This window comes from Gasterosteus aculeatus, chromosome Y, assembly GCF_964276395.1.
Source record: "Gasterosteus aculeatus chromosome Y, fGasAcu3.hap1.1, whole genome shotgun sequence".
Lineage (NCBI taxonomy): Eukaryota > Metazoa > Chordata > Actinopteri > Perciformes > Gasterosteidae > Gasterosteus > Gasterosteus aculeatus.
Genome location: NC_135709.1, coordinates 3,855,666 through 3,906,516, shown reverse-complemented (window position 1 = coordinate 3,906,516; position 50,851 = coordinate 3,855,666). Strand labels below are relative to the sequence as shown.

Sequence of the window (50,851 nt, the reverse complement as noted above, 5' to 3'; positions counted from 1 at the left end):
CCTCTTCTCTGTTCTATCTTTCTCAATTCTCCGCATTAGTTTAGCAAAAAAAAAACAAGAACAAGACACAATCCTGTTATCGGCCTGGAAAGGAGGCAAGATGAGGGGGCTGATCCAGCTGACGTCCTCCAGTAGCTGGGGTGATGTCTGAAGAGATCAAAAAGGGGAATTGTGAGATGCATGTAGTGGTAAAATATATTATAACATTGTTTTGTGCTAAAGCCGTATCTCAAGTGTCCTGTATTTGACCCTGATGTGCAAAGAGCAGCATGATACAAAATGTTGCTTTGCAGCTGTGTCCTGAGAAGGGAGGGCGGTCAACTCAAGCTCATAGACGCTTCAAAACAAAGGACTTCTGTTCATGGACTTGGTTCATATCTTATTCAGTACGAAAGTTCCGGATCCACATTTTTTACTTTATGTCAATTAATTATGATTTGCACCGGCCACTGAGGAGGGTCTTGTGTGTGTGTGTGTGCTACCCTCAGCTTCACCTGGGTTCTTATCTCAACCTGCTTTGTAGCTTCTCGTAACTGGCACGGAGAATGTCCTTCACATGTGTATAAAAACTTAGCGTTTTTACTGCTCGGAGACGTCATTACACCGAGCGCTGAAATACGTGCTTGTGTGTTTGACCTCCTGCCTTTAGGCAATAGTTAGAGCCAGATATCTGCGGAGAATTGCTCATGTAATCTTTTTCTCTTCTAATTAAATGTTAACTTTTTGACTTTAATTGATAGCTGCGATTCTTCTCATCAACCAACTCGGGGGGATCGGAGATCCCGACATGACCTAGAACATTAATTTATGAAAATGATATCAATATATCATATGTAGTTACATGTTTGTATGGTTTGTTGATAAAATCATTACAGGATGATGGTCTGTAACAAAGTTTTCCATTCTGTACTGCTATTACTAATGTTATCCTATGATCTAAAACTTGCTTCCGTCATTAAGATGCTGTATGAGATGTACCGTGCACTGTACATCTCATATCCACACTCAACAACTTGCAGCCTATCACTAGGTTTAAGAGAAAATAAACAAGGTCTACAGATTTGGCTCAAATCACATTATTTCCCACTCATTTAAACGTCTCCCTCTGTGCTAACTATTTACATACATTCACCCACTGGACTGTTGACCGTCTCTACGTCCCTATGGGTCGCACCTCTCTCGGAACGACTCCCTTTTGTCTTACCAGACCGGCTCCACAGACAGCGTCCTGTCCTTTGTCTCTTGCCCAAGTCCCATGGGTGTGTGTGCTAATGTGCATGCCAGGTCAGTCCTTTTGACCATCCCTAGTGCCCATCTGTTGCCTCCACCAGCGAACTCTAGAACAATGGTTCCTACAGGTATTTATAACAATGCTTAAAGGTGTGAAAGTCCACACCTCTGGGAGTGGTCTTCTGGTGAGTTCAATGTAACTCGGATTCCGAATGAGCCTTAGCCAATATCAGTCGTTGATTCTGTCACTGAAAAAAAAAGAGCCAACTTGTGTGTTTGTGTGTGTGTGTGTGTGTGTGTGTGTCGTCGCGCTGTTGGTGGTATGAAGGCTCAATACTCCCCTCTACCTGTGGGTGGCGGTATGCAGCATAATTAGGTAGGCAGATTTGCTGAGGTGACAATTTAAAAAATGCTTCTGCGTTTGCGCCGCCTGCGTCGTTGCGTCGACGCACTCGTTTCAATTCATGCTTCTAAAAGTCTTGCGTGTGTTGCAGAGCAAGTCACCGCCAGAACAACAGGTGGAGTGACGTGTTTTTGTTGAAGACGACTTAGAGAGTCACGTCTATTTATTTATTTGTTTATTTATTTATCATAGACTTTATTGCCCCGTGCATTGCCACTGCTGCTTTTCATCGCGGACACATTTGTCCCGTATTTTCCTCCACAACTTTGTGCACCTCTCGACCGGCAAACCGCCGTTTGCGGCGATCTCCCTCCGTGAATCCAACCCGCTTCTACAACCCGCCAATGACGGCTTGTAGAAGCGGTCTACAATATTTACGCATTTCTTCCGACAAAAGTTCTTCAATCTGATCCGTTCTCTCGTAAACATTCTTCGTTTTAATAATGGCGGTATCGGGCTATGAAAGCGGAAATGTGAGACTCCGTTAAGGACGTAGTTAGTGGACCAATCGCAGCCTGGTGCGCTGCCGCAAGCCTAGAAAAATGTCTCGACACTCGCAAGGACACAAGGATGTGTGAAAAGCGACGCAAGGGACACGCAAGGGGGTCTTGCGTCTGCGTCGCTCTGAAAACGCAGAAGCATAAACTAGGCTTAAGAGATACCTGGGCATAAAGCCTGTGTCATCTTGGCATTAGGATGATGTTAAGTTTAATAAAACACAACAAAGAGAACACGCGTTTCCCTGATTTCTTAGAGTATATTATGCTCATGCTGAAACTATGTTTGGGATTGATTTTCATATCATTTCCGGTTGTTGGTGTGCCGTGAGATTTTTTCTGTGTCTCAAGTGTGCCTTGACGCAAAAAAGGTTGAAAAACACTGGTCTAGCCAGCCTTCTTTTGCACACGGCTCTGTTGTCTGTTCTGAATGTTAGATGTAGCCACGCCCCCTGATTTGCATATAATAACGTGAAATGTAAAACGGCATTATGAAATAAGTCTCTGGAAATGAAAAACGGCATTATGAAATAAAAGACTCTGGAAATGAAAAGTGGCATTATGAAATAAAAGTACCTTGAAATGAAAAGTGGGATTAAGAAATAAAAGTACCATGAAAGGAAAAGTGGCATTATGAAATAAAAGTACCATGAAATGAAAAGTGGCATTATGAAATAAAAGTACCATGAAACAATTATATGTATTTAATATTTATGTATTTATTGCCTCATTTATTTATTTCATGATGTATTTGAAATGCATATTTCATGTATTTATTAATTTATTTAATTTTGACTAAAACGGCATTCCATACAAAATTACGTTAGCGGAAGAGTTAGGATAACGGTAGTTGTTAGCTTTTTCTTCTGCAGTGAAAGTCCATATTCTTGATTAATTTACTGTAACACAGACCTGAAAAACTCTTGTTGCAGTTATGTTTATTACTGATGTTAGCTATATTTTGTGTAAGGTATTGTTAACGTTGATAAAAGTAAGTAACGCATTCATGGTTAATGTTGTGCCCTTTCACCAAAACATTGCATTGGAATAGTTTCGAATGTAGTTGTCGATGAGGTGACAGTGAGAGGGCGTTGTCACAGCTCCATGAGGAAAAATGAGGAGGCTCATCACCTTAAGTTTTTTTCTGATTTTCATGTTCTGCTGCAGTTGCAAAAACTTTGCTGTATCCCACAAAGTTCCACTGTGGTTCAGTGTGTTTCTCAGCCTGATGTCAATGAATGTGGGGTGCCAAAATCTAGATGACAACCTTACGCCCTGTGTTGGTCTTCGGGATTCATTGGACCCATCAACGACCTTTGCTCAAATAAAAATGTATAATAAACAATAAACAATTTCTAGATCTACAAAAAAATTGTTTTAATGGATTGTTATCTGTTTTTATGTAGGCATGACAAATAGTGACACTCATTGTCTTTGGGGTCGTTTGGACCTTAGACAATGACATTTAGTTTTGTAACAGAACTATTATATATAAATATAATTTTACTCTGTTTATTAATGTTTTTGTTATTCAGTTTTTGAAGGTTTTAAAGGTTTTTGAAGGTTTTCGGAAAGCTCTCGAGGGAGGCCTCACTCCTTTGTTCTCATCCCGGCCGGAAATGAAGAATCAAAAGAGTCAGCTTGCTTAAATTCAAAAATCAAAAAGTATTTAATAACTAAACATTGTTATAAGCAGGGCTGTAGTGGAGGGTAAAGGCACGTAAACGCCGTTGACGCACCTCTTGAATTTTGGAAATAGCGTTTACGCACCTATAAATAGCGTTTACGCACCTATAAATAGCGTTTACGCACCTATAAATAGCGTTTACACACTTATAAATAGCGTTTACGCACCTATAAGTGGCGTTTACGCACCTCAAAGTTCCCTGCGCCTTGTATTCTTCCGTTGGAATAATCCGAAATAAACTTTGTGTAATTTTAAAACAGCTAAGACTACGTTTCCTATTGTTGAACATATAAACGCCGTAGTCTGAATCATGTTCATCTGCGCTGTATTACGGTCTGTGACCATCCAATCAGTGGCTCGCGGCTGCAGCAGCGACACCAATCAGGATCCAGGAGGTGTGTAAACACACGTTGTGGATCCGACGGGGGGTAGTAGTCGTTGCGGGCGGAACGACCGACGGGCGCTCTGTGTTCGCTGGTCGTGCACGGTAAAAGGACAAGAAAAACGCCTGGTGACGCGTAGATTAGAAAACAAGTCAGTTCTCAATGTGAAAAATAACATGCTGTATAGGCTATTTATGATGACATAGGTACATGAGTGTTCCTTTAACTTATGTTGTCAGTGTGATTGACAGGCTGCTTAACTGGTTAACTCTTAAATTCAACATATTTTTTCAGGCAGTGAGAGGACAGGCAATGATGCAGAGAGCACAGGGAGAGGAGAAATACCAGGTCCAATAGAGAGAGAAGCACAGAGGAGCCATGAACCCCAGAACGCGTGTTCTGCGGTTCATGGCTCCTCTGTGCAAGGCAGGACCTGACGTGGAGGACAAGGAGGCCCTCTGGGCACTACTGTAAAAAGGAGACTCCATATGTAGATAGTTCTTAATCTGCAATTGTGTTGTTGTGTTGTGTTGACATACTTTTCTTTACTGTTTTCTTAAATTTAATAAACTACTAATACATGTATTCATTGTCATTGATTGTATATGACTTTTACTGATAACATAATGCAATATAGCCAGGACAGCCTTACAGAGTCGCAACGCTTTGTGTTCGCGTCGAGGTGTGAAGCTGCAGCTGTAACCTGAGACCTCTCTGTCCTATCTGTCCCTCACATTCCAATGCACTCAATGTAGATAAATTTGGCTTTATGCCTCAATGAGTGAATGTAACAAAGCATACATTGTTTAAGTCTTCATCTTTTAACTAGTACACCTTAATTACAACACATCATTAATGATCACTGTTCATCACACTTCATCATAAGATCTAATACAGTTCATGTGGTCCAATTCTCAAGACATTTGCCTCAGTTGGCTGCCTTACATTAAGATGTTGATTTACTACCTGACAGGAGAAAAAAAACCCTCTCGATAAAATTGGGAAAAATCCATAAAGGACGGCAATTAGCATCCGTCCCCAGGTTTTAACATCACATTGTGACAGAATGTTAATGTGTACAGTGTTTATATGATTTACATGACTACATTCAAATTGCATTCACTTAATCTAACATGTTAATGTAATAACTAATATCTAACATCACAAACTACAATTCAAACACTAAACATTATTACACGTATTATCATTTCCACCACTAGGGGTGCACTTCTGGCTTAAATCCCTAACAGCAGCCAGCCCTGATGCTAAAGTCTTCAACCTCAGAGAACCACCACCACCATTTGGGTTGGCAGAGGTAAAGAGTTGTGATGTTGAAGATGTTTCTCAAGTTAAACACCTGATCATAGTTCGAGGCCAGGCGTGCCTTAAGAAAAGCCACAAATTTTACTATCAGGTTCAAGGCCAGCAAGGTGTGATTTTATAACAGATACTCACACTGACTTCACAGTTGAAAGAATATTTAGGGATGAGGAGATCATCAACTCAATGCGACAGATGCTGGATTATTTTTATCACAACATCTACATGGATGTGTTATTACGTTGAGACAGAATTTTCAAATGTAAATAGTTCCATGTACATCTGATGCATGTTATTCCAACTTAAGTCAGAGTGCATTGTATGTAAATATCCTTTGTCTTATCGAGCAGTGATCACTCTAGTTTTTACAGTCTTACAGTTGCAAGGAACTGCTTCCAACCTTGTTTGTAGCTTTGAGCTGCTATGAAAGTTTTGTATTAGTTTCCTTCATCTCACATAAATGCTATTACCAAATATATAAATAAAAAAAGGCAAGTTTGCAAAATATTCTTGTTCTTTTAATGGTTAAGGTGTAAATACATTTTACTCAGTAAAAACTTTTTACAGAATGCTTCACAACATTGTTTATTAATAACCATGAAAATATACTAAAACCTATGTTCATTGAAAGCATAGAAAATTAATCAAATTTAAAAATATATTACAAAGCACTTGTATTTACAGTATATCTACACATAGTGTCAAACACCAAAAAGTACTGAAGAATTAATCTCACCCAAGAAAGGAAATACTTCAGACAGGTTTGTCCCCTTTGATATCAAGAGGTCCCTGATAGTTTGAGAGTAGGCAACAGATGGCCCACAACTGATTGACTGAACCTACCATAGAAAGAGGAACAAGCCCATCCCAAATGTGGTACTCCTTCACCCTGCGTATCGCCCTCTCCACTAAAATTCTCAAGCGGGCAATAGCCTGGGTCTTCAGTGTGTCCGCTGTGCTGAGCTGATTCGATTTTTTCAGTGGAGGGATGAAGAGGGTTTGCCCCACCTGTGACAGCATCTTCTCAATTTGGAACCCTTTGTCCGCCATTACTCCATCTTCTGGTTGAAGTAACTGCAAGATCTGCGATTGCTGAGTTATTTCTATATCAGAGATGGAGCCTGTGTACAATTTCGAAACAAATGTGATAACCCCACATGGGGCAATGGCAATTAGACCTTTAAAGGTGGTGTGGTTTTCATAGTTAGAAAACGTTCCCCCACTGCCTGACTATAACACTCCACCGGTCACTCCCCCTCATACTGCACATGCCACTTAACTGCAATTCATCACTTTGTCACTTGTCACTTTGTCTCTTGTCTGTTACTTGTTCGTTAGTGCACTTTATGCTTAATATTTTTCTTTTTAACTTTTTAATATTTAATTTTTTTTAACTTTATTCCCTTGTTTTATACTAACCCACAGCCTTATTCTACTAACCCATTGCATTAGCATTTCATTCCACTTTATTTTATTACTTGTGCACTGTTGTCTTGTCTGTCTACTGTCGCGCACTAACCGCCAAGACAAATTCCTTGTATGTTTGACATATTTTGGCTAATAAATGTTTCCTGATTCCTGATTCCTGAAGAGAGAAGATGCTGTTTCACAATGGATCTCGGTGCAGTCTATTATCACTCTCACCTGAGGGCAATAGAGCTTGAACTTGTCGAAGATGGTTGACAAGGTTTTCTCCTGAAGCCCAGCTGCAACACGACAGAGAAACATGAACAGTTCATCAATGAGCGGAAGTTTTTGCTGAGGGCTAGGTGTCTCTTGTGCTGTTTGCTGTGCCTTGGACCAGTACAAAAGCCTTGAAGCAGAAGGGTAAACTGACTCCCAAAACACAGTGAAGACCTCCTTTGAGCTAAACTTAGTGCAGTAACGAAAGTCCTCATCTGTGACACAGAACTTGAAAATCAGAGGCTGCTGCTGCTTAACGGTCAGCTGCTGGATTTCAAGTTCAAGTGACACAACTTGAAACTCCAACTCCTGAATTCTCATCACAGCAGCATCCAGTTTACTTTAAAAGCAAGAAAAAACATACACCCTTTAAGTCATCTACTAGTTTTTTCTTTGTATTCATTATTGGATGTTATTTGTTAGTCAGCGTGACAGTAATTCTTGGCTCTTCTAAAATAAAGAGACTACAACTACCAAGATTACCAGGAGAAGGATGGTAGGTGTAGGGGCCATTATGTGTTGTTGTTGGCAAAGAATATTTTGTTTGTTAGACTGTATTTATATTGACACTTTGGAGACTAGGTGGTGGTGATTAGGTGCACCTGGGTGTACATAAGGGACGTAGGTGACAGGTAGCGAGGGTACAGGTAGGGGAGCACCAGACAGAGTTCTCACCAGACCACGAAGACAGACCACCATCAATAGGAGCACGTTCAACCGGTATGTTCATCTGTTTATACAATTGCCTGCAATAAATTACAAACCTCAACTACAATTATCGCTGGAAAATCTTTTGTGTGTCTGCGTCGAAACATCACTCCCACCTGTGCCTGATGGCAAAGAACAACAAGAAGCCAGCTAAAGGGGCAGCAAACCTAAGATTGCCAATACAAAAGTGAGAACTGCGCTCTATGAGTGAAAATTGAGCCGGTGAAGGTATTGGAACTGGATAAGGATTGCCAGGGCAGACGCGGCCAGCCCAATCCACGGAAGATTGACGCCACCTGTGCGAGCTGATGGAAGGAGATTGGAGACTCCAAACAACAAGGAGCCACGGAGGAGGTACGTGCAACACTAAGCTTTATTGGAAAAGCTGTAGGACCAGAAACCGCAACACTGAATCTCGTTGACTCTCAATACAATATAAGCTGCTCGACGCATTCTGCCTTCAGTGCGGTTTACTGGATCACAAACAAATATGTCCATAGTCAAGTCTGACGTTCGGTCACAAAATGGCAACGTTGCATTGGATTCTGAAAAAGGAAAAAGGGTTACTAGACACACTGATAAAGGTTTGGAAATGTTCATTGAAAACTGTCAGAAAGCAAGAAACTTGAAATGTAAGCAAGCTAAGAAGTCAATGGAGTTTCAGAAAGAGCTCATGAAATCAAAAGGGAATGCAAATGAAGTGCAATCTAACTTGGTTACATTAATCAACCTCTGTAATGATGCTAAAAGAAGTCATGAGTCATTGGTGAAGTTACCATTGCCTGAAAATGAACTTTGTGATGGAAGATTTTGCACAGACAATCGTTAAGTAAGAAACAAAGGCTCTGAGTCAAGTATGTCTTTTCTCCGTTTATTTCCTTGCAAGGGAAAAAGGGTCACAACAGCTACGTGGTCAGTAGACTGTCAAGAACCTCCTTTTTTTTCCCCCAACACATCGAGGCAGTTCTTATACATAAGTTTAGATATCGGTGGCGTCAACAGAAACCTTTGACCATCTTGTTGAGTATCTACAGCCAGGGTACTGGGAACATCTTATCCATGTGAGACACGTCAGCTCTTTGACCGTGTCCTTGCTCTCCCAACATGCTAAAACAAAGGTGGTCATAGACATAACAAACACTTTGTTCAATCTCTACAGCTATGACGCTGGAAACATCTAATCCAAGCGGGAGACATCAGTTCTTATGTCAGGGCCTTTGTGACCTAAGCACTTGCAACTAATAAACTGGTTATACAAATGAAGCATTTAAAAGGGTCACATATAATTTTCCCATTACAACTTGAAAAGCAAAATCACTGGTTTCAACAAAAAATGACAATTTTTGATGGTTTTATACAGGATGTAAATGTGTGGTTTTCAGAGGTTGGATGGCATGCAACGCATACCATTGATGAAAATATAATCACAGATGACATTGGACCAGATGACAGTATTTCTAATGTGTCAAAACCCAAATCAAGCCACAAATCAAGTTCTTCATCACGTGCATCTTCAACATCCTCTGCTCGCATTAAAGCTCATGCAGAAAAGGCTGCTCTCATGGAACGGGTCGCCGCTCTGCAGAAAATGCATGACCTGGAGGCTCAGGAAGAACAACTGAAAAGGAAGAAAGAACAACTGGAACTAGAGACTGAACTGGCAGCAACCAATGCAAAAATCAATGTACTTGAATCAAGAAATAGCTCAAGAGTGTCAGACGGGATGAACTCTTATTTGGAAAAAGGAACTGTTCAATGGAAAAGGTCAGTCAAAGAGAATCCACATGCAAACATCTATTTTCCCGATCAAGTGCAACAAAGACTGAATGTGCGGACGGGAACAGAATCATCTTCCCAGCAACAGGTTGTTCAGCCAAAGGAAAGCGCTAATGGACCATCTGTTAGAGCTCAGGATATGACTCCTCTAACACAACCTGGATATAATGATCATAATCAAGGTGATATCTATCACATCATTCAGAAGTGACATAACCACTCTTCTAGCTCAACACAATCTCTCTTCTACTTTACCACCAAGAGATATTCCTGTTTACGATGGTGATCCCTTGCAATATGGAGTTTTCATCAGGGCATTCGAGAGAGGAGTGGAAAGAAAGACTGAATGACTACAGTGACTGCCTGCATTTCCTAGAGCAATATACCAGAGGGTATCCAAAGGATTTAGTCCACAGCTGTCAACATTTGTCTTCGGCTGAGGGCTATAAAAGAGCAAAAGAGCTGCTTAAAGAACATTTTGGTAGCGAACATGAGATTGCTACAGCATACATGGACAAAGCATTTGCCTGGCCAGCGATCAAGCCAGAGGACGTGAAAGCATTGCAAGCGTTTACATTATTCCCGAGAGGTTGTTGCAATGCAATGGAACAACTCACCTATATGGAGGAGTTGAACGTTGCTTCCAGTATGAAGACCATTCTTCTGAAACTGCCTTACAAGCTCAGAGACAAGTGGAGGAATAGGGCATGTCAGCTCCCGGAACAACATGGATGTCGAGCTAGTTTCTCTGACTTGGTAGACTTCATGGAGAGACAAGTGAAGATATTGTCGGATCCACTCTTTGGGAACATCCAGGATGCTTAGACAACTACATCCGTCAAAACCTATGTCACAGCAAGAGATGGGCCGAGACCAAGAGGAAGCAGTTTTGCAACTACTGCAACACCTGTGGAAATGCCAATACAAGAAAAAATGACAAGTGGAATGAAAAATGTATCCGTCACCAACCCTCAAAATTCCTGTTGGTTCTGTGAGAGAGATGGTCACACATTGGTGCGGTGTCCACAAATTAGGAAAAAGATGCACAGGGAAAAAATTGACTTCTTAAGGAAAAGGGGAGTCTGTTTTGGCTGTTTGATAGTAGGACACATGAGCAAAGACTGCAATAGTCGTTTGACTTGTGACATCTGCAACAAAAATCACCCTGAAATACTTCACATTGAACAAAGAGACATAGGAAGGAAAACAGAATTGGTTGGAAAATCAATTGGGAGCAATGCTGTTCTCTCACCTCATACATGTGGGCATATTGGGGCCGGTGAAATAGCCTGTCTCTTCTCTATTGTGCCAGTACAAGTGAAGACCCCCAAGGGAGACACTGTGTTGCAGACGTATGCGTTTTTGGACCATGGAAGCTCAGCCACCTTCTGCACAGAATGTAACAGGACAAAAGACTAGTATTCTTTTACGTACAATGAACCAAGTGAAACCTGTGACTAGTCATCATATCCCAGGTTTAGAGATATCAAGTCTGGACAAAACTGATTTCATACAACTGCCCAATGTATTTACACATAAGATCATGCCTGTTTCCAAGCTCAACATTCCTAGACAAGAAGACCTGATGCAATGGCCTTACTTGAAGGACGCCAAGATTCATGAAATAGATTCTGGCATTGACCTGCTCATAGGCACAAATGCTTCTAAGGCATTGGAACCTTGGGAGGTGGTCAATAGCCAAGCCAATGGACCATACGCTGTGAGGACCCTATTGGGGTGGGTCATATATGGTCCTTTGAGAGGAGACAACAGCAGGGATGAGAATGGCTGCCCTGCTGCTGCGGTCAACCGACTGTCCATCGTGAACTTAGAGGAGCTACTGGTTAAACAATACAATCACGACTACAATGAAGAAAGCAGCAAGGAAACAGAGGAAATGTCCAGAGAAGAAATAAAATTCCTGGATATCGTGAATCACTCATCAAAAATTACAGATGGTCACTATTGCATAGACTTACCTTTCAAGCAAGAAAATCCCCGCATGCCAAGCAACCGTTGCATAGCAGAGCAACGCATCCAAAGCCTGAAACGCAAGTTTGTTAAAAAGGAGATGTTTCGCGAAGAATATACAACTTTTCTCAAAGAAATGGTTAACAACGGCTATGCGGAAAGGATACCAGAGGATCAACTGAATCGTACTGATGGGAAACTCTGGTACATCCCACATCACGGGGTGTATCACCCGAGGAATGGAACCCTGAGAGTGGTCTTCGACTGCGGCGCTGGCTTCAAGGGAACATCGCTCAATGAACAATTGCTACAGGGTCCAGATCTTACCAACTCACTTATAGGAGTACTCCTCAGATTCAGACAAGAGCCTGTTGCCCTGATGGCTGACATCAAAGCAATGTTTCACCAGGTCAAAGTGTCAGACAACCATATCGACTACTTGCGATTCCTATGGTGGCCTGATGGTGACGTGCAGCAGGATCTCGTCGAATATCGGATGAAAGTACACCTCTTTGGAGCAGTGTCATCGCCGAGTTGTGCAAATTTTGCACTAAGAAAGACCGCTGAAGATAACCAAACTCACTTTCCAGCAGAGGTTATAGACACCGTAAAAAACAACTTTTACGTAGATGATTGTTTGAAATCCATGTCCACAGAACAGGGCGCTGTTCTTATGGTAAGAGACCTGACCACTCTCTGCCAGAAGGGAGGATTCATACTGTCTAAGTGGATCAGCAACAGCCGTAAGGTATTGGCATCCATTCCACAAGAAAACCGAACCAAGGAAATAAAAGAGTTGGACTTGGACAAGGACAACCTGCCGATGGAAAGCGCACTAGGATTGCACTGGTGCGTTGAGACAGACGTGTTCACGTTCAGAATGACTGCACCCTCATGAGCATACACCAGACGCGGCATCCTGTCCGTGGTTGGCTCTGTATACGACCCTTTGGGATTCCTGGTGCCATTTGTTCTGCCAGCCAAACAGATTATGCAGGAACTCTGTAGAAAACAGAGATATAATGCAGAAAACAGAAAACAGTTGATATAATGCTTCGGAGAGAATTACAGCTTCAGCTGAACAAATCCACCTTCTGGACGGATAGCACAACAGTGCTGAAATACATCACCAACGAAACAAAACGTTTCCGAACCTTCGTAGCAAATAGAATCTCCTTCGTAAGGGACGCTACCGACGTGTCACAATGGAGATATGTCAGCACAAAGGAAAATCCGGCAGATGAAGCCTCTAGAGGACTAACGGCAAACCGCTTCTTAAGCTGCAGGAGATGGATCAAAGGACCAGAGTTTCTCTATCAACCAGAAAAAGAATGGCAGAAACCTTTTTTGGAAACCACAATCTCTGTCAATGATCCAGAAGTCAAGCAAGACATCACAAGTAACCTTATTGTGAAAGGTCCATTGAACCCCACCAGCTCTTTGATGAGTTATTTCTCTTCTTGGAAAAGTCTAGTGACAGCTGTAGCGTGGCTACTTAAAGTAAAAACAACTCTCTTACTGCTGACTAGAAAAAGAAAGGAGATCCAGACCGCTGTGAGTATCTTTAAAGACGAGGTCAGCCAACTAAAGGAAATGCACGCCTTTAAAGCAACACTCCAAAGACCTGATGCATGCAGAACATGCTGTTATCTCTTTCAGTCAAAGGCAAAGCTTTGAAGAGGAACTATCCACACTAGGGGCTGGTAAAAATGGTGTTAAAAGAAGCAGTCATCTGTACAAGCTGGACCCGGTGTTGGACGATGGACTTCTGAGAGTCGGTGGTCGCCTGAGTAGACCAGCGATGCCTGAAGAGGCCAAGCACCCAGTGATTCTCTCGAAAGACCTGCACGTATCCACACTATTGCTACGACATATCCACGAACAAATTGGCCATAGGGAAGAAATCATATGCTGTCCCGACTCCGTAAAAAGTACTGGATTATCAAAGCTAACTCTGCAGCAAGAAGGATCATAACAAACTGTGTTGTGTGCAAACGACTGCGGGGAAGAGTTGGAGAACAGAAAATGGCAGACTTACCTCTGGAAAGGATTCTACCAGACAAGCCTCCATTTACAGATGTAGGACTAGACTACTTCGGCCCTATAGCGATCAAAAGAGGACGAAGTCTTGTTAAAAGATATGGCGTAATCTTCACCTGCATGGCAAGCAGGGCAGTGCATCTCGAAGTTGCATATACTCTTGACACAGACTCCTGCATCCATACACTACCAAGATTTATTTGTCGGCGAGGTCAAGTACGGTCTTTAAGATCAGACAACGCAACGAACTTTGTTGGAGCTGAAAGAGAATTGAGAGAAGCACCCAATGCCTTGAATCAGGACGAAATCCAGACGGCTATGCTTCAGAAGGGAATTAAATGGCACTTTAACCCCCCAGCAGGATCTCATCACGGCGGTGTATGGGAGCGTTTGATCCGCATGGTCCGAAACGTGCTGCGCTCTGTTCTGGATGATGAAGGATTGCAAACTTTAATTTGTGAAGTTGAAGCAATTCTAAATGATCGACCCATTACCAAGCTCTCAGAGGACCCAATGGACCTGGAAGCACTCACCCCAAACCACCTTCTCCTGTTGAAAACCAAGCCGATACTACCGCCTGGACTTCGTAAGAGAGGACTTGTATCTAAGGCGCAGATGGAGACAAGTACAATACATGGCAGATCTCTTCTGGAAAAGGTGGACACAGGAGTACTTACCATTAATACAAGAACGGCCGCGGTGGTCAAAGGTAAAAAGGAACTTTGCCCCAGGTGACATAGTTGTGGTGGTCGACTCCACTGCACCACGAGGCTCCTGGTTACTGGGTAGAATACTGGAGGCGAAAGCAGATGCACAAGGCCTTGTGCGTACCGTCCGATTTCAGACAAAAAACAACATTGCCAACACATTACTTTATTATTTTTTGGTAATTGTTATAAAAGACAATTAGGGGCCGGTGTGTAGGGGCCATTATGTGTTGTTGTTGGCAAAGTATATTTTGTTTGTTAGACTGTATTTATATTGACACTTTGGACACTAGGTGGTGGTGATTAGGTGCACATGGGTGTACATAAGGGACGTAGGTGACGGGAAGCGAGGGACAGGTAGGGGAGCACCAGACAGTTCTCACCAGACCACGAAGACAGACCACCATCAATAGGAGCACGTTCAACCGGTATGTTCATCTGTTTATACAATTGCCTGCAATAAATTACAAACCTCAACTACAATCATCGCTGGAAAATCTTTTGTGTGTCTGCGTCGAAACATCACTCCCACCTGTGCCTGATGGCAAAGAACAACAAGAAGCCAGCTAAAGGGGCAGCAAACCTAAGATTGCCATTACAGGAGGCATAGTCATGATCTTCTGCTACTCCACACGCAGGCAGTGCTTCCTCTGTGATGTCTCCTGGGACAGGCAGCTCCTGAGGTTCATCTAGGACTGCAGCCCTAAAATGCTTCCTTGTTCTCTGGTAAACTGACTGTCAAGCTTGTGAGGCTCTTCCTGTGAGATGTGAAATAGATACACATAAATGTCATTATGGATATTTAGCAATCATTTCTCAGGTCTCAAAACATGTATAATACTACCACAAATGCAATAATAACAAATGGCAACAGGGTGATTTATTATACTTTTTTATATGGACTAATAAGCTGTATAAAATTCATATAAGCACAATTGTAAACAATGCAATGAATTATGATTTATTGTTATTTATATGTACTGCCAGGCTTTATAGTGTCCTACCTTTACCCCAGTCATTCCAGGGGAATCTAGATGGCGTTGCTCCTTTTTTAATCCGGGTTCGTCCACTGGCTGATGTACATAGTGTGGTGGAAATTGTGGATTTAGGCCTTGTGAGAAATCAAAAGTATCAGAGACTCGCTTATGATTAAGTATTTTACTAATTAGGATATAGGAAAAATCATCATCATGAGGCTCCCCGTCATCTGCTGTTGGGAGGAGTGTAGCTGGGTTAAGGACATTGCATCGTTTGACAATTACGTTAGGCAGTTCTAACAACGTTGTATGATACCTGAGCCATCTCTGAGCAGAGAGGTGAGAAGTCTTCTGGGCATGTAAGATATGGGAGACAGCATGGGGAACCATAAGTGTGACATCACAGTAGCCCACAATGTCGCGTGATGCTAAAATGGCTTTCTCAGCTGCTGCCACTGCTCGCAAACAGAGAGGATAAGGAGGATAAGTTTTGAGGAGAAGTAGGCAACCGGCCTAAGTTTCCCTCCATGAGGCTGACACAAAACTGATGTCATATAGCAGTCCTTCTGGTCTATAAACTGGGTGTACGGCAAGTCAGGTCTCGGTAGGCCCAAAGTCGGAGCCTGTGATAAGGAAGTCTTTAAGTCCTGAAAAGCCTTTTCAGCTTCAGTAGTCCAAGTCAGTTTGTCATGCGCGCTGAGGCCTTTACCGTGGACCATGAACGAGAGAGGTGCCTCTCTTTCTGAATAAATAGGGATCCACTGTCTACAGTATGAAGTCATCCCCAGGAAACTCATCATTTGTTTTTTTGTAATTGGTTTTGGTACCGATTGAATTGCCCCAATACGTTTGGGAGAGAGGGATTTGCCCTCAGCTGTGATCACATGTCCCAGATAAATCACTTGTTCTAGAGCGAATTGAAGTTTTCGCAGACTAGCCTTATGTCCGTTCTCTGCCAAATGTTTAAGTAGCACTACCGTGTCAATTTTACAAGCCTCTTTTGATAGGCTGCAAATCATCATATCATCCACATAATTTAGAAGGGCCGACCCTGCAGGGAGGTGTAAATTTTGTAGATTCTCGCTAAGCGCTCTGTGGAATACCCCTGGGCTTTCGTGGTAACCCATTGGACATCTGGTCCACGTGTAGCCGCGGCCATTAAAAGAAAACCCAAACCAGCTTTGACTATCTGGGTGAACTGGAACAGAAAAGAATGCATTGGCCAGGTCAATAACAGAAAAATGCGTGGAGCCTGGTGGGACCAGTGACAAAATTGTATGTGGATTTGCCACTTCTGGTGCTCGCTGATAGGTGGCTGCATTTACTGCTTGCAAATCCTGCACAAATCTCCATTCTGTGGGCTGACCTTTATCGCGAATCTTTTTTACCGGAAAAATAGGTGTACGGACAGGTGAATCTTCACATGGTACAATAATACCTGATTTTAAAAGGGATTCAAACACTGGTTTTATACCCACAATAGCTTCTTGTTTGAGTGGGTATTGTTTAAGGCACGGCCTGTAATTTGACTTAGGACACACAACCAATGACGCCGCACCTTTTATGAGACCCACATCGTACTTGTGTGCGGCCCACAGTGAAGGCGGTACTTGTGACAGCTCTGGAATTTCGTCTGCTGCTGCTATCGGATACAATTCTGCGTATTGTGTGTGTTCCTCGACGAGCTCTACCGTTCTGTGTACACTTACTCGTGTGCTCAATGTAGTGCGACCTACATTACCACTAGCGCTATACTCTTCATGAGGATCCTCTGCACCCGGTCTGAAATCTGTTAGGCCGAGACACTGCTGCAACCATGGACCAAGATCCTGCCATTCCCAGTGAGATGGTTTAGCCAATGAAATGTGTGGAGTAGAACCAAAGAACACTTTTTCCTGGGAGGGAGAGAGAGATACAGACACCGCAGCAGCCTCCTCTGACCAATACACATGCTTCAAACACAATCTCTCTTTCTCCAACTTTTGGTCATGCCACACATCCTCGTACCTTCTGTGTGGCCCTATGCTTACGTGGGATGTACAATGTAATGACTGTTCGTGCATGCAATCTTCTGCTGCAGTACTGTGTGTTTTTACAATTTTAACAAGGTCATGAGTAATTGGTGTTTCCTGGTCTAACATTAGTTTCCATTCATATACGTAAAGGAGGGGTTTTGGACTACAGTTAAACATCTGAATTAATGGGAGCTCAGCTTTTTTCAACACCTTGATGCCATCTGATGTTGAGCTTAACGCAATGCCAAAGTAACACATCAGATCTCTCCCCATCAGATTCACCGGGCAATTTTGTGACACCAGAAAAGAATGTTTCGTCATCTGGTCATCAAGCTCACATCTTAAAGGAACAGAGCAACTCTCTGAAACGGGAACACCGCTTGATCCCACTGTAAGACGTGTTCTGCCACTCCTTTTTGGAGGCTGGGGCAGGGCATCTATTCTTAAAACTGAGTTTGTAGCTCCCGAGTCAACTAAAAATGTTACTGGATGGCTAGAAATCATCAATGTTAATTGGGGAAATTTCTTATATCCTGGGTTACTAACATACATGGCAAAATTTAAGATGTGTGTGGTTGTGCCAGCGCTAACTGTTTTGTTCTGTATACGAGTGTGTGTAGGGTGCATTACTTTCTCCTCTGTGGTGGGGTGATCCGTCTCTGGGGTCCGCCCCTCCCACTGTCCCTCTCAGTCAGACGCGTGGTGTGATGGCCTCATGCTTTTGTCCTCCGGACACTCTGCCTGCCAATGTCCTTGTTTTCCGCAGTTGTGACAAATATTTGGATCATACCTTCTGTAACTTCGGTCTGATCTGCCTCTGCCACGAGCCCTTCCGTAGCCTCTTCCTCTTCCACGTTGGCCTTGGGCAAATTTGTGGGTTGGCTCTGCAAGCGTGTTGAACATGGCAAACTGAGCTTCTTCCAGTCTTTTTTGTCTGCCCTCTTTCTTTTGTTCATCTTTTCTGTGTAATTCACCTTCAGCGTGTTCAGCGTGCTGAAGGATGTCTGCAAGAGCACATGTTTTCCAGGTCACACATGATCTTTTCACCATCTGTATAAGCTCAGGTCTCATTCTGCTCATAAAATGTTCTTTCAGATGGACTTCATATGGCATCAGGGGCTGTGCCCCCATCGGATCAGGTCGGTTGAGACCGCTGTGAGTGTCAAAGGCTGTTGTCAGGCGTGCCAGGAAGGAGCTGCATGTTTCTTGTGGCCCTTGTATCATAGAAGTGATGGTGGAAAGGTTCAGTCTCAGAGGAAATTGTTCTTTTACCAACACAACGAGAGCATCAACAGCGTTTCTAAAGGCCGCGTTTGTGTCATTCTCATAATCCGGATCTTTCAGGCGAGCAGTCATTCTTGTGGTGGTGAACACACCTTGGACTCTGTGATAGTCATGTTTCAGAAGTCTGCACATCAGACGCCGCAGCTCTGACATGGTCGGCCGGTATTCTCTGACAAATTGCTTCAGATCGGTCTCCCACTTAGCAAGATTATCCTTAGGATTGCAAACGTGGCTCATTGCTTCGGCCACGTCGGTGTCGGACCAGGGTCTGAACACCAACATTGTCCCTTGTGCACCCGCCACTTCTACCATTGGAAAAGAAGCTTCAGAATCAAACAATGCCTCCTGTTTTCCTCTTAGCAAGGCCTGCCTTTGTTGAGCCTGCGAGCGGGTCATAGCAGGTGAAAAGGTCGTCTGGCTGGCGTGGGAGGTTGAATCTGGCCTCTCTCCTGGCGGGCTGTTGTCAAGCCGAGGAAGGTTCGCTTGTGCTGCATCCTGCTGAGGAAGCTGGGGGCTCACGTAGGCTGGAGGAGCAGTGAGGGGAGGGGGGGAGTCCAGATCCGTGTCCACCGATCTCTTCAGGATCTCAGAAAAACAAGGATAAAGTGTTTTAGGATTACAGGGGGTACATATTTCAGCACCTTTTGTAGATTCTTTGTTTTTTAATGAATTAAAGGCTTTCAACCTCTTTCTCTCCCTTCTCTCCGACTCATACTTCCACATCTTGAAGGCTTCCCAGTCTGCCTTAAATACCACATTCTTCTTCTGCTTTCTTCTCGACAGGCCTGCATGCTGAGCTGCATCGTTCTTCTCCTTTTCCCTCAGTTGCAATTCCAACTGTTCCAATTGATTTTCACTCAAACTCCCCTTTGAAGGAAACCCCAATTCAACCCACCTTTGTATTTGATTCAAACTGCCAGGATAACGCTCTGACATAAATTTACACAATGGTGGCAGGATATTAGTCTCATGGTTTTCACCTGCCTCCCCTTTACTCTGAACACTACCCATTTTAGTTATCTGTATCTGTATACCCGGAGTGTGCGCGCCTATAAAGGTGCATACAAACAAAGAAATACCACATGCATAACTAAGGCAAGTCAGTTGACCGTTGCTTTCTCTGGTCACTCAGTCTACTGCACTGATCCAAAGTCGCGCCTGTGAACTTCAGACACAGGATGTTGCAACTTTGTGACGAATACCACAGGTGACCCAGACACGTCTGTCTACAACACACTCGTTGTGAGATAGGCCTAAAACCCTTTTGTCATGACTCTGTCTGCCTTTAAAATAATTTTGATCTCTCACCGCGTGTTCTTCGTTTCTTTTCTTGAACTGGATGGATCGGCAATCCAGGTCTCGTCGGGACGGCAGCTTCTCACCCTCAGGGAGGAATCACCTATACTTTATGGCCTCCTGTCCGTCCGTCAGAGTCCAGATCACGCGTCCATCCCATCCTCGTCGCCAAGTTTGTGGTGGAAATTGTGGATTTAGGCCTTGTGAGAAATCAAAAGTATCAGAGACACGCTTATGATTAAGTATTTTACTAATTAGGATATAGGAAAAATCATAAGTATACAAGAATCATCAACACAAGCCGTAAGTACAGACAGAAGTCAAATGACTACAATTCAGCTGAAAAGGGACAGAATGTTCCTTCCCCCAAAAGGAGCAGGAAGATCTGACCAAGTTTCTGGGGGGAACCAGGAGCTTTTATACATCTCTGAAGGTCCGAGGAATGGTAACCAGATGTGGTTTCGGGAACCTCCGCGACACTCCCTTAGTGGGACCAAATCAATCATTTAGACCGAGAGGGAAACAGAGGAGAAAGGTAAATAGAAGAACATGATATGGTCTGTCCAAGCCACATATGGATTTCATCGTAGACTAGGTCAGGTCACGAGTTTCCCAAGAAAGGTCACATACGAGTTCTTGAGACTCTCACAATATGCACCTCAACAAATTCTCCCCCGACACTTAGGTCTTCTGGGGTAAAGTGCTTACTACAGACGTACGTGCTCCCACGGAGGATTTTAAAACTCGGTCCCTCGTCTCGTTTGATTGCCCTAACCCAACATGCACGTATTTCAGCGTCCACTGGAAAATTGTGGAAACTTAAATAAGGAAATTTATGTTTGTTGTTTGAACAACAAGGAACACTACAGTAGCATCTACAAGATGACTCTGCCATGCTTATTGATGGAAAACTGTTGAAAAATGGACACAGGAATAAAATGAATGAAAGCACATCAGCATATGGAAATGGTTTGACATTTAGCTTTGATAAAAATGTAACACTTTAGTAAGCTTGTGGAAAAACACGGGCTGACCGCGATTTAACAGGTAATCTTGGTGCTAGCTAACGTTCTCTGTCTCCTCCACGACAGTCACACGTTAAAGAATGCAATAAGTGACTGGAAATTATCATTAACGTCATCAAAATAACCTACATATACGATACAATAACGCTACATACGTAAACAGTAATACTATTTGAATTTTACCTTTCGTGTTGTCGGTGATCACCTTTTGTGTTTTCCTGAAGTAACGTTAACCAGCGCGCATAAGTTAAACCGGAAGTGCGTATACCCGGCTTTACGGAAAAGCGGAAGTTATCTGACGTCATTGTGAAACGGGCCTATTTGCGCCAGCGGAGAGGGAGAGATCGCTGCGAAATGCCTTTTTGTATGGCCGGCCGCTGTTTTTGCTTTAGCTCGGTGTGTTTTCCCGAGGGTCCGATCGTAGTGTTTTGTAGCCATGATCTGCGGTGGATTCAGCGGGCTGTCCTAGCTGACTGAGCCGCTCAGCAGCGGTGGGTCCGGCGCAGTGCACACAGCCGGGGATGAGGCCTACTTGTTAAAGCCCCCCCCCTCCTTCCCTCCTGCCACCACCACCAACACCATCACCACCCCTCCGTCGCGATGGCTCATGATCAACAACAACCGGGTCCGAAGCCTGCCTCGGGGTTAGGCTCTCTCCCAGCCCTGGTTCCGGGGCTCCAGGGGCCCGAGGCCAACGCGCTGCAGTTCAAAATAAAGAACTCGATCTGGTAAGGATGGAGACGTTTGCTCCAGCGAGCCTCGCTGCCCTTTTTTGCTAGCCGTAGCCTCGTAATTAGCGTATTTGGCTGTGGTGGGTGGGGTGGGAGTCGGGGTGCGTAGCATTAAACACAGAGGCATTTAACAGAAATGCTGCTGCAGCGCAGCGAGCCAAGACGTCGCACCGCGCGGTTATTGACGCGATAGTGGCCGCAGTCATTAGCATCCAAGCCGAAGAGGGGCATGTGACAGGTGACAGTGTCTTACCACCGCGTCTCTCGCTAAATTGAGGCTGCTAATGCAGCGCGATGCCTTCTTGGGTTAGGATTCGTTCGGTGTCTGCCGAGGCCTTTGGAAATGATTAAAAGACATTATTTCCAGTTTTTTCCATCACCGTGCAGTAAAATATAGAACATGTATCTGCTCAGGTGTTATGAACTACTGTGCCCATTTACATTGTGCACACTTGGTCTATGGAATTTAAAATGCGTTATATGTACTTACTCCAAAAAAAGGTTTTAAATGTTTTATTTACACATTAAGTTTCGAGTTTCTGCTATGCATTTATCAGTGCACTCAACCCAGAGCCGGGCCAACGCTGGAGTGGCTCTGAGACAAGTCTCTTACCGTCCTGTTGTTTCAACCTCACTGAATTGAATGAGCTTCTGTGAGGAAGAAAGCTCAAAGCAATTTCTCCCAACGGTCAACTGACGGTCAACTTTGGCAACTCTGTGTTAACGCCCACTTTGACCTCTGGCATCACACTCGACAGCCAACTCTCCCTGACTCCCAACATCACTGCAACAACACGATCCTGTAGATACATGTAAAAAAGCCATGGGTTAAAAATGTAATGTAAATCACTTTGGATAAAAGCGTCAGCTAAATGACCTGTAATGTAATGTAATGTAAAAGAAGGATTATGTAATAATACACGCTCTACAACATCAGGAGAATACGTCCCCTTCTCACCCAGAAGGCAGCGCAGGTACTGATTCAGGCTCTTGTCATCTCCCGCCTGGACTACTGCAACTCCCTCCTGGCAGGTCTCCCTGCTACCACCATTCAACCTCTGCAGCTCATCCAGAATGCAGCAGCTCGACTGGTCTTTAACCTTCCGAAATTCTCCCACACTACTCCACTCCTCCGCTCTCTTCACTGGCTACCGGTGGCCGCCCGCATCCAGTTCAAAACATTGGTGCTCACGTACCATGCTGTGAATGGATCGGGTCCAGCTTACATCCAGGACATGGTCAAACCCGACATCCCAACCCGCACTCTCCGCTCTGCATCTGCAAAACTACTCGTTCCTCCCTCACTGAGAGCAAAACACTCGACTAGGTCTCGACTCTTTGCTGTCCTTGCTCCTAAATGGTGGAACGAGCTCTCTGAAGACACCAGGACCACACAGAGCCTTCACATCTTCTGACTAAAGACACACCTCTTCAGACTCTACCTCGACTAACACACTAACTAACTGTAGCACTTACATTGGACTTATAATGGTTCTCATCTATAGCAAGTTATAAATTGGCTTATTTGATGAAATTGCACTTTCTTGTTTCTTGCTCTTCTGAGTTTGTATCTCTATGGTTGAATGCACTTATTGTACGTCGCTTTGGATAAAAGCGTCAGCTAAATGACATGTAATGTAAAAAGTTTCCTAAGCAAACAATATAAAAATGTGAAAAACATTCTGAAACATATTTTCACTGTTCATAGGTCTAAATACTTTCAAAAGTTTCATTGTGTTATCTCAGTAGATACAGATAACAATGTTATGTTGTCTTAATCTCTTCTTTTATTAATGATGCTTTAACCCATCACATTCTGTATCTTAATTTAGTATACATATTAAAACTCAATTAATAAATGAAAAATCAGCAAGGGGAAAAGAAACCAGTGCAAATAACCGGAAAATTGTTATATTATTGCAACTCCTATTTATTCGCCATTCTGACTCATGCTACTCTTTGTATTTCAGCAAATCTGTACAATCAAAAGTGGACGGCATATTGGTGAGTATCCATAACAAAGTGTTCCACCTGCACAAACCAAGTCTTTGTTGTTTGTTACCTTACACTCCAACAACCCCTGATCATGAGTCACAGCAGTTCATCTGGATCATCAGAACAGATGCGCAGCTTTGCTTTGAATGAGAAATAATTCATACATGCATGTGTAATGCTGAGTCCTTGCCTTTTATATGAATTACTCATATGTTTTACAGTTTTTTTTTAATCGCAAATACAGTAGTGTACATTACATTGGCCTGTAAATACACAGATCTTTTTGCAATATACAGGAACCATTTTCTTTTTTTACTCTGTGTATATTTCAAATATTTCTATTAATGCACCTTCTTTTTGGGCATTAACCTGATTCCGGGCAGTGTTAATTTTGTCGACAAAAACTATGATGAAAAATGTTCGTTAACGACCTTTTTTTCCATGACTAAGACGAGACTAAGACGTGACGAAAACGATCTTAAAAAATAAAAACTATGACTAAATCTATTCTAACTTTCGTTAACGAGACGAGACGAGACAAACATGCTGGTGGTTGACAAAGTCACGATACTTTCCCCCCTAAATTCGCACGCAGCCAACAGACAACAAACAGGCAAAGTACGCGGATGTTAACGCGTCATGATGACGTCATCCACGAACCCAGAACGCTCGCATCGGTGCAGCGGTGGTTCTTGTGCACCGACTACGGAAGCATTGCAAGTAAACAGACAAAGACAACAAAGTGTTGCGTTTAGGTCCCTGGTCCTCATGAAGTTGTTACACCTTTGCCAATTTGTTAAATTGCCTTGCAAATAAATGCTTTGCTATTTGTTAAAATCCAAATCCTTTCATGTAATTTTTCACATGTCATTTATAGTCGCTCACACAAACACTTCAACCCTTTGTTCTTGGCTCGGCTCCTCCGTCAAATTTTACAACCCATTGTGGCCCGCGAGTCAAAAAGCCGACCGCTGCTATAGACCTGTCCTATGAGGGACATCTAATGGACAACCAAGTACTGCAAGCTAGACTATTATGCAGCTGTAGACAAGTTGTACATTAAATGTGACTAAAACTAATTACATTTTAGTCTAGTTTTCGTCAACTAAAACCAGACTAAAATGTTCTGAGTTTTCGTCGACGAAAACTAGACTAAAACTAAGAAGGATTAAAATTACTAAATGTGACTAAAACTAATATGCATTTTCGTCTAAAGACTAAGACAAAAATATCTGCCAAAATTAACACTGATGCACATAAGTTCTTTGCATAGTGACACAACGTAATTTGGAACAAGTTCGGGGTACATGCCGGAAGCAGATCTATTTTTTACTTAATACATCAAGTCTTTACAAAGTCCGCCAAAATGAGAGCATCAGAGTTTACAAATTGTTTTGTAAGTTATTGTATAGGTTATTTTGTCAGATGTGAAGAGCAATGTTCGGGGATGAGCAGTGGAGGTCTAATTAATTCTATTACTATGCTTGTACCAATGAAGTGTAGTAACTAACGTTTTCATTCACTGCTCATTGGCTAATATCTGTCATCTCATTCAAGTATTGGTTCCCCTAGCAACAAAGAGGCAAATAGAAAAGGAAATGGGTATGATGAGTCCATTCTTCGAAACCTATTGAAAAGCAGTTGGGGTGAAATCAATTGCGGTTGCGGTAACTGCCTACCTGTGTAGCATTTTATAACATCTGCGCTAATTCAATTATTTTTGCAAAGATTGGTTTGCTGACCTTTTAAACAAAACCATATAAATATAACCTGAAATAAGATTTAGCGTCTTACGATTGACAGTATCTTTTATCTTCATTCTCTATTCCATATTTCTCTCACGCGGTATACATTCCTATCTTTTCTTCTCAAAAACTAATTTCATTTTGTGTTGTATAAATTATGTTTTTACCCAGTTTTTTGTGTTAATTTAATTTTTACAGCAAGATGTTGAGACGTTTACAGACATCGAAAAACTCTACCTCTACCTGAAGTTGCCTTCTGGTCCCAGTAATGGGAATGATAAAAGGTATGTCACACACACACACACACACACACACACACACACACACACACACACACACACACACACACACACACACACACACACACACACACACACACTGTTTCCACTTTGCTCTTCTGCTTATTTTGTCTCACTCACACATGGCTGCTTCTTTTTGTGACGCTCATTAGATTATTTTAACACTAAATTATCATTCATTTTCTGGCTGTATGATTAATTATCATTGTGAAGCAAACCACTGATCTCTGTAGGCTTTTACTATACCTAGCTGTGTGTGTTTCATTTGTTTCCCCATATCTATTCATCACCCCAACCCCCCAATTCTACCCATTTGGACTGAGAATGAGAGGGGGTCCTCCACTCCTGGATTATGGTATTAAAGTTTCTCTATTAACAAGAAATGATGCGTTCAAATAGAGGACTCTGCCTCACCACATTTATTTTTCCTCCCCACTAATTTCAGTGATCAGAGTTCCATGTCGTCAAGCCGCACGCAACAGATGTATGCATTCAACTGGATACGCAATCACCTAGAAGAGCATCCAGAGACTTCCCTCCCGAAGCAAGAGGTGTATGATGAATACAAGTGAGTGGAACAGACAAACCCAGGGGCACAGCGACACCAGTATGTGTTTCACTGTTATTCTCATGGAGGACTATCTTCTCTTGCAGGAGCTATTGTGACAATCTCGGCTACAATCCCCTGAGTGCAGCCGACTTCGGAAAGATCATGAAGAATGTTTTTCCTAACATGAAGGCACGTCGACTGGGCATGAGGGGCAAATCCAAATATCCTTTCATTCTGATGATTTTTTTCCCCTTCGTTCTTCTTGTGTATTCTTCAAATTGTGAGTTGATGACATTCGTTGACTGCAGACATGTAGTGATGGCATTTTAAGAGGCAAAGCATTAATTTCCTCTCAGAATGAGTTTTACCCTCGACATTGGAGCTGTAATTACTTAAATTGATGGTATGTGTTGTTCACAGAAATCTTAAGATTCCATCTGATAGGGTTTCTATAATTCATGAAAAGAAATAACATCATTGGCAAATCACATTGAATACAAATTACTTAATGGACTATATGAAAACTGCACAGGAATAAGATAATAATCAATCAATCACTGAGAAATCCAACCACGGGAAAAGCTGTTGATTGTTATCAGTTGTGTCCATACACCAAACACATTGTCCTGTGGTCTGATTTTCAGAGAATGTACCTTTTTGATTTGCCTTAAAAAAAGATAAGAAGAAAAGATGAGACAGAAAGTGAGAAGTTGACCAGACCCAGTGTAAAACCATATCTCTCAACAGACTAAGTCATGATGTTACATGTTATGTTACTTAACTCCTTCCCACATACTGTTATAGCGGGTTAAGGAAGAAAGCTTTCGTTCACATGCCGTCCTTACCCAACCTGGATCTGCAGAAGTCTGGTGATGGGGTAAGTTACTCTGAAAATTAATTAAAAATACAACGTACTGTGAATAAATAGTGGTACACGTGAAGCTGTCTGACGCTCGACCACGTGCTGCTCTCTGCTGCAGTGCGAGCTGATGGAGCCGATGGGCCAGTCCCCGAGTGCTGAAGATGAAATGAGATCTGCCGCCTGCGGACTGGTGTGCGAGTGGGCCCAAAAGGTCCTGAGTCGTCAGTTTGACCACGTGGAGGACCTGGCCCACTTCCTGCTCAATAGCCACTACATTGGTACTAAGTCCATGGCTGCGCTCACTGTTATGACCGGAACACCCACAGGTAAAGGAAGAGGTCCTTTCAGCTGCTGGTGTTGTGATTTTACTGTTGTGACAGAGTTGATTCAAGCCAGTCATGATCATCATAACAAAGCATTCGCCGTTGTGAGTAAAGATCACGTATTACAACGGTGCACACTAAAAAAGTTTGGGTTAAAAATAACCCAATTTGGGTTGTTTTATAACTCAACTGCTGGGTCACTATTGCACCAACCTAGCAGTACTTAATTTGACCCAGCACTGTGGGTTGGCCATTTTAACCCAACAGATGAGTTAAATATTCTACCCAATTGCTGGGTCATATTAAATATAATTCTGGGTTCATTCAACTACACACTATTTGTTGTCTATAAAACTGTTCAACTACAAACCTGTAACAAAATACATGCTAGATTTGTTCATGCAAAGGACATATCATAATTAACACTTGAAAGTATTGGAATTCTAAAATTAATATATCATAAAATATCCACAATATAAAATGAATTGTAAGTTTTAATCACTATCAACAAAATGGGGCTGCAACTAATGATTGATAATGGAAATCCATTATCGATTAATCTGTCAATTATGTAAATGTTTAATCAATTAGTTGTGTATAAAATGTAAAATGTTGGAAAACCACAAGATGACATCCTCAAATCTCTTGTTGTGTCCACAAAGAGACACTCAGTTTATTATCATAACAAAACAAGTCTAACAACTAACAGGTTTAACATTTTTACTAACCAGCTGCCCTTGAGGCTCTACTTGCAAGCAAGTAATCGACTTTGGAGGAACTTTACTAACTTGGAACCCGCTCCTGGCATTTTATAAACAACAGCCTGCAGGAATTCCCACACATGTTCACATTGCTTCGGGTATTTGATATCCATCACAAAGAATGCCTTGAAGCAGACATTGATTGCCTGAAGCAGTGTGTTGTGTACCAGAGTCTGATAAAGATAAAATAAGATGGAGCTGTATTACTTTTGCAGTTTTAAAAAAGTATAAGGATTTAATTTAAAAAACATTTTGATGAATACAAGCAGGATAAGTTCAAGTTCAATTTTATTTATATAGCACATTTAAAAACAACCTCAGTTGACCAAAGTGCTTAACAAGCTCGAAAAGCAGCGATACAATAAAACACCGACAGAGCACAATGTACAATACAAAATATCTGACAGTAGAGAAGAACAAAGTCAAAATATCAAAGCTCAACTTGAATTAAAAGCCAATGAATAATAGTGGGTCTTAAGGAGGGACTTGAACGTTGCAATGGTCCGAGCTGTTCTTACATGGATAGGTAAACTATTGCAGAGGTTTGAAGCAGCCACTGAAAAGGCTCGGTCACCTCTGGATTTTAACCGGGATCCAGGCATTTCGAGGAGCATCTGTATTTAAAATTTTAAAAACAATTAATACATTTTAAAATTCAATCCTGAAACAAAGGAAGCCAGTGGAGGGTGGCCAAAGCCGGTGTAATGTGGTCGCGTTTTTTTGTCCTGGTCAAAAGTCGAGCTGCCGCGTTCTGGACTAACTGCAAGCGACGAAGGGATGACTGATCCAACCCAACACGCAGTGAGTTGCAGTAGTCTAAGCGGGACGTAATGAATGCATGTATGACTCTCTCTGAAGTCTTTGCGTAGCAGGTAGGGCTTGACTTTAGCCAGGAGTCTCAGCTGGAAGAAGCTAGTTTTGACAACAGAACTAATCTGTTTGTCAAGTTTAAAAGCACTGTCAAAAATCACTCCCAGATTTCTGGTAAAAGGACGAATTTGGGAGCCTAAAATACTGAGAGTATCTACACAGGCACTGAGATGTTCAGCACGTCCAAACACAACAACCTCGGTCTTATTGTCATTAAGACAGAGAAAATTCTGATCCATCCATACTTTGAGATCACTCAAGCAGTTTATCAGCGGCTTGATAGTGTCCTTATTGTTTTTTACAGGCAGGTAAATGTGTACATCATCAGCAAAACAATGGAAAGAGATGTAGTGTTTTTTAAAAATGGACCCTAAGGGCAGCATATACAGAGAAAATAGCATAGGTCCCAAAATGGAACCTTGGGGGACCCCACAGGACAGAGGGGCAACAGATGAAGAGCAGTTACCAATGTGGACAGAAAAACTCCGTCAAGTAGGATTCAAACCATTTTAGGGCTATACCTCTAATGCCAACACTTTGCTTGAGTCGGGATAAAAGGATAGAGTGGTTGACCGTGTCAAAGGCAGCAGTCAAATCTAAGAGCACTAAAACAGCAGAATTTCCTGAATCTACAGCTAAGAGGAGGTCGTTATAGACTCTTAGAAGGGCTGTTTCAGTGCTGTGGCGGGGCTTAAAGCCCGACTGAAACTTTTCATGAATACTACAATCATCTAAAAATGATTTGAAGTTGATTAAAAACCACCTTCTCCAAGACCTTAGATAAAAAGGGTAATTTAGAAATAGGTCTAAAGTTAGACAAAACTAACGGATCCAGATTTTTCTTTTTTAAGAGTGGTTGCACAACAGCATGTTTAAAAGCGGCTGGAACACACCCTGAGCTGAGAGATGAGTTAACCAAGCATAAAATACTGGACCCAACAGTGTTAAAAACCTCTTTAAGTAAGCGTGCAGGGATACTATCCAGTAGGCAGTTAGCCGGACGAAGCTGTTTGACTATGTCAGAAAGAAGGTTTAGTGAAACTGGCTCAAACTGCTGAAAGACCGCTGGGCATGAAAAAGTAACAGAGGGGCCATCGGAAGAAACGGGGGATGAAAAGCTCAGGCCAGCAATTTTATCTATGAAATGTTTCAGGAAGTTTTCACATAACAATGTGGATGGCACAGCACAGTCATTTTCACAAGGATTAATAAGTGAGTTAAACACTTTAAAAAGAACCTGAGGCCTCTGGGTGTTACTAGCAACCAGGTGAGATAAATTATGAGTTTTAGCAGATTTAACTGCTCCCTGGTATTTATGTAATAAATCTTTTAAAATTTGAAGTGACACTTGGAGTTTGTCATTCTTCCACTTTCTCTCAGCTGTTCTGCAAGCCCGTCTGAGAGAGCGGGTATTTTCATTCAGCCAAGGTTCTTTTAGAGGTTTTATACGTTTCTCCCTCAGTGGGGCAACAGAGTTAAGTATCTCAGTACAAGTAGAGTCAAAGATGCTGACGAGTTCCTCCACATTAAGAAAATCACCAAGATTGTAAATCACTGAGTTTTTAAAAGCAGCAGAAAACTGTGAGGCAGTTTGAGGGTTAATTGCACGGACACAGCACGCAGGGGAAACAGACAAAGTGTCCGAGCAGGGGACAACCATCCGAGCAGGGGACAACTATAGGATAAAACGTTCTTACCTTGGCAGCTCCTGATCCAAAAATGGAGTATTCTTGTGTCCCTGTAGGGTCAGACGTTGGTGGCTGTGTGGGGTTACCAATGCGCTTTTGCAGGGGGTTTTGCAGACTTCTGTGGTTCAAAACAACCCAGCTGCCGGGTCAACCGATGTATGTTGGGTCGATGAATTTTGACGCATGAGTTGCACAAAAATAACCCAACCCCCCTATAAATAACCCATAATGGGTAGAACATGGCAAAACTCAGCGTTTGGGTAGATGAAATAACCCAGCAGTTTTTAGTGTGTAATATCCGTCAAATCACACATCGGGATATTCTCTCAAATTATGAAATCAATAGTTTATTGGGTTACGTGTCTATTGGTTTATCAAAATAAAAAGGTACACGACAGAAGTAAAGCATCTTATGAACCACAACTGCTGTCGTGAAAATAAACGTTTTATTTCGCTCAAAAGCCTAGAATTGTTTTTTATGTTTAGTTCCAACAATTAAAAATAGTTTCCCTCATGTGATGCTTTGTGTCTCCTGAAACCGTCCATGCGCACAGATGACAGCTGTCCATGGAAGTTAAAATCTAGTTAGGTTAATTTAGGTGCCTTTCAACCACTTCTATGATGCTGATATAGTCAAAAATGTTAAATGGTGAAATTACTCTGATAAATCAAGAAGTGGTAATAATGACCTGGATAAAATGGCCTACTCGCACTATGCAAAGTTAGTGAAAGATAAATAAAGATTAAAGCTGCGAGCAGCGTTGGACGGGTCCTCGCAACTCCACACGTTGGGGCACCGGCCGGACGTAGATACGCTGCCAAGAACTCCTGCGGCCGCCGGACAGGGCGTCCACGAGTCAGTTGTCAATAACCGTGTGGAGCGACGCGAAATGTCATAGATCACCAAACCTTCTCTTAAATCTCATTCACCAGCCATATAATCAATTTCAGATGGTATTTAAAAAGGAAACGACCAATAGCTAAATGATAATTCCACTTCAGGTTAATAGTACACATCCCCAAGAAGTCCCTCGGTGATAACCAGGACATTCCGATGTACAATTTTATAAATTAAAGCCTCTCGAAATGCCACTTTCGTTTTATACTGGTTACTAGAAAATTTGACTTCCTGTTACCATTAGGTGGCGCTATGACTTGATTCAACTTTAAGTCTTTTCGGGCCCAGAGTCTCATCAAACATGTTTGAATTGGAATAAATCCGATGATGTGGAGTAGAGTTACAAGCAATATCAAGGTCTTACCAAATTTTGAGAGGGATCAGATAAACCTTTGTGGAGCAAAACCTGTGAGGAGCAGGGTGTAAAATAAAAAAAACAATCAACTTCCTGTTTTTCCCAGGTGGCGCTATGACTAAGGTTAAAAATGATCATATGGATGTCTACAGGGTGAGAAGTTCATGCTATATGAGAAATATGGAGCAGATAAGATAAAGTATGGTTCAGTTAAAACAACTACAATTTTCATGCCAAATGGTGGTTTTTCAAAAATGCTCCCTACACACATAGTTTGGAATTTCTTCCGGCAAAATGCAATTTTATGAGCTAATGTCCTCGAGATCACACTGCGCAAATTTGAAAAGAATCAGGTTTAATCCCTGGGAGGAGTTCGGTCTTTTGCAACTCTAAAAAATAGGCCAAAAATAGGCTTAAAAAGGCAGATTTTCAACGATCAATTGCAGCCCCCCCTATTCTTTCAATGTTCACATGTGAAACAAGTTTGGTGAGGGCAGGCCAAATCATTTGAAAGTTATGACTCTTGCAAGATTAAGCCACACCCCTTGCGAGGTTCATTATCCTATATCTTCTCAAAACAAGAAGATATCAACACGATGTGACAGGGGTACATTGATCCAATAATGACCCACAGAAAATTTCGTGACAATCGGACATGGCGTTTAGGAGAAATGGCCAAAAACATGTTTTTCACAAAATTCAAAATGGCGGAAAATCTAGTTAGGAGCATTTGCATACGATGATTGACTTTTTTGTAGAGCATGTCCAAGAGCACATGTGTGTCAAATTTCAAGTTAATCAAGCATCGGGGGCGGAAACTGGCCTAGTGGGGTACCTTTTTATCTTTCTAGGGGGCGCTATGGAGACGTTTCTTCGTACCCAAATGCGAAACCCCAAAATGATAACATTTTTCACCAGTTCTGATATGCGTGCAAAATTTAACAACTTTTTGAACATGATAAAGGCCTCAAAAAGGGAAAATTCCTTAGAGAGAAAAAAATAAGAATAAGAATAAGAATTCATGTTTTAAGCATGTTTTAAGGTTCCCTGACAAATTAGACTAAATTATAATGCTTTGATTTCCTTTTCCTTCTCTTCACAGGAATGAGGACGCCAACTCCAGCGTCTGCGTTTGTGCCAACAGCTGAGGCGAACTCTTTCCAGGCCCAGGGGAAGACCCTGCCTTCTCCCTCTGTTGACGCGAAGCAGCAACTGCAGCGCAAGATCCAGAAGAAGCAGCAGGAGCAGAAGCTCCACTCGCCCCTGCCCAGTGAGGCCCAGGTCAAGAGAACGGAGGCCAGCACTCCCGGCCCCACGATCCCCTGTGGCAGCCCCGCTCTGCTCTCCTCTCAGCCCACCATAGGCATCGTAGTAGCAGCTGTGCCCAGCCCAGTCACGGTATGTGGCTACCTCTTTCCCTCCGATTATGCTTCGTATTCCACTCAGGCCGAAATGCAGTTTTGTACTGTCAACATTTCTTCTCCCAGGTGCAGCGAGGCCGGCAGTTGATGACCTCACCCAGCCCGGTGGGGACTTCCGAAGGGAAAGTGTTGCCCGTGAACTTCCAAGTGGTAACTCAGTCCGTGAAACCGTCCCCTAAACATCCTCAGAATATCTCCGCCAGTCCTGTGAGTGACCGGCTGGCACGACACGGTACGCGCTACGCACAAATTCTGCCCAAGCCCTCTGCCACCAGTGCCATCACGCTGCGCTCGCCCCCCACCCTGCTCATCACCAACAACCCCATAAAAACTGTGATGCCGACTCCCCACGTCAGCTCGGTTAACGTGGTGAAGATGACGGCCATCGCTCTGGCTCCCAGCAGCAGCGGCGGCACGAGCGTGCGTCCCGCCTCGGCGGGTGTCAATACCATAGCTGCTCTGGACGACTCTCAGCACCCGCACGGCGTACCCTCATTTGCCCCTCAGTCTCCTGCAATCCGAACCGGCCCCCTAGTCTCCACCCACATCCTGTCCTCCGACATCAAAGTGGTGTCTGAAGCCGCAAATGACAATACCTTTGCTGCCGGGGCCAAAGAGGGAAGAATGGCCAAGTTCCGGGCGGCCAGCGAGCCAAGCTTCCTGATTAAGTGTTCTCCCGGACCCGATAGAGGGTTAAGGGTAAAAAGTGACCCTACGCCCCCTCCCACCTCGGTAGCTGTAGCTGGAACTCTAGACAGCAATAGCATTAACTGCCATGGCAGCACTTTGTACTTGACTGTTGATAATCAGAACTCCATTGGAAACACGTCATCCAATGGCTCCTCTGCTCTTACCCCGACATCGAAAGATCCCTGCCTGGATGCCAAGAGCCCAAGAAAGCGCACAGGCCCCAGTGGGGAGGCCCACGTTATTCCTGTGAAGAGGGTGTTCATTTCCCAGCAGCCACTGGCTTTTATCGATAATCCCAAACCTGCAGTCAGTGCTGCTCTGAAGAGGATCCCCAGACCGGGAACCCCAGCCAGACCCGAGAGTGCTCCCTGCAAAGCGACTGTGAAACACACCTCTGCAGGGCCCTCGCAGATCCTTGCCCTCTCTGACTCGCTTATCACACACAACGAGGGCGCCCAGCCTGTTGTCAAACCCCAGGCCCTGCTGATGAAACGGGAGGATCATTCTCTCGCCGCTGATACAAGAGCAGCTGGAAACAACGCGCCAGATCAGGCGTTGCTAAGGCAGATCACCAGGGACTCTCTCACTATACCAGCCAACTCAGGAGCACTCAAAGCCTCTGTGATGGGGGACTTAAAGAGCACAATATGGGAGGAGGGACAGCTCGACAAGCTTCAGAAGCAAGCTTTTGCGCAGCAGATACCAGCAGAACCCAAACAAGCCCCTTCTGACCAACCTTCCATTATAGCTCAACCCCCCGAGGCCTCAGGCCAGCTGAGCCTCACGCAGGAGATGGTTGACTTTGCCGGTTCTCAGCCCAACATGGACTACTTCCCTTTCAACGACGACGACATGACCCAGGACAGCATCGTGGAGGAGCTGGTGCAAATGGAGGAGCAGATGAAACTGAAGGGTCTGTTCGGGAGCTGTGTGGATGTGTCCATCCAAGGCCAGTCAGCCAGCAGTCAAGGCTCTATCCTAAATTCTCACCAGGCCGGCCCTACTTTCTTCCACTCTGCCCAAAGCAGCACCACTCCTGTCCAAACTCCGACTCCCACGCCGACACCCACTCCCACCTCTGAAATAACGCTTGGTCACAGCATGGCAAGAGAGAGCCCCTGTTCCCGCATGGCTCCCATCACCCCTGTTGACGGAGCCATGGGTCGCCACACCCCCATCAGCACGCCGCTGTCCAACTGCAGCAGCAGCGTTCCCCCGAGCCCGGTGGAGTGCAGGAACCCCTTCGCGTTCACGCCGATCAACTCGAGCATCACAGGGTATCATGATGCCAGTATTGTCTCCAGCAGCCCCGTTAAGCCCATGCAAAGGCCGATGGCGACGCACCCTGACAAGGCCAAGCTGGAGTGGATCAACAACCGCTACAACAGCAACTCTGCAGGTCTTTTGCCAAACCATAGCATTGGCATTCTGCCCAGCTACCAAGACCTGGTAGATGACCAGTTTCGTAAGCCACATGCCTTTGCGATCCCAGGCCATTTATTTCAAGCTCAGTCGAGACAGGATGCTGCTCACTTTGGCCGTTTGACCCCCATATCCCCGGTGCAGCAGCAGCAGCAACAACAACAACAACAACAGCAACAGCTGGTAACGAGTGTTAACACACCCACAAAACAGGAGAGTTTTGCTGTGCCTGCACCGTTAGACAACAAGGGATCAACCTCATCTGCGTCCAGCACTTTCCGTTGCCGCAGTGTGAGTCCTGCAGTGTGCCAAAGGAACCCCAGTGGAAACACCAACCCTCTAACCTACACCAATACCACCAACACCACCACCCGAGCTGTGGTTTCCCCCTTTAACTCCCCCATCACGTCCGAGGTGCTCAGCATCCCGTCCAACAGTCAGACTGTCAGCTCTGTGCACAGCATGGTTCAGCGTAGTCAATCTGTGCCCCTGAACATCATGATGCAGAGTGAGATGCTGCCCGTGCAGGGTCAGAGCAACACCGCCAAAATCACCAATGTCCTTCTGAGCAAGATGGAGACTGATGGCAGTGATTCTATCCGAGGCCTGGGCATAAACAACCTCCCCTCCAACTACACGGCCCGTTTGAACCTCACACAGATCCTGGAGACCACGCCTGGCTACGCTGGAGGAACCGCTGACCAGACTCTGCTGCCGGTCTGCTCCAGCCCTGCTGCCTTTGAGCTCCAGCAGCATGGCTACCTGACCACAGGCAGTGGAGAACAGGGGAGTTTCTCCGCTGGGGAGGGCCAAGCACAAGCAGGTCCTGGTGACCACCATCAGCAGCAGCAGCAGCAGCTCAGTGAGAGTCCCGCGCAAACGCAACCGCAGCTCCTCCTTCAGAGCACACAGCAGCCAGAGGCAGAGGACGAGCAACAGCAGCTGGATTTCAACAACACTGTCAAGGACCTGCTGGGGGACGATGGCCTCAATCCCAGTTCCCAGTTGGTGGGTCAGGTAGCTTCAGAGCTCAACGCTGTGGCATCTGACTTTTCAAACGACATCAGACTGACCTCAGATCTGTCCAGTAGCATCACTGACCTTAACACGTTGGACACCAACCTGCTGTTTGATCCCAATCAACAGCAGGAACAATACGAAGACTCCACACTGGAAGAGCTGAAGAACGACCCGCTGTTTCAGCAAATATGCAGTGATACTGTGAACTCCTTTGACTGGCTAGAAAGCAAAGACCAGCCTACTACAGTAGAGATGCTGGGCTAAAGTCATCTTTTACTCTACGGCTTCTGTACTCTGTTGTTTGTTTGGTGCGTATGTAGTTTTATCTGTTTTTAAACTATAGTTAGTTGGGATTTGTCTGGACTTTGCCATTCGTTCTGTTAAAAGTGCCAAGCTTACCAGAAAATCACTCCTACTGACGTTTAGTTACCTGTCTCCTTTTTCACTTGTCACCCAGAGATTCAGTACTTAACCATTTATCTCCCTCATCTGAAATTAGAAATGTAAGCATTTCAAGGAAAAAGAGTTCTTGGTGGCAGCATGCAATTACAAACCAAGTTCAGCTTTGTACCGTGTGACCAGTAAAGGAAACATAAGCTTCCTTGTTACAACCAGTCAAAAATGCAATATTTGTATTCAACAGACACTTAATGAAAGAAAGAGATGGACAGGAAATTTGGCACAAACGACCAAACAAAACATATGTTGTCGTTTACTATTTTCAATGTGTGCGGCTCAAGTTCTTCCAAATGAGACAATATTGAGATTGTGGTATATGCACATAATAGTTGTAGTACATTTGCCTGCCATATCTGAATATTGGAAAAAGGTGCTGAATTTAACACATAATCTTTATACTTTATCATTTACCGAACTGATTCACATCTGAGCATTGACCAAGAGTGAAATCTTCTCAAAGCCTGTACTTCTTGTACTGTTTGATATCTTATAAAAGGAGTATATGAATCAGTAGGGAGACGCTGGGAATTCAGGCCCCTCAGGGGACGATACATCGAAAGGCATCAACAACTGGTTGCCTTATTCCCAAAGTACAGGGCCTTATGCCATCTATAGAGAGACTGTATATAGTACAACGTTAAGACTCTTTAGAACCATCTAGAGCTTCATCATATCAAGGCAGCTGTTACTCTGTTTTTAGTACTTTTTCTTATTTTGGTTTTGCAGTGTAACAATATAGATGCGTATTGTATAGGCTAAAAAGACTACACTGTGTGCCCTTATCAGTAATGGATAAAGAGCTATTCGATAGACGGCCCATAAAACATGGCAGGCACACTTTTAAGTCAAGTTACGTTTTTTTGGCATGCTATACTCCCAGCTTGGATAATAATATCATTAGTATGGAGAAGGCTTAGTTACATAGAAAACAGTAGAACTTGAAGACATTTATGCTTTGATGTCATCTCGGGATTAAAAGGAAATTAAATTATGTTTGGGGAAAATCCAGCCTTATTTCCATACCAAAGATAATCTGTTTAAATAACATAAGACATTATTACGCGTAGACAGTCCTGGTAGACATTAACAGCAACAACAACAAAAAAGGGCGACCTCGGAGATATACAAGTTTTATTGCATTTGATGAAAAGGTCATCGAATGCACCGTCCTATGTTTCACCATGGCCCTGAGAGCATGTCGAAACCATCATGGTAGCCAGGTAGGCTATGTGGTAAAGTAGGATGCTTGCTTGAGTTTTTGGCTATTTCCAATGTTGTATAAGTCATGTTTAAGCTCCATCTGTAAATAGGATACATACATAGAGATTTGATGTATCAAGACACTATATTATGGCCATTATTCTAGCTAAGTATGTGCCATTTAAAAAGGAAAAAAAGCTTAGATCTATAGTCGGCAAGATTAGATTAGATTAGATTCAACTTTATTGTCATTGCACAGGGTACAAGTACTGAGGCAACGAAATGCAGTTTAACATCCAACCAGAAGTGCAAATAGCAAAAAGTGCAGAGTATGTGCATATGTAAAGTGTAATAAGTGAATAAATAGATATGTACAGTAAGAAATAGTTATGCAATATGAAGAGTAAGAAATGGATATACTATAACAGTGCAAATGTTCAGTAGCTGGAGGAAGGTGTGTGGCAGTCAAGCCAGGGTGGAGGGGGGAGTACAGTCACTGAGGGAGATGTGTGGGGGTGTGGGTGGGGGGCAGAGTTCAGTAGAGTGACAGCCGCAGGGATGAAGCTGTTCCTGAACCTGCTGGTCCGGGAACGGAGCACCCTGTAGCGCCTCCCAGAGGGGAGGAGGGCAAACAGTCTGTGGCTGGGGTGAGAGCCGCGTGCCCTCCAGACATCTCTTGCTCTGGACAGCCTCAATGGTGGGGAGTGAGGAACCGGCGATGCGTTGGGCAGTTTTCACCACCCTCTGCAGTGATTTACGGTCCGTGACAGAGCAGCTGCCGTACTGAGATGCAGTTTGTAAGGATGCTCTCCATGGTACAGCGGTAGAAATTCTCTAGAATCTGAGGCGACAGATGGGCCTTCTTCAGTCTCCTCAGGAAGAAAAGACGCTGGTGTGCTTTCTTTACCAGGGATGAGGTGTTGAGGGTCCAAGAGAGGTCCTCAGAGATGTGGACACCCAGGAACTTGAAGCTGGCGACACGCTCAACCTCCGTCCCGTTGATATGGACGGGGATGTGTGTGCCAGTTTTCTTCCGGAAGTCCACAATTAGCTCTTTGGTCTTATTGGTGTTGAGGGCTAGGTTGTTGTTGGCGCACCATACCGCCAGGTGCTGGACCTCCTCTCTGTAGGCCGACTCATCGTTGTCACTGATGAGGCCAATCACCGTTGTGTCGTCTGCAAACTTGACAATAGTATTACAACCGTGTACAGGTGTGCAGTCGTAGGTGAAGAGGGAGTAGAGGAGAGGACTTAGCACACAGCCCTATGGCACGCCGGTGTTCAGGATGAGGGTTGAGGAGGTGTGGTTCTCTACCCTAACAGACTGAGGTCTGTTGGATAGGAAGTCCAGTATCCAGTTACAGAGGGAAGTGTTGATACCCAGGTGACTGAGTTTCGTGATTAGTTTGGAGGGGATGACAGTGTTGAAAGCTGAACTGAAGTCTATGAACAGCATCCTCACATAGCTGTTGTTATTATCCAGGTGAGAAAGGGCGGACTGTAATGCCGTGGAGATGGCATCCTCCGTACTCCTGTTCTTGCGGTAGGCGAATTGGAAGGGATAAAGATACTGTATGTTGTGTGTTACATTTCTGCCTCAGTGTGTCGTAAAAGTAATGCTGTCTCGTCTCGCTTGCTGATTTTATTTTGCTTTTTTTATATTCAAAAGTAATAGGTCTCTGCTGTTGCAGAAGTGATGTGTGCTTTGAGCAGGATCAATAGCATGGTGTATTGAGAAAAAACAAAGTGGTGATACTGTTAGCTGGTTGCAAGCATCTCTGTGACAGCCATTGTGCTCAAAGCCTTTCAGCAGACACTGGAGAAAAAAATTATTATTATTTCAACATACTTTGGAGGTTTACATTATTGCACTAAATTTCTATGACACATTGCTTTGCCACACCCTTATGGACAAACGTAATGATGGATGCCCAGAAAAGAAAGAAAAAAACGTTTTTTATGACGAGTAGGGAAATTAACCGTCAGAAAATGACTAATTGTCTTGTAGCAAAATGTGCATTAATCTCAGTGAGATACACATTTCTTACTCATTCTCATACATGAGAATATAAAGCATCGAGGAGGAGGGTGGAGTTAAAAACAACCTTTTGAAACCTACATGCTCAATATGTTGATAAACGATTGTACGCACGCCTGTGTGATGACTTCTGTTGTACTTTGTTCTTAACCACTGTCTTCTGTGATTTGGGCAGGTTGTGTTAACCGGACTGGCAGTGCTAGTTTCATGGGTTTGAGTGTTGAGTGTTAATGTTGTTTTATATGTTCATGATGACTGTTTTCTATTGGTTTTACATTCTCCTATTTTGCAAAAAAAAAGCCTTTGTGAAGAAATTTGAACATTCATTATTAAATAATAAGGCACTGATATTTGAATTTGAATGAAGGAAATGCACCTCTTCATGAGTACAGGAGCTCCACCTTCTTTACCTTTAACTGACCCAGAACCAACTCTGTTTATCTCTCTTGTCCATTTCTACTAGTAGAAGAAAAAAAACCTCCTCTGTGGTGTTGTCTGGTGTACTGCTTAATGTACAGTAGCTTGTTAATATCGCAATCGCATTGTTTCTTTTTTCAATGGAAAGTACTCACTGGTGAGATTTTTAAAGTGGTTTTAAAAGCCAATAAACTTTTTTAAAGAATGTTCTTGTGTGTCTGTGTGCTAATTATTATTTCTAATGATTATCACTGCTAAGTATTTTACTGGAGTGAATATAAAGTTACCTCCAAGTATTAGAGAAAGTAACTTTAATAGACATTTCAGTTTACCAATAATTATAATTGAACTGACAGAATGATTGAAGAGAAAAACAATGTGTCATGGCCAGTACTGGTAAAACGCCCCCTGGTGGTGATGAGATATTAGGAAACAAAACTAGGATCCATCTCAATACAAACTTTGCAAGACAGTTTTGATTGGACTGATGCTGCTTATGAAAGGAGGCTGTCAATATTTTTGTCAGATGGAGTAATATATATATATATATATTTGGACAAACACTTAATATTTTTCTTAATCAAATACATGCAAGCCTTCCCCTCACCCTCTTGGCTTGAGGTTAGAGGTCATCAGCTCTTCAGGTGCCTCCCAGCATCTCGCTCCAGCCAATCGGAGCTCAATTTGTTGGCCCTCCGCTCTGCTTCCCCAGGGCCTCATGGTATTCATAATATGTTAATGACCTTAACCCCATTGATTACGGCCCAAAAGCCGAACCTTTAGCCATGTGGAGCCCAGCGGTAATGTCCACCTCCGCAGCATAACATTTGGCTGTGTGGCAATACAGAAATGTTTACTGTTTGTATAGAACATTTCAATAATGGGGGTATGGAAAGCTACAGATAGTGTGGCAGCAATACAGACATGTCATCAGTGGAGGTTTTGCAAGGGTTGAAACAAAATATAATTTCTTGCATGTTCTAAACAACAACACATCTACCAGAACTCCTGGTAATTATCAGGATATATAGATGGCTTCAAGTCAGCCATCTAATGAATTCAGACATTGATCCAGAGATTGGGCCTTTTGACAATGACCCTCCCGTTTCGCTGCTCTCATTCAATAGCAACACAATGGGCTGCAGCTGTGAGGTCAGCCGTGCTGTGTCAGCAAGACGCACATCCATTGATACAGGTAAATGCAACCATCACATTCAGGATGGAAACTGTGTTGTGCTTTCCAAATAGATAGATCCAATAGATTAAATAATTTGTTTTCTTCAATGTCTATAACTTGTCATGTAATGGTTTTAAGGAATTACTGTAATTGTATTTATTACCACCAAATATTCATTTAATTAGCCAAAAGCTTAGTTGTAATTCCAAGCTGAAAATCAAAGGCCAGGTTAACAGCATCCTGGCATGTATTTACTCAATAGTTTAGATTTCAAATGACTTAATGATTCAACGTGTATTCAAATGACCTCTGTATCGGTACGATATGTGACCTAATGTTAACAGTTTAATGGGATTGTGTACACCTTAACTAAATTAACGTTAACGTTACCTAACGGCAACGTTAATTAACTTAGGTACAAGTTCGCTATTTTCTTTAGTTGATGAACTAACTATTTGCCTAACCTTTTTGACGTTGCAGCTGTCAAAATCTTTGATGTCGGACGAGGGAACGATTTCCTTACACCCGTCGTCAAAATACTTCACATAGGCAAACATCTTTAATACTGTTTAATTTTTGTTGTTTGAAATGATCTCAATAAGTCCGTCAATGTCCGTTGAACGATGTCAAGGTCTATGCGCAAGGGAATTTGAAGCAAACAGCGGGAAGCGTGTGTGGTTTGAGACCTGCTGTTGCCATGGATACAGTCGAAGACAGTACTGCCTTACAGGTGCTGTTTTACATCACATAGACACGGATAGGAGAAAAGCGATGAAGTTGTAGCTGTCGCTTTTTTCATCAAATCAAAATATCCATGAGGTTATTATACTCAAGTGGCTCAGATACTACATTGATTAGCATTTAAATAGATTATTTTGTTAATTTTCTGTTATATTAATGATGTACATATTTTTAATTTCAGAATGTCCAAACGCAGGTACAAATTGTATTTGGAGCCGAACAACAAAAATACAGCGTTCAAGACCGAAAAGTAGTCTTGCATTCAAAAGTAGTTTGAATGCAAGTCTACTAAGACACATATGTGCTTCCCCCAGTTCGTTTTTTCTTACCTTATCAAGTTCTTTTAAGATAAGTTGAAATTGCTTTGTAAATTTTAAAATCTACCTCAGGCTTTGGATTTCATAGAAGTGGACGGAATCAGTCCTCACCTGAGCACTACAAATGTGGAGGTAAGATGGTTATATGCTCTTCAAATATTTGGTGACATGTTATTTGACACTGGCACTGGCACTGACACTGACAATTAAAGACAAGTGGTAATGTTTCAAGGAGTATTTAAACGCGTCAAAACAAACTTGAAACACCAACCCAGGGGACCTCACTTTGATAGGCAAAAAGGGTCTCTACACTGTTATATTTTTTATGTTAATTGTGGTCTAAGAAGAGTGCAATTACATCTAATAATATATACCTTTTGTTTTTTTTGTAGGTTAAAATATACAATAGGTGTTAGCATACTTAATCCCATTCCCTCAAACACAATTTATTATTTTTTTTGTAGACTTAACTAGCTGCTCCCTGGAAATCATGCTGGTTTCACATTAGACCGGCAGTGTCCTTAAAGCCACCCGTCTTCTCCTTTGACTCTGGTGGATGTGGGACAGCAAGGGCACCGACATACAAGTCATGCGCCAAGCCTGCTCCAAGGTTTTCATCTTTGGAGCAGGAATATATACTGCAGGTATGGCATCAAAACACAGGGATGGTTACGCACATACAGAGGATTGTTACCCTCATGGGACAGAACGTCCCTCCCGAGGCTAGCGCCCCTAATCTCGGCAGACAAGATGTCTGCCAGCTGAGGTTAGCAAAAACCTTGTGTAGTCTAGCCTCATTGATCATCATGACATCACATTATTTGTAGTTTTTCCAACAAGGTCGGTTTGGTTTTAAAACGCATTCACATACATATCCTTGAAAGGAGAATGTTTACAGATATGTTGCGTTTAGACTGCTTTAGAAGAACCAAAATAGTGTAAGAACATATGATTGATATGAAGATGTACAGTTTAAACCAACCAAATCATATTGGTCTAGTACAATCAGAAATTCTTCTGGTAACCTATTTGTAATTCCAATATTTAAGAGCTCACGAGAGAATTTATTGTTGAAATGGATTGGAGCGAAATTAGAGCTGAAAGGATTATGTAGGATATTAGATATAAACTGACAACCCGGTTCATAAAATTAATAAAAATGCATATAGTGTATACCAGAATACAGCCATGATTCTGAAACTGTGTAATCAATAAAGAAATGACAATATTGTAAAACCACTGTAATTCTGCAACTGTAATAGAATAATACCAATGTACAGTTATGATTGTATTTGATGTAATGTAATCAACTGGAATGCATGCATGTAATACTTGAACAACCACTGATATTGACTAAGGATCATTCGAAATCCGAGTTACATTGAACTCACCAGAAGACCACTCCCAGAGGTGTGGACACTGACTTTCACACCTTTAAGCATTGTTATAAATAACTGTAGGAACCATTGTTCTCGAGTTCGCTGGTGGAGGCTACAGACGGGCACTAGGGGTGGTCAAAGGACTGACCTGGGGCCTGTTGGTCGCTGAGACCAGCGGCTCCTCAGCTGAGATGTTCTTTTTTACCACAACAACATCTCTTTTATTAAATACATTTGATTTAACCTTTTGATCTGCAATGCCCTCTGTCCATCCGGCGTTTCTTCATTTTAAACACAACAATTAGTTGATAAATAGTCCATAAAAAGAAAATGAATTACTTACTATTTTGACAACAAATCCTTATTTGACTCATGTTTTTGGAAAATTTGCTAGAATTGTTCCAGCTTTTAAAATATTGTAGTTATTTGGCAGACAAACCAATTTGAATACATTGCGTTGGCTTACAATGAATAAACAGTATTTGTATTGTATTCTCAATGTAGACCCAATTTTAGATTAATTGAATCAAATAATAAGGAGATGTTGTAATAAGGATCTACTTTGAGCCTGCAATAAGGCAGAAATATTTGAAAATGTCCTCCTCAAATACTGTTATTATATTCCAAAGATAGTACTCCAAATTCCAAAATGTGAAGTTACTTTATTATCACTCTTCCTTTTGGTTCATCTATTCATTATCAGGCTGAAACGTGGGCTTTGACTTTCACACAACCTCTCCCCGGCTGCGGCGTTATTGCAGAGTTTATACAGCGTCGTTTTTTTTCTTCTTTTACTGCTTCTATTTTCTTGGTGTCCTTTGGAAGAGCGGATGGGAAATTCTGATGTCATCAACCTTGGTGCAGCGGGGCTCAGGAGAATGCAGCCCCTCTGGGTGCCACGATTGGTGCCCATGTGTTTGTGCCCTGCGTCCCAGCATGCTGATTGATCAGTTTGGTCATGTGGAATGTCACCATCTGCTCCCCAGTCCCACTCACCCCTTCTTGTGTGAATGCCAATCACTGGCAGGTAGATTTATTTTAAGCCAAATCAGGCGCATGACGATGAGCAATACGCCAGCGACACTAAAAGTGTGTGTCGCAGGCATAATATGTGCAACAGCATCATGTACAGTAAAAGGACAACCAGGACTTCAGACTCAAAGGGGTTTTATCAAATTTATAATTTCATTCTCATTGTTTGGGACATCAAAATAGAATGAAAAAAAAATGTTATGCCCCTGACTAATATATTCTGCAAACAGAATTATAGTTTATTATTGTGGGCTGATAAAATGGTCTGCACGTGTTTTTATTTGCTGGCATGGAAAAGTCTCTATTTCCTTTCTTTTACTTTAAGTCCGGCTCCTCATTTGTGTCCCTTCGGCCCCCTTCAGTTGCTCTTTTTTGGCTTCTTAATGGCCAACAGCTTAGCAACAGACAATGCTAAGAGGGTAATCTGTTTGCTTTACTATTATAGACCAACAACGCCAAATAAGGGAATATCACCCCAGGAATTATTAATGGGAATTATTAAAGGGGACCACCAATCTATGGTCAATGACAGGACACAGATTCGGACAACACAGGCACTGGACGTGATTCCACAAACCAAATTATACATTATAAGTTAATTTTTAATATCAATTTTTTTTCTTAAAATACAGTCACAAATATTCAATAAAATCTACAGTCGATGCAATATTACGCCAAAAAAGGAACGTTTAAGCGTTGTTCAGGTTACAATGGAATGCAACGTACATGAACCAGCTACCAATGCCTAACTATAACCAACATTTTCAGAAACTTACCTAAAAGTCTAAAACCGCCACGACCTGACAAGTTGAGCCTCACTGGACCCTGTAACAGCCACGCCAGACCAGCCACACTGCCGACGCCAAAGTTTACCCCCGAGAAGAGGTAGGAAGACACACCTCAAGTGGATGATCCGGTCATACATATAATCTCAGCAGCCCCGCCCCGTGATCGAAAAAACAGAGGATAATGGCTCGCAGCTTGGTGAAACACAGTGGGAGGGGTAACATAGATGGAAAGCCACCTGATTTAGAACACCCCAAAAATGTAGAGATAGAAGTGAGCGGAGCCACTCTGCCACATTAGCAACACTTTTCTTTTTTTACTAAAGGTGACTATTTTTAAACAACACCCACTTAAAAGTCAAACCAGAGCATACGTTTGGTTAAAGACTTAACCAAACAGAAACAGGTATTATAGCAGTTTTCCACAGTGACACAGTAACATCAGAGTAATCACTGGTGTGTCACGATAATGACCACACTGCTGTCTCAGTAGGATTTATTTCATTGGGTTCTTCAGGAATCAGGAATCGGGAAACATTTATTGCCAAAATATGTCAAACATAAAAGGAATTTGTCTTGGCGGTTGGTGCGTGACAGTACACAGTGTAACAATAGACAACAAGACAGCAGTGCACAAGTAATAAAATAAAGTAAAATGAAATGCTAATGCAATTGTTTAGTAGAATAAGGCTATGGGTTAGTATAAGACAAGAGAATAAAGTTAAAGTTAAGAATTTAAAATATTAAAAATGTTTAAAAAAATATTAGGCAAAAAGTACACTAGCGAACAAGTAACAAAGTGACGAGTGACGACAAAGTGAAAAATGACAGTTAAAGTGACATGTGCAGTATGAGGGGGAGTGACCGGTGGAGTGTTGCCAGGACAGTGTGGCACACTGTAGGTCTGAACATCCCGCCAGCAGCAGTGTGTTTTTTTCTCTTTGTGGCAAACCGTATATATGTTACAAAGTGAATACAGCAGGAAATTCTGCAGGCCAGCTTTGTGTACTGTTTACACACTCTCTATTCTGGCTATTTTTAACCATTTAAACATAATCAGTTCACTTCCTGAGTGTTTTCTAAAGTCTGAGTGTTTTTTTTGCACATGCAAGACTACCTTATAAATAACTTCTAACCTAGCCGCCAGAGGAGCTAAGTACACCACACGTGCCTACAAACTAAAGGTTCCGATCTATTTGTGCATGTAGGTCAGACAGTGTGTGTTAGCCTCTGTTTTCTTGAACCCTCTACCTGTCCAACAGGAGGTAATCTTCATTTTGTCATCACTGCAGGCTTCTGAGCACGCTTGCATATGATTCTATACAAACACAGGATAACATAGGAAGAGGATGACAGCTGGACAACACACGCTATGGCTTTTTATCCTTTTCTTTTCCCTGGTATATATATATATATATATATATATATTGTCATAGCTCGCTCAAGCTATGCCAAACATCAGGAGCTGGAGACGGTGCATGAGATTAAAGAATATATGTTTATTAAAATATAACCCTAACAGGAAGAACTTAAATGATGAAACATACCCCAAAACCATAAGGATCCTATGAGGTGGGAAGTCAGTAAATCAGTGGTGTAAGTGTGGATGTGTGAAACATGGTGTGTGTGAAAGAAGAGAATAGCTCAAACACAACGGAAATAGCGCATGGAGACTGCAGCAGGGAGTGAAGGCCAGGTCTGCCTCCTCTGGATCTCCCTCTCAACTGGCAGGGGCATGGCACATATAGCTTAGGAGACACCAGGCCCAGGTGCTCCCCATTAGCCATCAGGACAATGCCCCACCCAGGCTCACCTATAGGTCGACAGTTATGTAGACACACCATCCACTACTCTCTACTCTGTGTGGGGCATCACCCCCACCACCCCCCTTAAAGTCGTGATCTCACTAAGAACCCACAGTTCCCCACTCAACGTTTAAAAAACACTGATGTGATCACTTCTATTAACACAACATTTAAACATAACCAATTAAGTGCACATCAATCAACTTTCCAATGTTAACATTAGCTCATACTGTGGTTTAAATCTGAAATCTAAATAAAAATACTTTTAGATGTTCAAACCCCCAGAGTGTAACTACTCTTAGCACTGGCCCTGCACCACCTGGACTCTCCTTCCCCCTTAACAGCTGGATCCTGATGTTTCAGCTAGCAATAAGGCTGTCAGGAGAAGAACAGACCAGGGCAGTCAACGCCAGAGAGACAATGCATCCGCCACCACATTATCCTTCCCTTTAATGTGCCTGATATCCAGAGCAGAGAACTGCAGAAGCAAAAACCACCTAATAAGCCTTTGGTTCGGACACTTGAGTTAAGAAATGTAAGTGAGTTGTGATCTGTATAAACTATAACAGGTACCCCAGACCCAACATACCCACTAAAATGCCCACACCAGTGCCAATGCTTCCTTCTCCATCACAGAATAATTAAGCTGATGCTTATTAAACTTTTTGGAAAAGAAACAGACTGGCCTGTCCACCCCTCCATCATCAGCCTGCAACAATACTGCACCTGCTCCAACGTGACTCGCATCAACCTGCAGCTTGAACTGTCGTTCCATGCGAGGAGCTGCCAACACCGGACCAGAACACAACAAGATCTTAGCATTTCGGAATGCTTGCTGACAGCGGGAGGACCAGACAAACTTGACCTTGTCCTTGAGAAGATCAGTAAGAGGGCAGACAACAGACGAAAGGTTTTTGCAGAAACTTCTATAGTACCCAATTAACCCCAAGAAGCGCATAAGTTCCCTCTTAGTAGCAGGAGGACGGTAAGACTCCACAGCAGCGACCTTCGCCTGTACAGGACAAACCTCCCCCTGACCAACCACATGGCCAAGGTATGTGACTGTTGCACGAGCAAATTCACATTTTGCAAGATTCACTGTTAACCGCGCATCAGACAACCTCTGAAAGATGAACGAACACGAGCAATGTGACAGTCTCAGTATCACTGAAAACCACACAATCATCTAAGTAAACAGCCACGCCCTCAGGGTCACCAACAACCCTATTCATGAGGCATTGAAACGTCGCCGGTGCATTTCTCAACCGCAATGGCATAACTTTAAATGAATAAAGACCAGATGGAGTAATAAATGATGCAATCTCACGAGCTCTCTTTGAAAGCGGGACATGCCAATATCCTTTCAACAAATCAAATTTTCTGACGAATCTGGCCGACCCAACCTGATCAATACAATCATCCATTCTAGGCAACGGAAAGGCATCTGGTCGTGTCACGTTGTTAATTTTCCGAAAACCCGCACAGAAACAAAACGACCCATCGGGCATTTACCAAAATGCACGGCGAAGCCCAGCTAGATATTGTCGGCTCCGCAATACCATTCTCTAACATATATCGGCACTCTGCATCCAAAAAACCCACTGTTTGTCTACATAGACCCGATAAAATCGCTGTCGAATGGGTTTTGAATCAGTCAATGCATTATCATGCTCGATGAGATGAGTTTGTGAAGGTACATCACTAAATAAGGTTGGGAATTCACCAATCAAATCAACCAACTCTATGCATTGTGACATGGAGAGATGACACAACAGGTTATCTAACATGCTAAGAGTCTCCGTGTTTTTCAACCGCCCATACACCATGTGTGTGTCATCAAACGTGGTTGTATCCTTGCCCTCAGCAACAGACTGAGAGACAGGATCCATGCTGGCTGCCAAACACACAGGCAGAATTTCCCCAGACTTTTGACCATAGTATGGCTTTAACAGGTTTACATGACATAACCGAGAAGGGTTACGACAGTCAGGAGTTGCAATGAGATCATTTTCCTCTGAAAGTTTCTCAACCACAGTAAGTGGACCTGTAAACTTTGCTTGAAATGGGGTGAGTTGATAATTGGCAACAGAACCAGAACCTGATCACCCGGACTCAAGTCCCGTCGTTCAGCCCGCTGATCATTAGAGTGCTTCATTTTCACTTGAACCCTTGCCAGGTTGTCTTCATCCATTGAACCCGCCACATACAACTTCTGCCTGAATCCATTGACAAAGTCAATCAGATTTTTGGGAGGGTCGGGAGCCTTAAAATTGTCATGAAGCAGTGCAAGCAGGCCACAGACTAAATGCCTAAGACCAACTGATTTGAACTAAACCTGGTACTCTCCTGAATTACTTCACGAGAAGCCAGTATTAACCATGGCAAGCCATCCCCCCAATCTTTGCCCAACTCTGTACAATGTGCCCACAGCAACGATTTCAAGGTCTGGTGAAACCTCTCTAGCGACCCCTGACTTTGAGCATGACACGTCGAGGATTTAGAATGTCTTACCCTGAGTTGTTTCAGAATCTGGGCAAACATGTGAGAAGTAAAATTTGAACCCCTGTCGCTCTGGAGAACCCGCGGAATGCCAAATATGGAGATAAACTGTGACAGAGTTTTAACCACAGCTCTAGTTGTCATGGAACGCAACGGATAGGCAGCAGGATACCTAGTCGGCTGTCACATCACAGTAAACAGATACTTAGCACCAGACGCTGATGGAGGAAGAAGACCAACACAATCAATTATGATATGTTCAAATGGCTGTCCAATGGCAGGTATAGGGTGTAATAGGGCAGGCTTAATCACTTGATTTGGTTTACCAGTCATTTGACATATGTGACACGTTTTAATATATGCAGCAACA

General features: G+C 42.9%; 2 protein-coding genes across 2 annotated transcripts; one reads left to right on the top strand and one right to left on the bottom strand.

The window, feature by feature from the left end:
* Nucleotides 1-8,768: 8,768 nt before the first annotated feature.
* On the bottom strand, nt 8,769-19,815 carry LOC120812464 (uncharacterized). Its single transcript, XM_078097358.1, has 11 exons — nt 15,410-19,815; nt 14,376-15,163; nt 14,232-14,302; nt 13,982-14,124; nt 13,697-13,759; nt 12,813-12,971; nt 12,476-12,660; nt 11,667-11,731; nt 10,940-11,075; nt 10,305-10,594; nt 8,769-9,529 (listed from the first exon to the last, which is right to left on the bottom strand). The coding sequence occupies exons 5-9, from the start codon at nt 13,727-13,729 to the stop codon at nt 11,065-11,067; spliced, it is 453 nt and encodes a 150-aa protein (XP_077953484.1). The 5' UTR covers nt 13,730-13,759; nt 13,982-14,124; nt 14,232-14,302; nt 14,376-15,163; nt 15,410-19,815; the 3' UTR covers nt 8,769-9,529; nt 10,305-10,594; nt 10,940-11,064.
* A 1,465-nt stretch (nt 19,816-21,280) lies between these two features.
* Nucleotides 21,281-38,083, top strand: LOC120812463 (DNA-binding protein RFX7-like). Its single transcript, XM_078097350.1, has 10 exons — nt 21,281-21,730; nt 23,704-23,737; nt 25,672-25,758; nt 26,090-26,127; nt 26,218-26,340; nt 26,427-26,546; nt 27,118-27,199; nt 27,303-27,510; nt 33,182-33,477; nt 33,567-38,083. Exons 1-10 carry the CDS (start codon nt 21,603-21,605, stop codon nt 36,894-36,896), a joined length of 4,446 nt encoding a protein of 1,481 aa, XP_077953476.1. The 5' UTR covers nt 21,281-21,602; the 3' UTR covers nt 36,897-38,083.
* Nucleotides 38,084-50,851: the final 12,768 nt, after the last annotated feature.

Coding starts and splice junctions, on each gene's coding strand:
- LOC120812464 (XM_078097358.1), bottom strand. CDS start 13,729: ATGGAGGCTTGTCTGGTAGAATCCTTTCCAGAG. Junction 12,661..12,812: donor AGATTCTATTTGCTACGAAG/GTTCGGAAACGT, acceptor TGTTTTCTACAG/AGTTCCTGCATAATCTGTTT. Junction 11,732..12,475: donor AGTGCGCTTTCCATCGGCAG/GTTGTCCTTGTC, acceptor CTTGCGTTTCAG/GCTTTGGATGCGTTGCTCTG.
- LOC120812463 (XM_078097350.1), top strand. CDS start 21,603: ATGGCTCATGATCAACAACAACCGGGTCCGAAGCCTGCCTCGGGGTTA. Junction 26,128..26,217: donor TCCTCCACTCCTGGATTATG/GTATTAAAGTTT, acceptor CACTAATTTCAG/TGATCAGAGTTCCATGTCGT. Junction 27,200..27,302: donor TGCAGAAGTCTGGTGATGGG/GTAAGTTACTCT, acceptor TCTCTGCTGCAG/TGCGAGCTGATGGAGCCGAT.